Consider the following 72,089-nt stretch of genomic DNA (forward strand, 5'->3'; position numbering starts at 1 on the left):
TATCGGTTTGAATCGGAATTTTCGGAAATGTGACCGCACGCCACAATCCGGAGCTCCGAAACCGTAAGTAAGCTTATCGGAATGAAATTCAATGGCAGTTCATGGGGCTATCAAAGCTTTCTAAGAGACTAAGTTTGGTTTAATCGGTCAAGCCGAGAAACCAACGTAATTGTTATTTGGCCAAAGCTACTTTGAATGACTGTTAGGGACCTAGAACTAAAAATCCAAGCAGTTGTGGTCACATTTCACCTTGATACATTCATCGCAGTATCCGTTGATATCGGGAGTTTATGCGTAATCGTACTCATCACCCTGGAATTCATGAACTAGAAGCTGGAAGCGTTGTATCTTTCATTTAGTTTATGAAAATCGGGTGAGAAAAGTTGAAGAAACCTATGTGGACAAATTTTAACAAGATTTTCTATGTAACCGTGTTCTTCAACTCGTAACTCCAGAACTAGACGTCGGATCAAAATGAAATTCAATTGCAGCCGATAGGAATATTGTACCTTTTATTTGAATCTTAGTTTGTATTAATCGGCTCAGCCATCTCCAAAAATGGGCAACAAATTACTTAAATTTACAAATTCAAGCAATTTGGCACATGTTCTAACAACATTTTCACCTTTCAAGTCTCTGTGATATAGTTTTATATAAGTATTTTCTGTGTGTTCTCACTTATTTTTCCATAACATCGGAACAGGAAGGCGGATTAACATAGATTTCATTTGAGACTAAGTTCGAAAAAATAGGTTTAGTCATCTTGAAGAAATCGATGTGCAGGTGCACATTTTATTAGCAAGTCCGCACGTACACATATATAGATACACTTACACACACATAGACATTTTTCGATCTCGATGTACTGACTCGAATGGTATATGACTCGGCCCTCCGGCCCTCGATTAGCAAGTTGGGTTTCAAACAACTGCATAAGCTTGTTGTATGCGGTAGGCAGGAAACTGCAAAATCAGCCAAGTTCCAAAAAATCGATTCCACTTAATTTTTCCGTTGGAGATAACATCAAATCTCTACATTCCATGCATTTTAAAGGTGTTTGACATCAAAAATACAAAAATATATATACGATTTTTCAGCTTTATTGTTATGCCTGCTTTGAAAATTGCAGGCAAGTTTCAGCTTATATATGGGAATTTCATATATGGCCGAACAATTCAGTATATATTTCGGAAACAATACAACCGATCCGTAGAAAAATTTACAGCAAGTCTATGGTGATGGTACACCTTTCATTTGAGACTAAGTTTATGAAAATCAGCTTAGCGATCTCCGAAAAATCGATGTGAATTTGTTTATTTTGAAAGATGCCCATTTTTCTCGGGAATGCCGGAACCGTCTGTGGGGGTCAATGTGGCCAAACAGGCATTGAATGGCCGTCAGTGAACTAGATCTACAAATCTAAGCAACTAGACTCACAATTTCGTAAATTGTTCATCTTTTTACATTAATTGCTCTATGCGTTGAAATCGGGATTTTCGGTGTGCTCGTACTCATCACCCTATAATTCAAGAAGCGGAGGTCTGATACACCAAAAATTCAATAGCAGCTGATGGGAACATAGCACCTCTCATTTAAGACTAATTTTGTGAAAATCGGTTCAGAAAATTCTGAGAAACCGATGTGGACAAACTATAACTAGGTTTTCTATGTGACTGTACGTTTCAATTCGTAACTCCGGAACCGGAAATCAGAATCAAATGAAATTCAATAGCAGCCGATGGGAACCTTATACCTTCCATTCACAATTAAGTTTGTGAAAATCGGTTCAGCCATCTCCGAGAAAACGTTGTGGACATTTTGTTAATATATCCGCACATGCACACACACATACATACACACACAGACATTTTCCGATCTCGACGAACTGAGTCGAATGGTATATGACCCTCGGCCCTCCGGGCCTCGGTTAGAAAGTCAGTTTTTGGAGCAATTGCATAACCTTTCTATATGAGAAAGGCAAAAACCTTTTCCCTTACGGGACATTGTAAGTTAGAAGTCGTTTAATGTGTTCACAAGTAGTGTTTCCAATTTTGGACTTAGCATAAGCCCGGTACATTGGTCAAGTGCCGCGGTTCTGAAAAGACAAAGTCGAAACACAAACACCTGGACTAATTAAATCGGTTTTTGGTGGTTTTTGAAACCTGACCCTTCGTACCTTGACTAGAAAGTCGATTTTCAGAGCGAAAGGCCAAAAAGCATTGAATCCTGTAAGTACGGGAACGTCGCTTATCGTAAAAATTGCTTTTCGAGATAACAACAAATATCGACGTTTCATGCATTTTCACATTTGGTATGCAGATTGAGCACCCGTTTGCATAAGAGAGAAAAGACATAAGCAGTGTTCGTAGTTTGTTATTTCACAACCTATTTTCTCCGACATTTTAAAGTTTTATAATAACAATAAGAACAGAAACAACCCCTGGAATAAATACCATCCGGAACTGCCTATATAAACTCGTACAAACGACTTGTCTTGGACACTACATCCGATAGAATCGTAATTATTCTATCTTACACTATCAGCACCAAACGAAAAAGTTTATCACAGCAACGGCTAAGCCAAAAGCAAGCAGAAATGAGTTTAATTTATTTCCCGTACATTTCATTTTCATTTTCAGCCGGTTTTTTTACCTCCTGTTGTACTAGGCTTCCAAACGAAAGCGCTCTCATATGTAGGAACTGACTTTCGAACCACTAGGGAGAAAGGATCTATTTCCGCCAACCTTTTGAGGTTTGACCGGCACGGTATGATGATATAACACTACGAAGTAGAATAAAACTAAGACCATGCAGTTACGTAGGTATAGGTTTAAAAGAGGAAATCTACACCACATATAGCGACCGGGGCCTCCGCATTTGGAATAGTTTTGTTGAATCGAGAACTCTCGAATTTAGAACAATGGTAAAGTTGGTCCATTTGTCAAGCCACTAATTGGAATGGGTGGCTTTGGTGTCAAGTTTTAATGAAACTATTGTTTATATAGAGTGAGATCGAATAATAAATATTTTGTAAAGTTCCGAGCGCTGCTTCCATAAAATATCGATCGCTGGCGTGGACACAAGTGGTGTTAGAGAGATGATATTTTCCCCCAAAAATATATTTCATGCAGCGGACTTTTTCACTTTTCGAACAAAAATCCCATAAAAGTTTTTTAAGAACCTTCGCGTTCGCACGTTCGGTCATTTGAATTAATTCAATCGAACAACGTACCGAATACATGAGCAACATAAGTCAAGTTTTGAATACCGTATTCTTAAAACAATTTCGTTCCCTGTCGGTTCACTTCCCATTAAAACGAAAATAGAAATTTATGCGACTCCCGCTGGTATTCAATTTGCATTTCTGCTCCTGCTTCTCGGTCTGAAACATGGTTTCCGTAACGTTTCGCGCTGTAGCATCTTAAAGCGTTGGGCACTTTTGCGCCTCCTCCCGTACCCTAGCGACTCGATGATACAGCAAGAATCGTGCACAGCTTTGCTGCTCGTTAAGTAACCACGCGGTACGATGTGTGAAATATTAACCATTGTGTTTGTGTTCGCATTGGGTTGGAACGGAAGCAAGGTCTTCATACATATAATATCAGAATATATATTGTGGTATATCTTTTCCTATTAAATCATTACCATTAATAAAAGTTTACAAACTTAAATGGCACGCATTCTACTTCACCATTTCTTACAATGAGGCGTGGTATTCAATTCCCAAAATTGGGAAAAAGCTAAACCTGAATTATCGACACACATCCGCAAACCTATTACACATATACACAGTCGCATGAAATGGCACTCAAGAACCGCTCCCGACGGACCCAGCAGCACATTGCTCGATTGCTCGTGAGGATAAGTCAGCGGTTCGTTGTCACAGCTGGTCCGATGGCCTGTGCCGTGTCATTATCCTGTAATTTGATAAGCAATCGGAAAATTGGCTTTCTCGGGGTGTTTGTGAGCTGTGTCATCCAGAAAAGCTTCTAGCTAGACATAGTTGCGGGAAATGGAAGGTTAATTGGGATGACATTTTCCGCCCGCCCGCGCCGGCTGCGACGAGATGACATGTCACTTTTCTTCGCTATTTACTTTGCCGGTTTTATTTTCCTGTCTGTGCTAGGCTCCACCTCGGTCTACTCACGGCAATACGTATTGTTTGTTGATCAACCGAGAAGGATGTTTCTGTTAAGAAAAACTTGAACGTGTTTGACTTTGGGTGTAGTGGATTGCCCACCTCCCGAGGACACTTCTGTTTTTCAAGCTTACCAATCGTTGAAGGGTACCAAGATGGTCGTCAATGGAACATTTCGATTAATCTTCGCACACATAAAAGGAAAAACAAATTAATATTCTTGACATTTTACTATGCTTCCCGAAAATTTCCCCGCTGCTTCGTTGATTTACTGTGGGTTTATGTCGGAAAGGCGGGCACTTTCTTCTGACCGGACGGAACAATAACTTAGCAATGCTCTTTTGTTGGAACTCACCCAACGATAAGGCGAAAAATCACTGGATAACTCATATTCCGGGAATGATTTCATCTAGTCACTATCGTGACCGACCGAGGGACGGAGAAGGGCCACACGGACCAAACTGGTGCCTTAAACACCTAACAGTATAATAAGACCTTTGCACATTTCTTTTAAAATATACGTGTCGATACCGCTTAGCTTCTTTCATTTTTTCCGAAACCAGAAACCTGTGTCTTATACTGCAATATACTCAGTTCAACAATATGGAACAATATCTGTATCTGTGTTTTTTTAATTAGACTTCTTCTAACGTTCCAGGGATCCCATTTCAAAAATGTCTGCTTCCCACTACAAGCGAATAATTTTCATTGTACTGAACGAAATCACTACGTTTTTGCACTATCTGATCAGAAATAGTGTGCAGCAATTTTGTTTTCTATTCCTTATAATGTACAACTACTATACATATCAAAAATATTGAATTTGGTAGAAGTTGTAAATATCTGCGCTTTGATTGGTCCGTGGTATTCGAACGGCACGTGAAAATATTATAACCTGTTTATTTAAAAAATCAGCTTGTATTTCATTATCGAATTTGTCGGAAATATGAAGGTTGTGTCTCCTTTTCGTTAGTATTTTTATCGTTTTAGCTGTGCTATCAGAAACATTTCCGCGAGATTTTGAATTATTTGGCCGTAGTATGAATTTTTGACAGTATTTTTTGCATAATTTGATAAATCATCCGGTTATTTTCGATTTTCGAAAAAACAGTTGAATTTTTGAGAATACCTTACTTCAGTAACATTACCCATTTGGCAATTAAAAATTAATCACTAGCTTGGTCTAGGGGAACTGTGGGTAAGTCGGACAGGTGGGGTAAGACGGACACATGGTTATTTTAGGGATATAACATTAAAACTTCAATTGCATTGTATGTGTCCCCTATCATTATGAGTAACCTTGAATTATGAAACACTTAGTAGGTATTGAATACTGATAAACGTGTACAGTTTAAGCAAATATTGATAATCAGTAGTGCAGTTTAGTGCGGATGTAATTTTCAAGTTTCCGATTTTAAGGTTTATCGATGAAAAAATCAATTCTTTAGCGGATTTTTTCCTTTATTTCGATAAAGTAACTCTTAAGTGTCATCTTCGTGGAAAATAACAGGTAAGTTGATTTATGCGTGAATAAGTACAAACGTTTAAAAAATATGTGTACTGCTGGGGCAAGGACAGTCTTGATTAATTCTATTGATACATGAATTTATGAATCTCTCGCGTGTAGAAACGAAATTCTAGCAGTTAAACGTGGAGAACCATCCAGTTAGCTGAAGTCTCACATGCAGTAGACTATAGGATGTACGTTAATGTGACCGAGGCTAAGTACCGAATTCCTAGAACCTGGAAATGGTGAACGATTTTGTGCAGGTCCCATACTATTGGAATTGGAACTGATGCTTCTAATTACGCATTTAATATATAACCTTCCAGTTTTGTATAAAGGATTGTGACTGATCATTGGAACTAATTGTATCGCTCGCTTTATGACAACGGCATAAACGATATTTGCTTCCACTCTTAAGCGAACCCCAAAACGTTATTTTTCATCTAGAATTGAACATATATATTAAGAAGAACCACAATCTATTCAAAACATTAGCTAGAAACAGTAAATTTTAATATTTTGTATTGTGATCATCCTTTCTGCAACATGTCCGTCTTACCCCCACTATATGTCTATTTCACCCGCAGTCTTGAAAAAGTGCAGATATTTCTCGCCTACTTTTTGAAATGGACCTATGTGCAAAAGAGAGCCTCTCTTTGTTTACTTTCTCTTTCGATTATCACGGCTTTACCGTTAATCTTTCCAATAATGTTCCAGTACATATTGGAAGAGCATCATTTCGGCTAGCATATTATGCAAAGAGTTAAGCAGCAAACGCAGGTGCGACCGTGTTATTTGCGGAAGAGAAAGTAAACAAAGAGAGGCTCTCATTTGCACATAGGACCTTTTCAATAAGTTTTCTTGATTTATTCGTTTTTCAGTTCTTTAAAAAATGATACTTATTGATTTTTGTAACATAATCCCTCTGGGCACTCGAAAGCCAATATATGGAGCTACAACACAGAGTATTACATGTTGACAAAAACATGCTCTTACTATGTTATATTTCAGTCTATCCTTAATATGTCCGTCTTACCCCCAGTTCCTCTAAATACATAGCTGTTTGTCGTATTCCTTTATTGACCACGAACGACCCCCGCAATGGCACTGTACTCATTCAAAAGCTTTTATATATCTCTTCAAAATGAGTTAAAGCTTGTTTTGCAAAAACATTCGATAAACAGTCAAAATTTAGAAAAAAAATTCTAAAGGAAACGCATGGTTATTGGTGATATTAATTTTGAATAATCACTTTTTAGCTAAACTAATGTCAAAAATACATGCACAACATTCAAATAGCATTGAGTGGATGATTTCCGAGGCTTCCAACGATGAAAAAAGAAATGAGTCAAATTGGAAAGAGTGGTTGCTTAGGTGGTGAAAGTATTCATATTGTTATTATATATATATATATATATATATATATATATATATATATATATATATATATATATATATATATATATATATATATATATATATATATATATATATATATATATATATATATATATATATATATATATATATATATATATATATATATATATATATATATATATATATATATATATATATATATATATATATATATATATATATATATATATATATATATATATATATATATATGTTCAACGTATTGAATTAAATGTTTCTGGAACAATTTTATGATAACTTACGCAATAACTGTCAAATTTAGCAAATGCAGCTGAGTCTACGCCTACTCAATTCTAGTTCTTGATAATTATTTTTTTTAAGTTTACCATGTTAAATCTAAGTACGTTAAATCGAGGTATACCTGTATTTTATTCAGCCTTTTTGACCAGGTACGTTAGCGTTAAATTGGCAATGACATTTTTTACAATTTAAATTGGAAATTTGACATAATGTTTTACATTAATACTAACAACATCTACATCTTAAAACAAGGAGTTCAGGATCGATTCACGAAAAAATATTAAAACAATTTTATTCAGACCAATGGATGCATTTAGTAATATTTTTAAAGACTATCAATTTGTATTTTTTTACATGAGCTATTATTATTATTATTATTATTATTATTATTATTATTATTTTTATTATTATTATTATTATTATTATTATTATTATTATTATTATTATTATTATTATTATTATTATTATTATTATTATTATTATTATTATTATTATTATTATTATTATTATTATTATTAGTATTGATACCAACATCAATGGGCGAATGACCTAACGGTTAAAACCCAAAATAAACAATACAATACCAACATCCGAATAGCAGAGAACGTACAGGGAAAGCAAAGAGGGGGCGGACAGCAATAACAGGTAAAAGAAGAAATCAAATTTGCAGATTTTTAGGTAAACGGAAGATCACTACCAGGACATCATCAATCAGATCCTTCTTGGATCCGATGGGAGCACTTTTGGGACTAGATTCCCAGGTCGCTGTTAACATATCAATCAGAAGCGAAGAGATAGTTAAATTTTGATATTTATCGTGTTTAAAAATATGCATATAAAAGACATACAGGGGAGATCGAGGATAGTCAGTACATCTCGAACTGGAAATGGGCCGAAGGGAATCGTTTGGTGGAGATCTGATGCCATAATACTAGGCGCACGACCAGACAACATGTTTAATGTCGCAATAATCATCACTACGAGCGCTCCACGACACCAATACGCCGGAGATGCGCATCCAACGTATAATGATTGGATATGACCCGAGATATCACCCGAATGAAGTCTCGACCCCAATCAATTCCCTTGAACCAAGGTTTGTTGATACTTTTGAGATTCCTAAACTTCCGTTGTTAAAAGAAATTTGACAAATTTCGAGCGTCTTCTGAAAAAAACCAGTAGAAGCTAAAGGCAGAGCCGTAGCGTGAATTTCTGGCGCCCTTGGCGGAGTTTGAATTTTGCGCCCCTTTGGTGTTTACATGGGCTTTCATTTTTAGTTCGACTTTCGAACAATAATTAAGTGGAAATGGTACGTAAACTTATCTTGACTTCTTTTATCTTTGTTTTGTTTATAAATCAACTCAAAATTTCAATGTCCTTTGCAGACGTACTCCGGGCATATTATTTCTTTACGCAGTGTCCGCAGGAGCCGAAATATACCGATGGAAAATTTACACACGATTTTTTTTACCAAATTTTAATTTTTAAGCATGCATAACTTTTATAATAAAACTAGTTTTTAGAAAATATTCCGAATGTGACACAGAAAATCAAAATTATTAGTAGTTAGTACTCCAACAGAGACACTAAATGTGTGTGAAATGAAAAAAAGATAAGGTTACTGTAGATTTGTCTGCAAGATCATTCGATGTTAGGTGTTTGAAGACGACTGACGGATCATTTTTGAGAGATAATTTGCGAAATCAATTCACGGTGTAGGTGTAAACTGGATAAGAAATATTTAAAACATAAGAAACCGGATTTCCAAATGATTCGTTCAAAGCTCGTTCGTGTTTGACTGTCGCTCATTTCGTGTGAATTTCAGTCGCTAATCTTATATTGTGCATTCGCACAATCAGGTGATACTATGTCTTTGAAAGCGGCTAGATTTCGAAAAAACTGAGGCAGAAATTTTCAGCCGTGGTCGAATATCTCGAAAGTTCGCCCAAAGAAGTTCAGAAATGTGATATCCTGTCTAAAGCAAGCAAATGATATTTCTGACAACAAGTGATTAATGAAGGACTACCGCGTCTACATGTCCGTTCACATAGTTGAGATCGACGGTGTGGTCACCGATTCGAGTTGGTCATGCGTGTGGTGAAGGGGTTAGCTGTTTCGAGGATCTTTCTCTCCACTGAATGGGTTGTTGTTGTTGTTTATTAACGACACTTTACACCAAGAAGTGGTGCACTCGTGTCGAAAGAAAAATATTTTACCTGAAAAATTATACAATGGGGCCCGAAAAATTATACAGGGGGCCCGCTTAGCTAACTTCTTCGCGGTACAAACATCCCAACAGGCAGACGTTCTTTTGACAATATTTGCACTAAATACAAGCAATTGGATCTTTGTAGTAATAGGGATCGGTGTGGCAAGTGCGCAGAGAATCATAGGGATGATGCAGAGAATCATAGGGATAAAACGCTCTAATCATTTATTTACAGAAATACTAAAGAGAGCTTCGCCACTCACCACGATGAATCGTTACGCTCAGGAAAAGTGCGGAACTGACGATCCCTATATGGGGACATCTGTTATTGCCCGTATAAAACTATAGGCAGATGAAATTCCTAGGTAAGGCAAGTAGTTTTATCTTAAGAGGACGCCAAATATAACAGCAAGAGCAAGCGCTGACACAAAATCAAAAAACAAACTCCAGGCTTAAAAAAATGGGTAGGTAATATCAGAGACATAACCGCAATGAAGTAGAATAAACTTAATTTTTTCCCTTCTAACTTGTGTCGTAAATTGTCACTCCAAGTAAAATATCATCGCGTTTAGTGTACTGGAATATGCACGCATTTTAAAACTATAAATATGTCATCCAGGACGATATTTGCAAGTAGTGTTCCTAATTTAATAGTAGAAACTATTATTTTCAACAAAAAATGGGCACAAAGCGCAAGCATTTTTTTTTTAATTTTTCGCAAATATCAGAAATGCGGTGGTGAAGCAACAAAGAGAACGGCAGTGTGCAGTAACTTTAAAGTACGAAACAAAACTGTTCGTAATAATAAATCAGCCATCTACTGGGGATGTGTTTGTTTCCGTTCCAATTCCACTTCTAAACTCCAGTATTACGCTACGCTGCTGTATACACCCTAAAGAACCTGATTGATATAAAATAATAATGATTGCAAACCTGCAATAACAACAAAAATCATCTTGGTTAGATGGCATTACCCTTGGGTTTACTACCAAGAATCGCAACAGATTAGCTTCGCAACTTATTGAAACAAACTGAAACTGCTCTAACATATCTTCTTCTCCTCGCCAACCAAAATCTACCTACAAAAACGCTTTTAATCCACCTAACAGTGTGATGAGACATTTCTTATAACTCTTATCACTCTTTTCGGATATTATATCGTTTGAGAACATTTAGAACTTGATGCTACGCGATGTTTTTGATAACACATACTACATGGGATAGTGGCAGGACTCAGAGAATCACTCAAATCAGCATAGGACAACATCAGTGCTAGAAATCTCAAACCAAATCAATGGGAAGGCGAAAAAATGGCCCATAAAATAGACATACAAACGAATTATTGCTAATGCTCTGTTAATAAAATATCTAAATTCCTCAATCGATGCATTGTGGTGGGAAAACTGATTTTTCTAAAGGGGTTATGTATATCGTACTGAGTCAAAAAAAAAATCGAATTTTTTTTTAATCGATTTGAAGTTTATACTTTACTCAAATTTCCAACGCGACTGAGAATTAAGAAATCAACGCTTTTTCTTGAAAAAACCCACCATTCAAAGAAAATCAACAGTGCATATTTCCAGACTTGGTTTTATTTCCTATTTAAGAACTATTGTGTTTTTTACATCCTAGATTGCATGATTCAGTGATCGAAACCCAAAACTTCATGAAGTATTTGAAATTATTAAATTAAAATTTGTGTTTGCTATTGAAATTGACAAAATGATTGTATATATAGTATATAGTCCCTTTGGCGATTGTTTACTTTTTCGGTCCCACCAATCAGCATTGAAGTATCGCCCTTACGTTTTTTTACAATACCAATTTTACAATTGGTGGGGGTTTGGTGAAAATCGATCTTAATGTCTAAACGGCATAATTCCGAAACCGTAATTTTTGAAGTTTTAAAATTATGCAGAATTAATTTTTCAGAAAATAGTAACAGAGCAAAAAGTACCAAAGTCCAAAAAAATCAATTTTTGTCAAACGTTATTTTTTCGAGTTTACATCAAATCTCAATGTTTCATGCATTATAATGTCATTTGGCATCAAAAATACAAATTTGATTTTGAAAGTTTTTCATTTCAGTTTATATGGGAATTTTATGTGTGATTGCACTCATCAACTCGTAACTCCGGAACCGGAAGTCCAATCAATAAAAAATTCAAAAAAATTGGAAAATTGTGCCTTTCATTTGAGCTTAACTTTGTGCAAATCGATCCAGCCATCTCTGATTAACAGAGGTCACATTTTTTTTCCACATACACACATACATACATACAGACATACATACACATACAGACATTTTCCGATCTCGACGAACTGAGTCGATTAGCATATGACACTCGGCCCTCCCGGTCGGGATTAGATCGACGAAGGGATTAGAGTGAATGAGAAAGGCAAAAACATTTTTAGCAAATGTTGAAATTTATGCATTTTTTGGTGAGCAGTTCTATGTTTTATAGACATTAAATCAATTTTAACTTCGCTTCCTATTAAATAAAGATCCTTGTTACAGTACATCTCTACAAAAACGAGATCAATTTGAAAATAAATCTGAGGATTATGATTGATTACAGAACTTTGGGATTTTCTATTGGAATGTTTTCAGGCAGGAATTTGATTGATGCTATTAGACAACTGTGAAATCAAGACCAAGAGATCAGTTACATATCAGGACCCCATTCCGACAATTTATCAAAAGTCCTCATGATGTTTACAACAACAGGTTATCAATCTACGGATCAGATAATTGTTATTGTAATATTGAATTAAATCAGTCTGCATCAATAAATTTTCAACTTCAATCCAATTTTTTTTTGGGTGTGGTGGGGGGGGGGGGGGGGTTTGTATGATGTTAAACCCCAAAACCTTCTCTTGGCTACGCCGTTGCTTGGAGTTATTTATTTCGCTTTTCATTTTCCGATATGTTTCAGATCGATCTGATGGTTATAAGTTAGAAAAATTGCAGTCAGAAGGTTCGCACAAATGTACATTTTTTTACTGATAAGTTATCAAGTTCCTTCCAGACAACTTGGAAGTGTTCGGTGATTATTTCTAGCGGTTGTAGATAGTAAAATGAAATACAAAATTCGTTTTATCGAAATAATGTTTGGCTTATTTCAATGGATTATTACTATATTGAACAATTATTAGGTGACAAAGAGTAATCCACACACAACAAGCCATCACTTTTAAAGTATTCAAAATAGATATTTGAAGTCTTCAGTAAAGTTATTCGCAAAAGTAAGAGCTACAAATTTGCTGAAGACATCATTTCGATATAATCACTTCCAAGAAAATTTGTAAAAATATCTCACTCATAGGGGGATTAATCAGCAAAACCACAATACCAAAAGAAAGGGCATATTGCCTCCATTAAATTCTCCGAAGATACTATTGACCTAAAATAAGCCGTTTTGGCGTTAATAATAGATTACATGTTTTGGTCATATTTCTGGCAATGGGAAATGATAAAAATCTTTCGTCCGCATTTAATGTTAAATATCTCTTTTGATAATAGTCCGATTCTAACGATCTATAGCTTATTCGAAAGGTATTTGTTAAAGCTGTCTAAAAACATATAAATTGTTAATTTATATTGTCAATTTCGGAAGATAATTTAAAAAAACTGCAAAAAACGCCATTTTTGCGCATTCAAACATTCATATCTTAGAAACTAAGCATCAGAATCAAAAACAAATTAATAGCGTTCATACTGTTTTTTAGTTCTTTCATTTAAAATTGGTTTGGATAAGATCGGTTCAGCCATTGCTGAGAAACACGAATGAGAATTTGTCCGTTACATACACACACACACAGACACACACACACACACACACACAGACATTGTCCCAAATCGTCGAGCTGAGTCGATTGGTATATAAGACTCGGCCCTCCGGGCCTCGGAAAAAATTTTGAAAGTTTGAGCGAATTCTATACATTTCTTTTATAAGAAATGTAAAACATGTCCGATGTCTCAATGATAAAAAGCATCACAAATATTCGAAGAATCTAACGTGTGTTTCGATAGACGAACCACCGGAAACACGTATCAACCCAACGCCACAAGCAGAAAAATAAATTAATTTATGCCAACGCAACTCACAAGCAGCAAACACATTTCGCACCGTACAGTGTTAAACTCATTCCAAAAAACCTATTTTAATCCACCTAGCGGTGCAATTGTGCCTTTCTCAATCATGAATCACGAGAATGTGTGCGTTGTTTATATTCATTAACCCATTCATGCCCATGTTGTTTGTGAACAACAACGTTTTTAAACAGCCATAACTTTTGATTAAGGGAAGGTTTGCTCACAAAAACAAGTAAGGCTAATAAATATGATTATTGCCTTTCATTTGAGTACTAAAACTTACAAGGATCAACTCTAGAACTGAAGTTATTGCAGTTAGTCTGATTAGATTCCAATGGAGCAGTGCTGCCAGGAACAGTTTACGTTGACGACGAAAAATGATTTTTTCATATATCTTCGATATGTTGCAATATTATTGAAAACTGCTAAAACTTATCAATTTAGAGTGCCTTTGGCTACGTTTTCCATGCAAGTGGACTATTGTAAATATTATAGGAGAAATGTAATGAGCATTGGAAGGTAAAAATTGAGCAGCTTCTAACACTGCGAGGAAAGCACCTATCTTTATGAAAAATGGTTTTTTGTGTTTCTTGACTCCACCGTTTTCAAAGAAAAATAGTTTTGCAATTCTACATGCACTAGAAAAAAGTTGGGCATGAAAGGGTTAAAAGCTTTTAAATGCATATATTACATTTTATTATTATACATCACATGACAACTATATACAGGAAAATAAATCATTATTCGAGTTCTAAAATTTTGCAAAAGAAAAAAACAGCCACGGTAATATTGAATTGAAAAAAGGTGCGAAATCGGCAAAGTCCCAAAAAGTCAATTTTTATAAAAAAAAATTTTTTCGAGATAACAAAAAATCTCGACGTTTCAAGCATTTTAAAGATGTTTGGCATCAAAAATACGAATTCGATTTCTGAAATTTGAGTTCCGGCTTATATGGGAATTTCATATGTGACCGGACGGTTTAGTCTATATTTCCGGAACCATATAAGGGATCATCCATAAATGACGTAGCATTATATGGGGGAGGGGGGAGTATTGTATTTTGTGATGATGTGTGACGACAGGGGGGTAGGGGGTCATGTCACGCTACGTAGCTTTTTTAAAGGGGAATAACTAACATCGTTTTTTATTTTTTTTAAATTTTACGGGGACAAGAGGGGGGGAGAATTACCGTCAAGCTACGTAGTTACCAAGGGGGGTATTTGGAGGTTTGTGACGAAATGCTACGATGGGGGAGGGGGGCGTTTAAAATCACTCAAAAATGCTACGTCATTTATGGATCGTCCCTAAGCGATCCGTATGAAATTTTATAGACATCTATGGGGATATTATAGCTATCATTTGGGACTAAGTTTGTGAAAATTGGCCCAACCATTTCCGGGAAACTGATGTGAGTTCGTAAATTTTGAAAGATGGCCGCTTTTCCCGGGCACTTCCGGAACCGTCTATAGTGGTTAATGTAGTCAACGAAAGTTTGGTTGGCCGTCGGTGACCTAGAACAGCAAATTTAAGTTGTTTGAGAGACATTTTAGCGAAATTTTTACCTTTTTTGCTTTCATCGGAGTATCGGTTTGAATCACAATTTGCTATGTGATCGCACGCCACAACCTGTAACTCCGGAACCGGAAGTCGGATCGGGATGAAATTAAATAGCTATTTACGGGGACGCAATACCTTTCATTTGAGGCCAAGTTTAGTCGAATCGGTCTAGCCATCTCCGAGAAACCGATGTGAATGTTATTCTGAATTTAGATACTTCCGCCGGGGCTTCCGGAACCGAGGATGGTGGCCAATGTGGCCAAATAGACTTTGAATGGATGTTAGTGACCTAATACTACAAATCGAAGCAGTTGTGGTCATATTTTGGAAAAATTTTCACCTTTATACATTCATTGCAGAATTTATTAAAATCGACATTTTCTGCGTGTTCGTACTTATCACCCTATAATTCCGGAACCGGAAGTCGGATCCATTAGAAATTCAATAGCAGCCTATGGGAACGTTGCACCTTTCATTTGAGACTAAGTTTGTCAAAATCGGTTCAGCCATCTCTGAGAAAAATGAGTGACATTTTTGGTCACATACACACACACATACACACACACATACATACATACACACATACATACACACACAGACATTTGCCGAACTCGACGAACTGAATCGAATGGTATATGTCACTCGGCCCTCCGGGCCTCCGTTAAAAAGTCGGTTTTCAGAGCAATTGCAATACCTTTCTATTGAGAAAGGCAAAACCTGTTTTAATCCACCTAACGGTGCAATTGTGCCTTTCTCATTTCTTCAAACTATGACCATTACCATTACCATTTCTTCAAACTATGACCATGACCGATTATGTTCAATATAATTGTGGAAATGTCTATTACATTCTTAACCCTAGAACGTTGCACTTGCGTTTTCCACTATAGAATGTTGCACTGGGGTATAAATGTACCCCACGCGTCTGATCGCATTTTTCGCAGGTAAAAATGCAAACAAAAGGAATGTATAATACATCACTTTCTTCGTTTTTAAATTTCGAAAACAGCTGTGTAAGTGAAAGTAAGGAATTTATTGAATCAATGATACATAAATTGGTTTGAACAAAATAAAAAGTTCATCGCATCAATACCACGCATGACGTTGTTGCATTTTTTGAAACCACACCGACGATAAATGTTTATATGCTTTACTACATTATTGGATAAACAGTATTTACATTCTTAAAAAAATAAATCCCATGGGAATCGGAATATATTGGCTCGAATCGTTTTGTCGAGAGGCCCGGGGGAGTGGAAGGGTATGGGGGAGGGGATCAAGGGCAGGAAAAACATCCAACCCCATATTATATCTTGCATTTGTGACTAAGGTAGTGAAAATTGGTTCAGTCATCACCGACGAACTGATTCTGGTATATACCCGGAGCCGTCGATAGTGGACAATATATTTAAAAAATTCTTGATTAGCCACCATGGATCTAGGTGTGCTAATAATTTAGAGACTAGGCGAGTTCCCCGGAGGTATTAAGAATCGTCATTGGTGGCCAATGTGGTCAAATCAACTTTGATTGGTCATAAGTGATCTAGACCTGCAAATCCAAACAATGTTGTACCCATTTTAATAATTTAGACATCATGGTGTTACCAGTTTATATGAGAACTTACTGTGTAACCGCACTCTCCAATCCGTAACTCTGGAACTGAAAGTCGGATGAACTAAAAATTCAATAGCAGCTTATGGGAGCGTTATACCTTTCATTTGAAATTAAGTTTGTGAAAATCGGTTCGGCCATCTCTGAGAAAATTGTGTGAGTTTAAATGACACACACATACGCACACACATACATACACACACAGACATTAGCCGATCTCGACGAACTGAATCGAATAGTATATGACACTCGGCCCTCCGGGCCTCGGTTAAAAAATTTACAGTGATTGCATAGCCTTTCTTTATATGAGGAAGGCAAAAAGGTGCGAAATCGGCAGTCCCAAAAAGTCGATTTTTATGAAAATTTTTTTCGATATAACATAAAATCTCGACGTTTCATGCATTTTAAATCAACAATACGAATTCGATTTCTGAAATTTCATGGGAAAAATGAAAAATTTGAGTTCCGGCTTATATGGGAATTTCATATGTGACCGGACGATTTAGTCTATATTTCCGGACCCATATAAGCGACCCGTACGAAATTTTATAGACATCTGTGGGGATATTATAGCTATCATTTGGGACTAAGTTTGTGAAAATCGACCCAACCATTTCCGGGAAACTGATGTGAGTTCGTAAATTTTGAAAGATGGCCGCTTTTCCCGGGCACTTCCGGAACCGTCTATGGTTGTCAATGTAGTCAACGAAAGTTTGGTTGGCCGTCGGTGACCTAGAACAGCAAATTTAAGTTGTTGTTGGACGCTATGCATTTTCGCCAGTGGCGGCATCATCTCGCACACAGTTGAACCGTGTAAAACTTGCATCCGTTTCCCTGCTGTGTGCAGTCTATCGTGCGCTCCCCACCCCACCGTGCGAACCGAAACGCTGCATGTACACGAACGATTGTACCGTCCGCACGATATAGCCATGACGTTGCTCGTTTAATATTCGAGCGACGAATGATTAAAACGAACACACGGTACCTCTATTTGTGAACTACCCGTATTTGATTGAGTCACTTAGGTGCGAGTATGTATGCAAATGCCAACGTTGCTGAAAAGCCATAGCGTCTACCGCTTATTGTGTCGTCTGGACAATACAGTCAACTTGTTGCTCATTTTGCAACTGAGCATCGACTGATAAGCGAGCATGCGTGACCCGTATAAAGAATCTTTCGCATTTCCCCTTCGTTTTCGAAGGATTTTCTAAAAATTCGTTTTTGCTATATGTAGAGTGGAGTGGGGTCAAGGAGGTCAGTTTTCTTTGACGAGCTCGTGCGAAGGTATTTTTGCACTGATTGTGACAAACAAGCACTCGATGGAAAGGTTATACATCTGGCAACGTTTCGGCAATAATGGTTTTATGCCTGGCCCAATATTTTTCAAGCTAAATCCAATAACTATATTCGAGCTTAAATTAAACAATGTACACGTTTAGGAAATCACTGGTTGAACTTTTACTTGAAGACTATTAATACTACAGATTATTTAAAAATTAAATCGTCGTCGTTCAGGTAATAAAATTTGAAGTGGCAAATAATGTGAAATAAAATGTTGAAAACACATGTTGTTTCGGCAGCTACGTCTAGCTTTGTACTTGCTAATGACTTCTTCGGTGGCCTCGTCATCACCAGAGTGTGGAATTGAAGTTGTTCATTCCGGCTCACGCGATTGATTAACTGTGAGACGATCAGTAGTGACCTGTAGTGCCACCAAACGGCTTACCTATCGTGCTCCCAAGCGTATGTTTCATGTTGATGTCCATATTTTTTGTGAGAGCATCGCGACTAAGTTGCGTCGCATGGCTGACCAGGGCCCCTTCTCCAATATGCATTGACGTTTTTTTAAAGATAAAAAAAAATTGTTTTGAATAAAAAATACTGAATTCGTTGAATTTTTTTGTTTTTTAGCAACATGACTGAAAAATTCTCATCTTTTATTGAACAACTTTTAGGAATTCATGTCATTTCTACAATATTCAAAATGGTCAGTGTTTTAGTGGGTGCTATTTCCCGTCTCGTCTGCAATTGTAGTGAGCGATTCTGACGGGGAGTCCTGCCGACACCGTAGCTCTACAGCTCCAATAAGACCATTATCGAAAAATTTACTGATAAGTTCTCCATTATGCAATCACATTCTAAATGTTTCTTTTCTCTTAAGGTTTTTGTTGACAAAATATAATAAATTTTAAAAATGGTTTTTTTGTAATTTAAATTTTCAACATACATTTTAGTTTCTGTAAAAAATGACACATTTTTTTCATGCAAAAGTATTTATTCCCCGTAACTGGTTCTCAAATTGTTTCGCTGTATAAAATACGGTAATCGAACAACATTTTTATGAAAGTAATGTACGCAAAAATATCTACGTCTTTTTAAAAATTGACTTTTTATTGTTTTGTAAACCGAACACACTGCAAAGTTTTGTTCGATTCAGCGATGGTGCTATTTTGTGGTCGGCCGGTTTCTCGTGGAATCCCTCACCACCATGTACTGTTAGACCGCATACAAAACAAACTCAGACATCACTGCATTAAAAGTTCAATAGCTTCTCCCTGCAAAGTGGGATTGATTTGTAATCTTCGACAAAGTTATAGGCGAAAGCAATATCTTTCTTATTTTAACTTCTAGTGAAAAACTGATGCATGTAGTGCCACCTAGTGGTGAAAGTGTGAGCTAGTATTAATTGTCGAAAAACCCATACAAGCTTCAAACATGGGGATCATTTTTGTCTTGGCACTCGACTGCACCATAGTATCTGAAGCGAAAAAGCAATTATCTTCCCAATAACAGACGAATATTTTCTTTTATCAATCAATTGAGGTTGTCCGATTCTTAGCCGCGGGTGGCGTCGTGAAAACCATCTAAAAAGACGTTTTGCCTTTCTCATATAGAAAGGTTATGCAATCACTCTGAAAAACGTCAACCTAATCCCGGTCCGGAGGGCCGAGTGTCATATCCCATTCGACTCAGTTCTTCGAGATCGGAAAAAGTGTATGTGTGTGTGTATGTATGTGTGTATGTGTGTGTATGTGTGTGTGTATGTATGTGCGTATGTGTCAAATAATGTCACTCATTTTTCTCAGAGATGGCTGGACCGATTTGCCCAAACTTAGTCTCAAATGAAAGGTGCAACCTTCCCATCGGCTGCAATTGAATTTTGGATCGATCGGAATTCTGGTTCCGGAATTACGGGTTTCAGAGTGCGGTCACACAGAAATTTCTCATATAAACTATAGGAAAAATTAAAAATAGAATTTTTTTTTTGATGCTAAATGTGTTCAAGGTGCATGAAACGTCGAGATTTGATGCAAACTCGAAAAAAAAAATTGACGACGTTTCACTTTTTTGGATTTTGGCACATTTTTGCCTTTCTCATATAGAAAGGTTATGCAATCACTCTGAAAAACGTCAACCTAATCCCGGCCAAATTTTTTTTTCGACTCGCATAAGGTTTCTGGATTTTAACAGGGGCGTAGTTGATAGTTTACGGAGAGGGGTTACACCCCCTCCTCTACTGTTCACTCCCCTCCTTTAAAAATCTCCTTAAATCACCCCTCAGACCACCACCCCATCCAGCCCTCATACCCCTTCCTTTCAACCCCATCATCTTTAAACCATCACTATATCACAAAGCATACCAATTTAAGCTGGGGAGTCGTTCGTTCATGGGACTTTCGTCCTCCTCACATACCCACCCCCGCATGACAAAATGAGTTAGCAAGCAGATAACATTGATCTAATGCTGATTAGGCTAATGGAGTATGATATTTTTTTGTTTCAAGTGTTTCACCGTCGACACGTAGCTCATCAAGTTCGTGGCTGGCATGCCATTGTGTATAAGTGTACTAAGAATGTAATGGACATTTCCACAAGTATGTTGAACATAAAAAGCCTCCGTACCATAGTTTAGAGAAATGAGAAAGGCACAATTGCACCGCTAGGTGGATTAAAACAGGTTTTTAATGGTATCCACCGGGGCAAACAGATCGAAAAGATTAATTAAACGGAAGCCATTAAGTATTGAAAAAAGAATTGTTTATCGATCGTTTTGGACAACCGTTCAAAGCAACATCTGGTGTTGCTCCAAATGTGTACGATCCAATAGCGCTTTCGTTTTTAGCTGGTGCTACACCGATGTAATGATAAATAGACTGATTACACCCAAGCTTGAGCAAATGTAGTGCCTGTCAAAAACGAAAATGCCATAAGACTATTTCGGATCCGTCATCCTGCCCAAAATAAGCTGAAATCACTATTGTCCTTTCACCCACTACAGTGAGGAGATGTTTTGTGGGATTAGAGGTAAACTTCCTCCATCAATGCTTCACCGAAAACCAACTTTTCCACGTAATCCATCCTCACAGGAAACTTATGTGGTTTTCGTTTGAGGCGAAACTGAGTCAGTTCCTAACCCCAACTGCTGTCAAAATGTATGAACTGACAGCAGTTGGGGTTAGAACCTGACTCAGTTTCAGGTTCAAGCGAAATCGCCATTAATTAAGTTCGCACGTTTAACTCGGAAAGCTGATTTACAAACGAGCTACAACAGTGGATAATGCAACAGCACAAATGCCGCTTACTAATGCTCGAAAAGGCAAATTGAATGCATAATTTCGTGCTCACGCCCGTTTCTTGTGCCACGTTCACGGACTTTCAACATTCCGAAAAACGTCATTAGAGCGAAACAATCCATCTTCCGCTTACCTGTCAGCTAAAATTATCTGTCGTCACTAGCTGCATGCAGCTGCATTCTACGGCTCGAAGGAATTTCCTCTACGAATGCTTCAGAATGCGACATGGAAAATATTTTAATGCTGGATTCAGTAGAAAATATGAGTGGAACATGTCGTTTCTGGGAACAGGGTTACCTAGTGATTTTTTCATTTCAAAATCGGTGCAAGCTGCATGAACTCACATGATTATTCAATATTTTCGTATAAATTAGATAGAATATACCCCTCAACATCATATCCTCTCGATGCATTATGTGCATTTAATGTACCTTTCGCAGCATCAGCGAACTAACGATGAAATATTTCAGCACATGTCAAAATGGGGAATCGAACCAGTGGGAGTGGTGGGGAGATGGTGAATTTTTCAATTTAATTACGATGTCCATCACAAATACCCGTTTCTCCTCCATAAAATATTGTTTGCTCACAAATAATTATAAATTAAAAATGTGTAATAATGTCTTTTTATCTCTTAGTTATAAATAAGTTGGTTTAAGATAGTAACATCGTCATCAGCAACAGTGTCTGCATATTAGGCTACGTAAGCGAAATCATCTTCCTTTTTAACGCACTTCATCCCAAAATAGAACTCTACCGTCGTCTCCACGTAGAAAATTACATCATCTTGCAAAAATTGTGACCATTCGGCTCCTTCAACCTTGCCAAAAACAATACACCCAACCATACATTTCCACTCGTTTAACTAAAGCCTATACTGTTGGTTGGTTTCCCCGATGCCTAAAATTTGACAATAAATAGTAGCACAACGCTGAAAAGCTCCATAATGTCGCCACGGTACAGAACCATGTTTCATCTGAACTTGCTCAGTTTGGAAATTAGTTTTATGCATTCGTAACAGGACCTATCGTTCCGACACCGCGCTAGTAAGCTATAACATACACTAAGCCATAGTGTTAGTAATTGCTTGTGTCCTACACGTGGAGGACGGAAGTTTGTTCGAGCCAGAACAGTTTGGGTTCCGAAATTCCTCAGGTGCAGTATGGCACAGAAGCGATGAATTTGAATAAAACATTAGCTACAAGTCACGTAGTCAGCTGTTTACTGAGATGGTTCTCCACCCGAAACGATATATGTTTATGTTTCACAAATTTGGTACGCTCTGTAAATCATATGACTCGGTGGAATGGAATTGTATACTTTAGGACCAAGATGTTTAGAGTTCTAGACTATCGAGTGCTTTCGAGCATGTGCGAGTGAAAAGGGAGAAACATAAGTGTCCAAATAAATTATATTGTTGAAAAGTAACAAAGTGTTATGGAAAAATAAAATTTAGTAAAACTTTAAAGACTGCAAAAATACAGCGATTCAAATTTTACACTATCAATAAATTGTCATTTAATCAAGAGTTGCCTAACACCGCCCAGTTAGAAATGTAGGCAAATAACGTGATCTGCAAGTGTAGTTTCTCGCGTTTACAAAAGTACAAATTGCTAAATTACTTGAAAATTGTTTGTAACACTTTTTTCAACAGTCTATATTAACATTTGAATGAATTACATATTTATATTTATCTAACAACAATCACTTTCTCCAACCCCACAGATCAAAGACGTCACCCGTGCCATAAAAAAAGCCGTCGTCGCTGGCACCCTGGACGAAGTCCGGGCCAAGGCAGCGGAAAAATTTGGCCGCCCCGAACTGCCAAACATCCACCTGGACTCGGACGGAACTGAGGTGGACGATGAGGATTACTTCCAGACGTTGGAAGCAAATGCCGAACTGATAGTTGTCTTCCCCGGGGAGCAGTGGATTGACGTAAGTGAAATTAAATGATGAAAATGGTTGTGAAGTTGTTTCTTGCAATCGCAAGTGCAATCTTAATTCAATTGAGGTTAAACCGTACCGGAAGTTTGACATTTGAAGTTGGAATGGCAAAAAAAATCTGTTTCGCCAGTTCGAAACCCGTTCGACTGCACAATACAACGGAAGCTCGTCAATTCAGAATAATTCAGAAAGTTTCTTTTGCTTGTTACGATCCCATTTTTTTCTCACGAAGCCATTTTCATCGCCTGTCTGTTTACAAACTAATATTGAAGACAGTTAGCTGTTTTCCCTATACACGCTCCAAATCAGGAAAACGTTGTACATGTTCGTACGCAGATGCAACTTCCTGCGAAAAATTGTGCACCAAATCGATGAGTAAATTTGATTTCTGATAATCTCCTCATAGAATACATACATGCTACCAGTAGTATGAAGTTTATCATTGGTGTGGCAACTTGATATCTCAATGATTGGATTATTATCTCTGCAATCTTATTGGAAGGGCTCAGTCCAAGAACGGCCCAAGTAAAAAAATATCAAAAGTGGGCTAATCACAAATTATTGTCTGTTATTATGTAATGAATGCAATGACACCGACTTCTGATCAAAAAACTTCATTTGAAATCTGCTGAATCCCGGTGACAGCGCTGTGAGCTGATTCTCGTGAAAGGTGACCGCAGGAGAGAGTTATTACGAAGTTTTCGCTTGCAGAATACCAAGCGTTCGAGAATTGTAGAGCAATCCGAGACGAAAAGGGCTCGACAGCGGTCCCTTCGAATGTAGAGTGTATCGAGGTGTACTAACCTTCAAATTAGCAAACCCTTTTCGATACACCAAAATCGACATTCAATTGGCCACAACATTTTCTGTTGAATCGATTGTGATGCAATTTTTTGTATGAGAACCGGAAATTATTCCAATATTAGAAAATGCTTTTAAAATTGCATTCGGAGTTACTACTCGGAGTAAATCCAGATTACAGGGGGTACCAACATTTGGCCATTTTCAGTTTCACATTTCTCGACAAGAATTTGTTACAAATGGCCTTCGTACATAATAATTGCATTTCATATATGAGCAATACGAATTGACCTCTTCCTGGGAGGGGTTCTCAAAAGTTACCATTCACGAGATTACATTGCATATGCTTTATTATATAAGAAACACTCGTTTATTCCAACAAATCTTGTCAGATCGTCGACTTAGAATACTGCCCATTAAAGCATAAGAGTCTTTTGCGTTCAAAAGGAATATTTTTTGAAAAAACCGTGTTAATTGCGAAATCTTCGCAAAAAACGGCTAAAATTCTTCTGAGATCTTTGCATTTAAAAGGAGCTACTTCGTGATTGACCAGGACCAATTGAGATTGCAAAATGTTCATTGGAACTACATGCTTGGGAATAGCATGATGAGCCACATTGTGCAACCTATATTGATCCCTGCATGCTGATCAATACCGACGCCGGCCTCGTCCGAATGCAGATCTTCTGGTAAAGGAAAGAATGTTAGTCCGATACATATTGCTACTAGAGACCGAGGAATCCTCTGCATCTCCATATGTATCACTGGAAGAGGAGAGTTGTTAGCAAGTGTGCCAATAGCGTTATCATGTAATAATTGCTCTGGGCAGCCGGCTGCCGAGAATTTGGGAAATCTATCGTTTGTTGTATTAATACGATTAGCAAAACAAGCACCTTGAACTCCGGATAGCCGGGTATAAGGAGCACTGCTTATATTTTAATAAATCGATAAAGTTTACTTTGCTATCACGCGACGAATTTTTCGTAGTTTCTGTCGTGTTGGTGCCATTTTACCCGGCAATCGTTTGAAAAAATGTGGAATCTTATACTTTTGCGCGCCTTAATTTTTTTTTGTGTCATGCACCATTCTTGTACATAATTGGAATTGCACATATATAATGGTTTTGTAATAAGCGAGATTTTCAATAAACTGCAAACATAATATGACAACAGGAATGTAAAACTGAGTTAAAAGGAGCAAAACGAAAAGCAACAAAAATTTTCGAATGGAAAAAAAACAAGAGTGGAAACGAACTAGGGCCACAACTAAACAATATCGATCGTTTTAACGACAAGGATATGAAATAATTTCTTCGTGCTGATATTACTGAGGGAAATTGGTAACTTGCCCTCGATTCTTCTCGCGAATGGTCAAATCTCAACCCTCATGCAAGACTGAAGTCATCACGCCACTCAAACAAGACCATGCGTCCTCCCTATGCATACCTAATGCCCCGTGTCCTTGTTCCCTAGTTGGTCAAACAAGCACCAAACAAACAAAGAAATCTGTCTGCTCAGTCCAAAGCAATGTAAGCCCGATCGGCATTACCCGGTGGATGCGTCCTCCCTTACAATACCATCCGAGCAACGAACATTTAAAACTGCATGTGCAACCCTGAAAATAACAAAGTGAAGACTACTGCGCTCGTTTGCTTCCTACACGAACTATCGAAGATGGACCAGATATTTAAGCAACGATCCGTTATTTATCAACTAATCATATACTTGTGTATTCCAACAATGCGTACGATTCCGTAAAACAAAACAAATCAAGGAGGAATGCTAGAATAGAAGCATTTATTGTCTATTTTCATGACTGAATTGTGATGATGTGCTGTACGTTCATATTGGAAATTAATTTATCGTTCAGGAAACCCGAAGTATTGATTCCGGAGTTGAATAAAAGAATCCGATCACACGTCAATTTCCCATATAAAACATTTAATCTTACTCATATAGAAAGGTAAGGCAATCACACTGAAAATCAACTGTTTACCAGAAGCCCGAAGGGTCCAAACTTATACCGTTCGACTCAATTCGTTGAGTTCGGCAAATGTGTGTTTGCTTATTAGTGTGTACTACACACTGTGTAGTTATGTTACCAACAATCGCACATCGGTCACACAAAGATAACCGAACCGATTTTCTCAAACTTAGTCTCAAATGAAAGTCATAGGTTACTATTGAATTTAGTTTTGATACGACATTCAGTTCCTGAGTTACTGGATGAGGAATGCGGTAATAGAGTAATCTGCATATAGACTGGATCCACCATGATGCCTATATGATGCAAAACTTATTAAAATTGACGATAAATTACATAGATTTCCAGGCCAGAAGTCGCTTTGATCACATTGACCACCTAGGATGGTCTTGATCCTCGAGGAACTTGCCAATGTTCACAGTTAATTTCACACCTATTTCTCATCAAATTCTTGACCGATGTCCACCATCTTCCAAATTTGAAGTGATTGATGCAATGCTTCAATTGGCTGCTGTTGAATTTCATCCCAATCTGGTTTTAGGTGGTTAGTGTGGTCCCATAGGAATTTCCCATATAGCTCTTCCATCACAATACTTAAACGGTTAAAACCACAAAATGTGATTATTGCAATTAAGGCAAATAAATTATTTTCGACCGAAGTTCTGGCAACATTGCCCACACCGACTATCAAATGAACTTTGTGCAGTTTTGGTTTCGAGGTATTAATGGATATGCGAAAGTTTCTCGATTGTTTGTTATGCTGCTGAATCCTGATGCATCCTAAATATGTAGTTATTATTATCATTCATAAATAATTGCACAATTAGCTGTCGGCTCTTTAAAAGTGTTATATCTAAAATGATCTAAGATTATCTTCAGATTTAGTAGTTTCTGTCCCAAAATTCTTTAAACTTCTTCAGCAGCTCCAATGAACGACAAATTTGCACCTATTGAATACATCTGATCAGATTTGATACATCGAGACATTTAATTTAGTAACACCCAACTAGGGTAAAGAGCCTATTTTCACCATACTAAGCAGGGTACGTCACTAATTCATTAATTTCTCGGTCCACAATTAATGGAATGCGAATCAACAGCTTTGCTTCGTTGTTAAGAACTAATATAATGGCACAAATGTGCTGAAAACAGTGAAATTCTCGTGTTTGAGCGCAACGAAAACTCGAATCCAGTGCCCCTATTGTTGCGCTACCATTTGACTCAATGCGTTAAACATGGATGGCAAACACTGCTCTAACCAACGGCTCCAAATGAGCAGGGTGATAATAGAAACATGGGCTCAACACCCTATGTGTAAGAAACTATGATACAATTTTGCACAATTTCTGTCATGACAACATCGATAGGAATACATTTCGATTTTCGGCCTATTTTGTTCGTTTTTGTTTACGTGCGATTTAAATGTGGTATCGTTTGAGGGTGTGTGTGTGTGGAAACCATGTGATGTATTTGGTTATACATCATAATCACTTTACTCGCTCCACTCTAGGTAACACGGGGCAATTTTTATGATTTCAGATTGACCAATTTGCCTTTCTCATATAGAAAGGTTATGCAATCGCTTCAAGCATCGACTTTTTAACCGAGGCCCGGAGAGCCGAGTCTTATATACCATTCGACTCAGTTCGACAAGATCGGAAAATATTTGTGTATATGTGTCTATGTGGCAAATAATATTCCCTCTGTTTCTGAGAGATGGATGGACCGATTTGTACAAACTTTTTCTTGAATGAAAGGTACAACCTTTTCATCGGCTGCTATCGATTTCGTTTCGATCGGGATTCCGGTTCCAGAGTTACGGGTTGAAAAGTGCGGCCTGAGAGCAATTTTTCATTTAAACTGGTACCACTATCACCACTATCAAAATGATGCAAAACTTATTAAAATGGGTGCAAATTAAATATCATATTTTAAAAGACATATGGTGTTCATTCATTTGTTTTTTTCTCAAATACAAATCGAAAATCTTTCTGATTTTTCTGACAGGGGAATACTGTTAAACAATTTTCAGAAAGGGTACATGATGGTAATAATTTTCGGTAAGCGGGTGCATGGATTGAAAAAGGTTGCAAATCACTGCTCTACGCCTAGCAAAGCCGGTGGATCTTTTCGAGTTTGAAAGAAATTTATGAAAAATAAAGTACAGTTGGAGGTCCATTGAATTCCACGCTCGCAATTCGCCAATGTATGCTGAGATCTCTTATCTCAGTGAAGGAGTATGTTTAGCGTCGCCTAATGAAGAATATATATCCAGGCAGATCGACAACTACTAATCTAACCCAATTCACTTCGCTCTGCATTAAAAATATTGAAATTGGATCTTTGGTCGATACTGTATACACGGATCTCAAGGCTGCATTCGATCGTGTAGATCACTCTCTTCTACTGACAAAGATGAAGCGACTGAACGCTTCGGCAAATTTTATAGGGTGGCTTAAGTCATATCTCGTAAACCGTTCTCTGTCTGTAAAATTAGGAAATAACGAGTCATGCAGTTTCATCAACTTGTCGAGAGTGCCTCAAGGGAGCAATCTAGGACCATTGCTTTTCTCGTTGTTCTTCAGTGACGTTTGTTTTGGTATACCTCCTGGGTGTAAACTTATATAGGCCGATGATCTCAAACTATTTCTTAATGTGCGGTCAATAGAAGATTGCATGGAACTACAGCAACACTTAAATGCTCTCTGTAGTTGGTGTAATCGCAACTTGCTGGTTCTCAGCGTGTCCAAGTGCTCCATAATATCTTTTACACGTAAGAAAAATCCAATACTCTGGAACTACACCATCTTCGGGAATCGCTAGAGAGAATGACAGTTGTCAGAGCCCTCGGATTTGATGTCAATGAGATTTGATGTAATCCTGAAAAAAAAGTTTTGGCGAAAATTGACTTTTTTGGATTTGGACACATTTTTTTCATTTCTCATATAGAAAGGTTATACAATCACTCTAAAAATCGTAAACCTAATCCCGGCCCAGAGGGCCGAGTGTCATATGCCATTCGACTCCGTTCGTCGAGATCGGAAAATGTCTGTCTGTATGTGGAAAAAAATGTCACATCTGCGTCTCAGAGATGGCTGAACCGGTTTACACAAACTCAGTTGAGTTTTGTTTTTTTTTGTGTTTCGAATTTATCTCATCAGTAACTAGCACCATCTGGGTGTCTAGTTAGACGATGTATCCAAACTAGTACCCAAATTAGCACTAGTTAGACACAACAAAATTCCAAACAGTTCACACAACATATGTGAACGCCTAAAGCCTCATGTCCCGAGTGATGTTCCGGGAAGCAAATATAGCTCTGGTTTGCTGACGAGAAAGCGAAAACGAACTCTTGTCTTTTGGTTGAAAAACCAAACGCATGGTATTATGCAAAAAAAAATCCCAAAAGGGAAAATTTGGACTAAACCGTTTGTTAGGATTATCGAGAATATTGCTCAACCGGAAGTCGCCATCTTGGATTTCAAAAAGGTTCCAACTGTCCATTTTCATCATCTACTTGTCAAGCCCGATCCAAAAATACCCATATTGTTAGGGTTATCGTGAATATTGCTCAAACAACTAATTTTAATAAGAATGTGAAGCAAAGTTTTTTACGAACTAAATCCCAAATAACAAACACTTTCTTTACGAACTAATTCAATATGCCCCCGGTTTGGTTCGTAAATGAAAGTTGCAGTATATAAACATAAAAAGGCGATGGGAACCATAGGATAAAATTTACCCTACATAATTCACTGCCTACAATAGTTTAATTCTCTAATGGGGTGAATTCACCCCCGGTTGAAAACCACTGGCGTAGAGCAAAATTACACGAATTAAAAAATATGAATCGCAAGTCTAAACTAGTGGAGGCAATTGAAATAGTTTCTTACCACTCCTGACAGGTTCCGATGCCCTGCAGCAGTGATCCACACTCAGCAGATATGAACCAAAATTTATGTAAATGGTAAAAAAAACATATATAAAGTACGTTCATTTCACTAAGACCTCCGTTCGCGTATAGATTACCTTTCAATTTTGCAAACCTAGATTATCGGTGACTATGACTGACTGATAAGTTCGAAAAATTGTCTCAAAATCGTCCTAGACGGATATAATAATGGACACCTGTTGAAAGATTTATTATACACCACCCAATGTTTGTTCAACAAAAGAACCTCATTTGGACGACGTTGAAACATTCTTCTCTTGTGGAAACAGTTTTCTTAGATCACCAGTCAGCAACAGCAGGGATGCTAAATTAATTGTTTACAATGTAGCCATCACCTACTCGTTTATGCTAGCTACGTTGAATTTGATTAAAACATTTTACGGCTTGATTAAAAGCCATAAAAAATGTAGGTAAATGGTTATGGTTCTGTTAGCACAGCATTCGCCTCCTCCTAGATAATCGGTAAACAGTCCGGTTCATAATTTTCCAGCCTGGGACTATTATCCATTGTGGTGCCTATATAATTTACCCGACTCCAGCAGTTTCCCTCGTTTTTATTCTCCCGAAGACATTTCAAAACAGTCCAGAATATCTACTCAACCTGTGAATGGGTGAAAAAATGAAGTGGAAAAAAATCTCGTGGAAACTTTTACCTCCGCTCTCCTGGCATACCGGCATACTCTTGTGGTCTGATGGTGCCGGATGGTGAAAATTGGAATTGCAGAGTATTTTCTTTTCAGCGAATGGGCGGTGCAAAAAGCCGGTGAAGGTTAACAACTGGAGAGGCTTTTAAACAACAAACCACTTTCCGGTGCGGGCACTTCCATAGAGCACCGTTCTACAAAAAAATTGGAATGTGAAGTTTGCGCCGTTCACGTGAAATGGACCGCGGTGAGTTTAGGCCACACTAACAGGCACTACACGCCTTGTTAGGAAAATGTACGAATTCGGTAGCAAATGAAATTTAAATGTTTTGTTAATTTGAAGTAAGGTATATCTAACTGAGTATTGCAGAAAAATGATGTTAAATTATATATGTGGAATCAAGTAAGGAAGCCTTAATTTCCAAAGTTTCACAAATTCATTTCTTTATCTAGATATCATATTCCGAAGCTGTATTCATAGTCCATGATCAGTCTCTAATGCCGCCTTAGTCTTAATAGAACTTAATTGGTTCCCCTTTGAAACTATGTTCCTAGTGTTAGGATAGTCTCCTCCTTGTTCGGTTAAAATTTTTGGGTCTGATTTACAATTTTAATCTTCCATTGCTCGAAGGACCAAAACAAAATTAGAATTATTTTAAAGCTACATTTACAGAGTAAGGGGAACCCCTTAGTCTGTAAATATAGCTTTAAAATAAGTCTAATTTTGTTTTGGTCCTTCGAGTAACGGGAGATTAAAATTGTAAATCAGACCCAAAAAATTTAACCAAACACAACTCATGATTGCCACCATCTTGCGTCGATATTGTTGGACGGTGTTGCAATGCATTTTGGCATAATTTTCAGCTTTTAACAAAATTTCTGGGGTGTGTTTCTAGTTGGAGCATCCAAGTTTACCGATTATTATCTGCGGTTGGAAACAGTATGATAAGAGGTAGGGTTAGAATGAAGTTAGTCTGAGGGCACGTTTCGAAAGGGCAGAACATCAGGTGAAGCCAAGCTGACATTTGGAGACGTAACACTATAAGACAGTGGTCAGTGTGCCATTTTTGGAGAACATGACTTTTTGCTGGTAATTCTAATCACTAAGTTACAGTCACACTAAATTTACAGGTTGTTCGTGAACACAACATATTTATCTGAGCTTCATCGACTTTAGTCGAAAGCTTAGAATTATTCAAATAAAGTAAACCTGGACACTAGTTTCAATCAATCAACATGACATGTTTGTTACCTGCACCACAAGCTCTATCACATTTAGCATTTGTCATGTGTCCTTCCGATGCAGAGCGTTGTTTTGAGTTCCAGGTATGTGAACGGTGAAAACGTAGATTGCATACTGATGATCTCGGTGGTGTGTTTCAGTAGGCAACGAAACTAGAGAATGTGGTTTTGACGGTTACAGGTCAGTTAGCATTACCTTGCTGTGCAAAAATTCCCAAAGGGATTTTTTTTTGGGCAGGAACAAATTTTTTTGGTGCCTTGATTTCATCCCAAAAGATAGTTTCGGGTCAACATTCCTCATCAGCAAACAGGAACTTCTGCTTTTACTACCGAGATATCACTCTGTACCAGCCAGTTATTTAGCGTCCATGAAAGACGTGTGACTTTTTGGATTTTAGTGTCTAACTGGCGCCAATTTGATGCTGGTTTATACTTATCTAACTAGCATTAAGTTGGTGTTAGTTACTGACGGGGATAATCCGAAATATAAGCTTTTGAAACCTTAATGTATAAGAAAAGGTATATTTTCAAACATTTGGCACTTAAAATACAAATTAGATTCTTGCATTCGCATGCATCCTCACTAGACTGCCCCGAAAAATTATGAATTTTTGAAAACTCAATCAGCCCACCCCTGAGTCGATTTCTAGTTCCCCCCGGAGTACTTGCACCAAATTTGAAGCAAATCGAACAAAGCTAGCTACAGGACAAACGTGCCTGAAGTTTGTATGGGATTTTTTGATAATTTACATGGAGAAAACCCATTAACTCGCTAGGTGGCACTGTATGCGTCGTATTATCACTGTAAGTGAAAAACAGAAAGATAATTTAATTGTCTACAGCTTTGTCGAAGGCTGCTAGTCAATCAGGCTTTGTTAAAAGAAGTTAATAAACTTTTAGCGAAGTTATGTCTGAGTTAGTTTTCCATGGGGCCTAGCAGTGCATGGTTGTGTATCAGTACTCGATTCCCACGAACTATACAGTTTTGCGAAATAGTGGTTAGATTTAGCCGAATAATATATTCAGAAGAAGTGTAGTACATAATTCAAGTTATGCTTTTGTTAGAAAATATTAGTTACACCAGTGACCGCATAGAGGACGTCAACTTTGTAGAAGACACCTAATTTCTATCTCTCTCCGTTGAAAAGTTATGTGATGTCGCCCTCTATGCGGTAACATGTGGAACTAAAATGTTCTAACCAAACATGACTATAATTCTTCTGAAAACGCTGTTGAGCTACACCTATATTAAGGGGGTTTTCTACTCGCGAGGCCCAAAATTGAGCACTTTTTGGGAATAAATTGTATAGCATCTACTCAATGGCAGTACCGGCGGAATAGTTGGGTAATATGGGTAGTACTACCCACTCGAAAATTACCAAGGGGGAAATTACCCACTCGAAAGTTTGGAACAAACCACAACCTGAAATTAACCACGTAGTGTCTCGCGCACAAAATGCATGCGTATGAATTTCTCAATGTACAATAATTTCATATTTATTTATTTATTTATTTATTTATTTATTTATTTATTAACAGATTAAGGCCGAAGTGGCCTGTGCCGTATACAAAAGATTCCTCCATTCCACTCGGTCCATGGCCGCGCGTCGCCAGCCACGCAGTCTGCGAAGGGTCCGCAAATCGTCTTCCACCTGGTCGATCCATCGGTCTCGCTGCGCGCCACGTCTTCTTGTACCGGTCGGATTGCAATTGAGAACCGTTTTCACCGAGCTATTGTCCGACATTCTGGCTACGTGCCCGGCCCACCGTAGTCGTCCGATTTTCGCGGTATGACAGATGGGCGGCTCCCCCAACAGCTGATGCAACTCATGGTTCATTCGCCGTCTCCATGTGCCGTCTTCCATCTGCACTCCACCGTAGATGGTACGCAGCACTTTCCGTTCGAAGACACCAAGTGTGCGTTGGTCCTCCACGAGCATGGTCCAGGTCTCGTGCCCGTAGAGAACTACCGGTCTAATCAGCGTCTTGTAGATGGTCAACTTCGTACGACGGCGAACTCTGTTCGACCGAAGTGTTTTGCGGAGGCCAAAGTAAGCACGATTTCCTGCCACGATGCGTCTACGAATCTCTCTGCTGGTATCATTGTCGGCGGTCACCAGTGAGCCCAAGTACACGAACTCTTCAACCACCTCGATTTCGTCGCCACCGATGCAAACTCGAAGCGGGCGGTTCTCATTTTCTTCTCGTGAACCTCTTCCTATCATGTACTTTGTCTTCGACGTGTTGATGGCAAGTCCGACGCGCTTGGCTTTTCTGTTCAGTCTGATGTAGGCTTCCTCCATCTTCTCAAAGTTTCGTGCAATAATATCAATGTCATCGGCGAAACCAAGTAGCTGAACGGACTTTGTGAAAATCGTACCACTCGTGTCGATCCCTGCTCTTCTTATTACACCTTACAGCGCGATGTTGAATAACAGACACGAGAGACCATCACCTTGCCGTAACCCTCTGCGTGATTCAAAGGGACTCGAGAGCGTCCCTGAGACACGTACTACGCACATCACCCGATCCATCGTCGCCTTCACTAATCGCGTCAGTTTGTCCGGGAATCCGTACTCGTGCATAATCTGCCATAGCTGATCTCGATCGATAGTGTCGTATGCGGCTTTGAAGTCGATGAACAAATGATGTGTGGGCACATTGTACTCGCGGCATTTCTGCAGTACTTGACGAAGAGCGAACACCTGGTCCGTGGTAGATCGTTCGCTCATGAAACCCGCATGGTACTGCCCCACGAACTCTCTTGCAATTGGTGATAGTCGACGGCATAGTATTTGGGAGAGTACCTTGTAGGCGGCGTTCAGCAGGGTGATTGCTCGGTAATTACAGCAATCCAGCTTGTAGCCCTTTTTGTAGATAGGACACACGACACCTTCCATCCACTCCTCCGGTAAAATCTCCTCCTCCCAAATCTTGGTAATCACCCAGTGCAGCGCTTTAGCCAGTGGCTCGCCACCGTGTTTTAGTAGCTCGCTTGGTATTTGGTCAACCCCAGCGGCTTTATTATTTTTGAGCCGACTGGTCTCCTTGGATCCGCTGGGAATCCGCTTGGGTCAGACTTCCAGGTAGGTAAAAAATATGTGTATGACTGGCATACAGGATCGGAAAACTGGCGCTAGAACACTAGGCGCACGACCAGACAACATGTTTAATGTTGCGATAACCATCACCATAAGCGTAGAGACCGTTTTCCCCGACCCCAATACTCCGAAGATGTACATTCACCGTACCATAATTGGACATGACCCGATATATCACCCAATGGATTTCACGACCTTCATCCGTCCCCTTTAATCAAGGTTTGCTGATAACTTTCGGATTCCAAAATTTCCATTTCCCACGAAATTTGATAAATTTTCAAGCGTCCTCTGACAAGATATACTGAAAAATTCGTTGAAGCTACGTGATCTTTCATAAATATTTCCTTATAATGCCTAACTGGACGCCTTCTCATTACCCGGAAGGAAGCAATATGAAAGAACTCAAACCAGTAATTGTATCTGGTAATCTGATACGATTTTTCGTTTCGTCTGAATCAAGCCAGTCAAAACGTTGTACGCTGCTACCGGAGGAATTTCTTGTTTTGATTCGATTGTTTCGGATATAGTGGACGCGTAACTCTTTGAATCAATGGGCATACTAAATGTAGCGAGGTCGAGTACAACGACACATCTAACGCGCTAGGTCGAGCTGGAGGAGTTGGTGTTCGTGTCATTTCCATCGTAGTCATATTGAAATTGTCGCGAATATCATACATTAAGATAGACCGGTTATCATCTTGGAGACAAGCCCATGGCATACCGTGGAAGTTGAAGTCACCTAGAACCAGGTGAAGTTTGATGAGTATGGAAACAATATCAATAAGTCTTGGCCTTTGATTCGGATTTGATAAGCGACAACTTCACTACCTGGTACCAAACAAAGGCTAATCCGATTGAAATAATAGCACATTTTGATCCCTTAAACGCTCCTACATAGTGTTTTTGTGGCTCTGACGAATAATTTAACCAGGATTTCTATAATGTAAATATATTGTGTAAAACTTAGGAAAATTGTAAGAGTGACGCACTTACTTCGGTTTTGTAACAGTACCCATCAAGGGACACTTTCAGGCGTATACGAGGAAGCTCAGCAGAGGAAATGATTCTCCTCTTTCGAAAGTGTATAGGCACATTACAAGAAGTTCCCTCAATGGGATTGTCCGAATCTCGCTCTTTGGTGAGCGTAAAAATTAGTCGTGGCCGGTGGCGTAGCCCTCTTTAGCATTTCTTCTCGGAGTGGACCTCAAAAGAATGCTTCAATGTTTCCCCGTCTAATTTATATGTGCGATATGTCGAGAGTTCATGCGGAGTCTCTCCACAGAAGGAAAACTTTTCGATTCGATTATCTCCGCATTTTCCGCTTCGTGCCTTGTTTCTACACTGGGTAACTAGATAACCCTATTGTTTGCAACGTCGGTAGTTCATGCACAAAAAGGCGAACAGACGAGCCCCGGCGAAAGGCTCGAAATGAGGCCAATGGAGAATAAGTTGATTTCTTATACTCCTTGATTGTTGCTTAACGCAATTGCTTGCATATCGGAATTTTCACTAACTAAAGCGAAGGAGCTAATCCCATATTTCGCAATTATGGCCCCTCTCGGAGACTACACCATCAATCTCTGCTTCCCTTGCGGGTACGTATACAAATACTTATTCGTACACGCCCGAGTGTTGTTTAGTTAGATATGGTCCGGAAGTAGACCGTCCAAGGGCCGGCTGTATTAGATGGATATGGTTTGTATTGAAAAGACTTATCGGCATTTTTTTGTAATCGGAGAAATATTCAAATCGTTCTTTGTCGGTCGTCGGAGATACCTCCCCATTAGTCAATATTATCATGCGGGTTTCAATATCTACCAAAGAAGGTTCTATTGCAGGGAATGCAACGAAATTGAAAAGAATGGAGTGATTGGTACTTAGTTGTACAAATGTTCTATGTAGTAACAGTAATCAAAAAACATATTTTCGCTAAGCCGTCGGTCATACAGCCCTTTAACAAAAGGTGTTTCCAAATGAATACAAGCTATTATCAGGGAGATTTTATTTTCACTTACACATGCCATGTATAAACTTTCATCAATACGAGTAGAAATTATTCCGAATCTTACTACCCACTCTGGAAAAAAATATTCCGCCGGCCCTGCTCAATGGATTTTGAAACTTTTTTTTAATTTTGAAGATACATGTTTTGACTTTTCTATTTAACTTTTGAAGACGAAAAGAAAAATTTCTCGCAACCTTGAATCTTTATTGGTGACATTTATGTTGAAACTGCACAGGTCCCACTTAAGCTAAGATGTGGCGAATTGGGTAATCTGTAATCAGAAAACTCACATTTTTATAATCATGGTCACGTTGGCTATGCTTAGACGAGAGGGATTTCTTTCATTTTATAATTTGTAAAAGTTATGTATCGATTTGTGAAAATTTCCAATATTTACGTTATTTTTAGGGGCCATAAAAATGGAACAAATTGACATTTTGCAACTCCCTCTCGTGGAAATATAGCGGTATGTTTTCTGAACATTTGGAGAAAAAAATTTTAAAATCGGGCCAGTACTTCTATGAAAAGTCTTTACTTGACCGCTTACAAAACTACAAGGGGCAGCCTTATGGGGTTGCGCGAACTGTAGTCGTAGGACTATACTACTTAATGTAAAATATTTATTTTCTTAGTACATTTAGAGTAATAATAAATCAAATATATTTCTGACGTATAGTTTAAGCACAACCAATCAACATCGAATGTTACATATTAAGCCAAACCTTCTTGAGTATCAGGTCATTTTCCGATTAAACTTATTTGAGAAGATCTGAAGAAAGAATACAGAAAACCGTGACCGAACTAATATCTGGAACTAAATCTTTATAGCACAGCTTTCAAAAATTGTAAAAACTTTTCGATTGTGTGTGGTAAAAAACCAGGACCGGTAAAGAAAATTCAAATTTTTGACGATATAATAACATTTCATGTATAGACCAAGCTTTGCAGTTATATTTTGCCATTACTGTAACTTTCCTAAAGTACGCATACAAATGTAGCGAATGCAGTGGTCTTAATCATATATCGAAACTATAAATATACAAGAATCAAAAACAATTTTATTTATGGACTAGATGCGTTTTTGCAACGGTTTTTCGAGTGGCGGTGTATTCATTCATAAATAGGCTTTATAGTATGTACCTATTAGCAGAATCAAAATAGGATAGACAGGCTGAGTGAAAATGAATCAATGAATTGATCGAAATCGTAAATAATAATCTTTCGTTGTACTTTCCATCGATCCGCATAAATTTTTTTGTTAAGAAAGTTTTCGTCTTTGTGCAACGAAAGCACAGATTGCTATCATGCAGGTTACGCATGCAACCGCTAACAATTTGTTAGTAACAAATTAGATATACCTACCCACACATTCGCCTGAAACATTGAACCCAAGCGTACAAAGCAAAATGAATCAACGCTGATGATGATGGATAAAGCGAAAGAGACAACTAGTATGACGATATTATGTTAACCGTGTTTGCATACGGAACTCTAATGTACAAGCGATTTTGTGTATGAATAATTGTGTTCGAGATTGTACATAAAAGTGTGCTGAAGACGAGCACAACACAAAAGAAAGCATAGTGTTTGAACGGACAAGCTCAGTCGCGTGTTGGACGGCACTGGGTAGCGTACCTCCACAGCAAGTGTAACGGACTTCTAACTCAGCTACACTGGCTGTGAAAACACACAGCGCACTGATCTGCTCCGCTTGCCGTTTAACAGGCAACTGAGCTTGTCCGGCCAAATCCGTTCTTTAAATAGTCGATGAATAACGTCATCATAGAAGCGTAGCGCGCTAGGTACACAAATCTGTCGTGCTGGACTTGGGAAGCGCTATCTTCTGTGTGTAAATGCGCGATATTTTGACTAAGTTGTGCATTATTTAAATTTTTAATGCAATGATATCAAAAATCTTTGGGTTTAGCTATTGGAACTATTCTTAGAAGCATTTCGGGGCGATATGTGCGAAAAATTTGAAAATTCTCGTGAGATGGCTGAATTATATGCTTTTAAAATTGGACCCCCATATCGAAAACAAAGACGTAGTCCTACGTCAAAACACTAAAACGGAAAACGCGTTTAACCCTCAAAAAGGCAAGCTTAAATTGTGACCTCGAAAAGAATCGCTCATAAGACCCAATGAAATCAAAAACCTCTTTTTTGTCGTTTTAATCGTGAGAGAATCGAAAGCCCGAAAACGCTCGATCATTTGTAATTCAAATTACAACTCCGTTGAAACTAGAGAACTGTAACTAGCCGGGCCTCTGAGACCCATTGCCTTTTTGTGGGTTAAAGATAAAGTACGGTATATAACTCGAGTGTAGTACCTTACTAGTAAATATGCTATACCGGGTCCGAAGAGCTCACCTTCCTCATCACGAAAGTGTTCTTGGTTTTGCACATTTTGCTCCCTCTGTTGAATTCGGGCCTGTTTAGCCGCGACACACCCACTTTGCGTTCAGAGCAAGTGATACGCGTCGTGCAAGTAATTTCACCGTCGAGTAGCACATCTTTCAGCTTCAGTCCCCAAGGTAATTCCCATCACCTCCATAGCTTGTAATATCGATGAATATCCTTGGTTGAAGATACAGACTGTCAAATATTGACCAACTGCCTGCCAGAATTTGTGCAAGTGTTTTGGCGCTAAGGAACAGATTCTACTATTCAGATACTCATTGATGTGTTAGGGATTTTCATTCGATGACGAGCAGTGTTCGAGGGAAGCCCAGATTGCATTTCGCATATGTTCTACAGAATTTGAGTTTCTCCGAATCGCCAGCCAATAAAATTTTGTTAGCTCGCCGATTGATTTGTCCGTCAACTTTCTCTTTCCTTTCCCACCGTCAGCTTTCTTTTCTTTTTTCAGTTTTCATAATTTCATTCCCATACGCTTCTCAACATGTCCGACGCATTCTTTCTTCCGTACGATTCTCGTCTCCAACAGAAAACAACAAACCATTCACAGACGCTAACATATACATAAAGGATGTACCAGTAAATTCTTCAAACAATGATTTTCCCATAGACAAGCGCGCCATCGTGGTGCACCGCGCTTAGTTTCTCAGAAACGGCCGGAGATGGATACCTTTCGGTTCCTAGAGACATGCCAAGAAATATGATTTTTACCAAATCCTTTCTGTGACGTATTCTGAAATACACATAGATTGAAATTAAACAAGGAAAAAATATCTAATTTTTTTGAAACCGTGAGAGTAGAAGACCCCCTTAAATACAAATCTAGGCAGTCTTGGAAAAAGGTGCTATAGTTAATAAAAAGCTATTCCAGAACCATCATTTCCATAAATTTGCATTGTTATGTCTGGGAATAAGACTCATAATTTAAGTTATAACGTAGTAATTTGTTGGGCCTACCATACATTTGCAATTTCATTCAAGTTTGTGTGAATTGTGAAGGGATAGCCATCTAAAAATAGTGAAAATTTATTCAGAGTGCAATAATATGCACTGCCAGAATTTGCCTGCTCCTACCGAAATATGCACCCTCATAAATATCCACTATCATAAAAACTAATGACCCGTTCTCGTGTAATATGCAAATTCAGCGAGAGAAAAAAAAACAATATCTGCACCATTTCTTCCCATCGATCGAACAAAGCTGCACTATGAATCGCGCTGTAATCTTACGTTAATTCTCTTTTCTTCTATTCTTCTCCTTCTTACAGCCCACCCACTACGTCACCATAACGACCCACAAGGAATCGGGCGACATCACCGACAGTCCCGAGGTGGAACGGATACACCTAAAGAAGCTGGTCGCCCAGATGAAGTCGAACCTGTGCAACGTATCGGTACTGAGCGAGCCGGATCTGGAGCTGCTATCGAACATGGACCCCAACTCGGTGGCAGACATCACCGGGCGTGATTTTATCGAGCAGCTCAAGGAAGCATCAGGCAGGTTAGGGGGCCAGGAGACCGGATGTGGTTCTGGTTTCTAGAAACCCCCCCAACTACCTACCGTCTCTCTTGGGATATTTTTTTTCCGGTTTTCGTTGATTTTTTCTTGTTTTTTTTTTTGTTTTGTGTTCGGTTGGATTTTGAACGGTAGAATTTATTGTTGCAGATTTCGGTTTGATGGCAGTTTAACATCAATTATGTAGATTATTGATTTCGGTTCATAGTTGTTCGGTGCAGGTATTACAGCGCATGTTGGTAGTGTAGGTTTTTATGCATTGGATGGGGAATGATTCGTGTACACTGCGGAAATCTTTTTTCAGAGTGCGGGATTGGCACTGTTCGCAACCCTTTCATGGCTGCATCAGTAATTGGATTGACAATAAGTTGCGCCTATCGCATCGTTAAAAATACAAAAGCTGTGGTAGCATCAATTTCCAAAGCAATATTCCGCTAATTAACATACAATAAATTTGTTCCTGTTATCCTTGTCATCAGCATATATGCGTTGTGAAATTGCGCAAAATAAAAAAAAAATCTAGAAACGAGAATGGAATTGAGGCTTATCCACATCCATTCCATAGTGCAGTGTGAAGATGAATTCTTTGCCCAACAGAACCAGATAAGAGTCGCTCATGTTGACTCATGACTCATGTCACGGTAATAGTACGCAGAAAGGGCAATTCGTGGCTGATTCACGCCTTTTAAACTCACGTGTCAAGAGTGTTTCAATATATTGGAACTCGTCGGCAGCCCCATACTGCACCTCACTAAACTTGCTTGTTCTCTGCAAGTCACTAAGTGTTTTGGTTGAATTTGTTAGCAGTTCCATCATCGGAACCTATCTTTCGAACGACACCTCTTTCACTATTCTGCGATCGACGCCAATAATACCGATGTGGTTCGCGGAACCAAGCGGCATGTTCGATTTTGTTGTAATGGATCTGGTTTTTCACAAACCGGACTATAATTTTCGTACTATTTTGACGCTAATTCTAGCAAAATTAGATATGGAATTTGCGTTTCGACGTCATCTCATCAGAATCAGACACTAAATTAGTGACAGTACTAAGCTAACGCTAGATTGACGCTAGCTTCAAAAACGAAGACACAATTTGTGTTTCTGAGCAAACCCTTAGTTAAGCGTAATATCTCACAAGAAAAGGAGTTCATTTTAAACTAATAAGAACTAGTGAAATCGAAACATTTGGTTTGGCTTAGCAAACTATGCCATATTTTTCCTAAATTTCTCTCCACTAATGAGAATCAGTAGCGACTAGCTCAAAAGGCACGTTCCCCATGTTGATCGGAGATTTGTGCCTTGTCGTGATTTATCTTTTCATCATTTCCTGATTAGAAGGATTGGGAAAGCGGTAAGGTTAGAGATAAGGAAAATAAGGACACGAAGAACATAGAGAATACCGAAGTATTCTTCATTTCCAAGGGAATAAAATACTTCTCGATGAGCGGATATATCAACAGGCCCAAGAGGATGCTGAGCTAATAGAATGACAAAAGCCCCGAAGAGATATTGTCATTCAAATGCGGCTTAAACTATAGCTCATTACCTCTTTAGGAACAATAGCATATCCTTGAGTTTCAGCTTTCGGTACGTAGGTTCATATATGAATGGAGAACCATAAATCCGGATACGCAATTGCAGTAGCAGGGAAGTTACATATCAAATGATATGAAGTTCCGTAATCGGATTCACAAAGATCACACGAATAATACTCACCACACTGAATAGTAGTCATGTGATAATTGAGTTCGCAATGTCCGGTCCGTACCCTGACTACTGCAATTGTGGTTGGTAAAATTACATTTTCGGACTCACATTCGGCAGATTTTTTTTTTTTTTTGTTTAAACGCAAGCTCCGCCCATGAGCGAATCTTGTACTTTATCTAACTTATGGACGCCAACATAGTCAGTCACAGTGCCAACTCTTGCCAATTCATCCGCCCGTTCATTTCCAGTAATACCGGAATGACCGGGTACCCATACAAGGTAGATAGCATTTGCAGCGGTCTGGGTCATTTGGCTTAAAGTCAATTGGCATAAGGTCATTAAGCATAACGGTTATTTGGTATAATAGTCATTTGACATATTTCTGAGAATTGATCATTTGGCATAATTCATTTTATCTCCAGGATAACGGTCATTTGGCATAATTTTGAAAATAACACAGGGAAACAGGAATAATTTTAGACAGTGCGAAAAGTAAGATATAATTTTGAGCCGTTCTATTGCTAAAGTTTCAAAATTAATTAGTTTATTCTTCTTTACAAATTAATAACATTTACGCCTAATGTGGCTACGCTACATTGCTTCAAGTCGTCTGCTGTTCGACATCGCAGTCGCTCATTCGGACTTAAACTAATCCATAGCCCCTATGTTTGAGTAATCCGGGCAAACGAGTGGATCACATGTTTGCTAGCGATGCGTCGGCGGCCACCTCGCCTCGGTCTCGCTTATGCGGCAAAGCCGCCCAAGTGCTAGAGCAGTGTGACAGTCAATAATTCAATAAATGAAAATTTCTTTCAACAAATCCCCCTGCAAGAAACTTGGCGATATCCAGAAATGATAATGTTAATCATCATCTGAATCTAACAGTATATAATTCGAAAGAACAGCTCATGATATGAAGAACGGTAATAAGCAGCTGAAACTCACTAGCGATCATAAAAATGGTAAGCAAAACAAAACATGCGTCTGTTATAAAATGTATTCATTCGTAAGATAATCAATATCAGGTAATGGAAAACAACGCATAATTATTATTAAATTAGTTATTGGAGAGGCGTTTCGAACCCCTCTCATCAGTAACCTACACTAACTTAGTGACAGGACTAATCTAGCTTAATGTCCGTTATGCCAAATGACCTGTAGGACGACCACTTCTCAAAATTATGCCAATTATGCCAAATGTCCATTATGCCAAACGTCCATTATGCCAAATGACCCGATCTCCATTTGAAGTGCTAAGCTCTTCGATATGAGTTCAATATGCGTTTACTAATTTCGATCTCGAATCTACCGAGCTAAGTGATTTCATAGCAGCCTGACCTGTCAGAGCAAAAATAGATTCATTTGCCGCAAATTCCCTGTTGAAGTGCCGATTGCACGCCACACAAAATCGCGAAGATTTCTGCTTGGAATACGGTACAGTGTCTACCAAGCGAACGAGGTTTGTCTAATCTCATTTCACGACAATAGACACAAGCACCGGCTCGGCTCTCCAACCAAGAACAGATCAGTATAGCAAACTACGTATTCTTCAAGTTGTCGCTCCATCCAGCCAGGCAGCTATTCCTTGCGAGGAGGAATTCTCACTTTGAAAGTCTTAAAAGGAAAACTACGTGTGAGTGTAAGGTCTCTGAGAACAAGTGCAAACTCATCCCAAGTAACCATTTGGGGCCACAGTCTTGTGTGGCTAGTTGCACGAATCTATTGTTCCAAAGCCAACTAACCTTGAAACAGTATGCACAACAAGGTGCTTAGGAATAATTGATTTCAGAAACACATTCAGTGGTATTATATTCAGGAATGCCTCTAGAGTAATAGTAGGTGTTGTTGAGAACGCACCAGTCATCGTCATCAAGCCCATCCTCTGAAGATGGTTAGCTTTGATTGGATTGTCATGACTTCTCCCTACTGCCACCATACCAGGCACCCGCATGCCAGTATTAGTCTAACAATTGTTGTGTTGGTCCACTGAATGTACTTGGGTTTGAGTCCCCAAGATTTTCCGAAAGCCCGTCTACATTGACCGAAAGCCGTGCAAGCTTTGTTGATCCTGAAATCGATGTGCGCTGTCCAATTAAGTTTTGAGTCAGGAATTACCCCAACGTACTTAACTTGATCTGCGATAATAATTTCATAGTCAAAGAACTGCAATGGACGAGCTCCGGTTGTAATCCTTCGTTGCGTGAAAAGCACCATTGATGTTTTATTTGGATTAACTGATAGTCCAACATAAAGAAATTGCTCAACAACACCTAAGGCTTCTTGCATCAAATCAAATAGTTTGTTAATGTAAATACCTGTGATCATTATATAATTATCATCGGTGAAACCATATGTCGCAAACCCACGCCTTTTAAGTTTCCTCAACAAGCCATCGGCGACAAGACCTATTAACGATTGAGGTATTATAACACTCCTGAAGTCTCTTTAAAAAAATTAGATTGTACTTGTAGTGTGCTATAAAACTTAAATTGTTACTTGGGAGGTTCCATAGACGTGGTGACAGCACACCATCTTGAGGACATCCGCAGACACTCATTTTTCTTATCTCTATTTGTCGATGAGCACAGATGTCGGTAGCTAAGCATTGCGTGTATCCAGTTCATGGTATGAAGGTACTCCATAACCTCGTGCTGCTTCCAATATGAATTCGAAAAACATCTTGTCAAAAGCACCTTCAATATCAAGAAAAACTCCAAAGATTGATTACTTTTGCGAAAAAGCTTTTTCAATGTTATGGACAATAATGTGTAATAGGGTAGTATTAGATATCCCGAATGTAGTGGTCTATTAAGCGTTCCACAGTTTTGTAAAGGAAGGCTCTTTGCCTCACCATAAGAGACGCGTTCACCTTTGGGAATAAATTTTACAATTATTTCCCACCACGCTAATGGAATTTATCCTGTTACAAGACTACAAGTAAGAACATTTTTCAAAACATGTTTGAATTGTTCATATCCTCTTTGGGAATAAATAAGGAACTGGAATGAATCCACTTCTAAACCAACTTATTTAATCAGCTAGTCTCGTTAAAACTTCAAATATTTGTGCAGAGGCTTTACCAACCACTTCGCTCAGATGATCGAAGGGCATTTCTGTTTGCATGCATTGCGAGCCATCTTAAATGCCTCCGACCTGTCACTGCACTTGCGATTCCAAGATCTGCTACATAACTTTTTGAATCGTTCTGAATTCCAGCAAGTCAAGCACGCATGACTCGAAGCGGACAAGCCTCTTGATATGCTGCTACTGTGAGTAAGTTTGTTTTATCCACAACCTCCAAGCCCACTTCGTAGACGTCCCAGTACTTAGATTTTGGATTACAATATGTGACGATATCTAGCGAGACATTTAAATGATCAAAGACGACGTATTTATGGTCAAATAACGACGGTTCGTTTGGTGCGAGCCAGTTTGCCAAATCATGCGTAATACCGTCAGAGCAGAGCGGTACATCTAACACCTCTTCTCTGCCAGCTCGTGCAAATGCTGGGTGATTTCCTACATTAAGTGTTTGTAGATTTGTACTGCTTAAGTATTCCATCAAAGGCACCGTTCAAGTTGATATCATAGCTGCCCCAAATTATGTGGTGGGCGTTTGCATCACCGCCGATTATGAGGAGAAACCCATTTCTGCACAGCATTATACAACTCTTTAGAAATCATCAGAAAGTGCTGGTTCATTAAGTTGCAAATATGCCGAATAATAAACGAATTGCTTGTTTATGATAGCAACGGTCATATTGATCGTGACAGCACAAATATCGCAAGTTGTGAGGTCGGATATAAGACATACGAAAGCTGACCAGCTCTGACGAAAAAATCCGTACACCATTCTGCAACGAAACGCGATCGTTCAGCACGGCCAGGCACACAGTCCGCATGGTGTACGGATTTTGTCGCCTGATTTGGTTAGCTTAGAAATGCGTCAATAGCACTAATCGCAAGTATACGTGCACGAGGCATTTCACATGGATTTGTCATGCCATTTTTGTTGAAAGCTACGAAGACGGGGTTAAGTAGCTTTACAAGATAGAAGTTTTCTTTATGTAAATACTGTTTTTGAACCAAAGCTATGGAAGCTTTTCCTTCCTGCACAAGGCGGTATCGATCCATACTTACTGTATGTTTATTCTGAAGATTAATTTGTGCTACTCGATCACAGCACTACATATTTCATCATCAGCACTTGTTGTATAGCAGATTGAAGATACCAAACACATTGGCTTATAATCGCTTATAGCGAACCCCACTTTGTTATGATGGATCTGGTTTTTCACAAACCCTACGTTATGCTGAATAACGGAATACATCACCCTGTTTACATCCATCTAACATCGCAAACAAATCGGATGTCTCAACGTCAGTTTTGACGCTAGCAAGTCAATCTTCGAATCCCATTTTCAAATCTATGTGGTTACCCAACAAACAATTTAGCTGGATAAAGGCTAGATCAGTTATTATTCAGCTTATTCCCTCGTAATAAAGGCTTGTTCAGCTATTGTTTTTGTTGGGTATCATATGAACATATGACTTTGTCATGAGATCTGCGAATTACCTCGCTACCACAAAATCAAATCCAATGGATTCCAATTTTTGGTAACCCGTCCTCTTATCATTAAATTCAACCTTACTTTACCCTTTACAGGACCAGGATATTATTTTTCTGGAAATTTAATTTTAATTTTACTCTCATTTCGTCAATTTTTGACCGATTTGAATGGAACCAGCTTCAAAAAATCTGGAATTTAGTACAGTTTCCGTGTCATGATTAACTTTTGAACCTGTTGACTTGTTCCGGAATTATTCGGGTTCCCCGTGAAGTATATCCGGCATCCAAGTGGGGTGACGGACGAGTTTTGAAGAAACATATCATACACGTAAGTAGATTTTTTTAATTGGTCTACATATGGCTTTTTTCCATCGATCCTTCACAATAGACATGAATTGGACCAATCTTGGCCACCGGAAAACTGTTCCGGGAGAACCATAGAAAATATATACCTATACTTTTCTATCATTTCAGCTTTTTGGACTCTTAAATTTATACGAAATGCGAAATTTTTCAACTCATGCACTCCCACAACTCCCTCAACCTCGGTATGGCCATTCCGGCACTGGTTTCGGGTGGAATCAAATAAGGACATTCGATGCAATTCAGAACGCCAAGATGACGGTTTGCGGTTGCCTACAAAACAGTGAAAACCATCATCAATATGGGTATCACTTAAGAGAGATGGTTAGCAAAAGCCAGAAATTGATGATTGACGCCCTTCTGTAAGCCAAGATGGCGGCTTCCAGTTACCACAAAACAGTGTAAACCATCAACAATATAGATGTTGTTTAGAAGCGAGTAGTGAATAGAAGACCGAAATTGATTGTTGATGCAATTTTGAAAACTAAGATGGCGGCTTCCGGTTACCACAAAACAGTGAAAATCATTGGTATCATTGTATAGCGGGTGGTCAGCAGAAGAAAATTGGCGATTGATGGCATTTTTAAAACCAAAATGACGTCTTACGGTTACCACAAAACAGTGAAAACCATCATCAATATGGGTGTCATTTGAAAGGGGAAGGTCAGTAGAAGACAGAAATAGGCCATTTTGAAGAGCAAGATGGCGACTTCCAGATAGACAAGTGTGTCGGCGCCGGTAATTTTCAATATACGTTGACACCGAACGATAGGCCAGTGGCTCGCCACCGAAGCTTTTTCCCACGCCGATTATTTACGAACTCGAATATTCCCAATATTTTTGCCTTTACCAAAAGAAGACAAACTACTATGATAAAAGTTCACTCAGATTCCGATTTCTCGTTTTTCTTCTGTTGTATTTATGTTGAAGACGCCGAACGGAAAAAAATGTCCCCAGATTTGTGAATGTATTCTGATTTAATTTTACGTAACAAAAACAGGACCATGCACACAATTCATTTGTTTTATAATTGTGTTCTATTTCCTTCCTTAGCGCTTGCATAACGTTTTGGAGTATGGAGATTATTGGTTTTTTTGGGAATTTCATTTACGGTTTCCACTATGTCGTTATAAAATCGTTTTTCTGTCCGTGAACTAGTTTACAACTTTATGAATGAGTAAAAATAAACCAAATGTTGACTCGTGATTATATCCATAACTCTACTAACTGATTCATGATTTATTACGTCTTGATCGTGGCTTTGAGTTAGATCACAAAATTTAAACAGTGGTGATGTTTTCTCATGAACCATTTCATGAAACTGGGAATGTTGTTCTTGGATCCATTCCTGCCTTGTGAACTGGTTCATTATTCGCGATAGTAAAATAGTTCCTAAAATCATAAAATACGTTTTTAATTTCATGATTTAATGCATGAAATATGCAATTTTATGGATTATCTTCATATTTTCACGTGATTCACATGGACAGTTTCACGGAACTCAGAATGTTTTTCGCAGATTCGTGATAAACAGTTCTTTTGAATAAGTTAACAAATTAAGCATGTATTTCTAATCATTTCCACTTTCATGCAACCCTGCGCATGGTCTTGAAATTTTTATGTGAAGTACATTCAAGAAAATTAGGAATATTATTTTATTGGTTTTGGTTTTTGTTCCGTGGACTGTTACATAACATATAATTTAGTTGTTTATGTCCAGCTGCTAGTGACCAATCATATGTACGAGAAGCCGATATATGAAAATGCTGTTTCTAATACAGCGAGGACCCGATTTTATCAGCCCCCGATTTTGTCTACAAACGATTTTGTCAGTTTTTTACCCGATTTTGTCAGCATCATATGAAAATTGATAGTTAGTAGTTTGATGGGCTCTAACAGACAAACCAAGTTGGATTCGAATAAATCCTTCCTTGAGCATATTTTTCTTATATTAGAGATCCGCAATAATCCCTTAAGGGAAATTTAAACTAAATAATCGGAAAGGGTTACGAAGCTATATCTAGGGACTAAGGAAGAATATTATAAGAGCTTCTGTTTTTTTTTAAACGAAAGAAAAATATATGTCCCGATTTTGTCAATGTCTCCGTTTATCAACGGAGACATTGACAAGGGGCTGATAAAAACGGGTCTCCACTGTAATCCTAACATCATAACAAGATTAGTAAGTTATAGCATTAGCTATTTAGATAGGCTGTCAATCGCAACTTAAAACTAGCTAGTTTTCATTCAAATATGTTATATTTTGTTCCAAGTGGGAATGAAAATGAAGAGCCAGTCCGAATAGAGCTTGTTAATTCAAATGTGAACAGGATTGTAAGTACTCATATCGCCACTGTACAGTTGAACGCCTGTATAACATCAAGTATAGTGCATGATTCACCATCGGGGTTTGTCTTCTACTAACCACCTCCTTTCAAATGACTCCGACATTGATGATGGGTTTCACTGTTTTGTGGCAACTGGAAGCCGCCATCTTAGTTTTCAAAATGGCGTCAATCAACAATTTCGGTCTTTTTTTGACTATCCCCTTTACAAAGACACTCATACTGATGATGGTTTACACTATTTTGTGGTAATCAATTGCTATCTTCTACTGGCCATCCCCTTCCAATCGATACCCATATTGACAATGTTTTTCACTGTTTCGTGCTAACTAAAAGCCGCCATTTTGGTTTTCAAAATTGCATCAATTTTCAATTTCGATCTTCTACTCACTACTCGCTTTCAAATGATGATGGTTTGAACTGTTTTGTGGTTACCGGAAGCCACCATATTGGTTTTCAAAATGGCATCAAAATCAATTGTTGTTGTCTACTGACCACCTCCTTTCAAATGATGCCAATATTTTGTGGTAACTGGAAACCGCCATTTTAATTTTCAGAAGTGCGTCAATCATAAATTTCCAGCGTTTGCTCACCATCCCTCTCAAGTGGTGCTCATATTGATGATGGTTTTCACTGCTTTGTGGTAGCTGGAAACCGCCATCTTGGTTTTCAAAATGGCGTCAAATGTCCTTGTTTGTTTCCAGCCGCAATCAGTGCCGGAATGGCCATACCGAGATTAATAAAGCTGTAGGAGGAGCATATGATTTGAAGAACTTCGCATTTCGTGTAAATCTGTTAATCCAAACAGCTGGAATAATAACAAAGTACATACATTTTGTAAGGTTCTCTCGGAACAGTTTTCCAGCTGCCAAGATTGGGCCAATTGATGGCCATTGTGAAGAATCAATAGAAAATAGCGCGATATGCAGGCAATTTCAAAAAAAATCTACTTTAATGTATGAGATATTTCTTCAAAACTCGTCCGCTACCCCACTTGGATATCGAATATACCCCACGAGAACCCAAATAATTCCGGAACCGGTCAACGGATTTGAATGCTAATAGGGACACAGAAACTGAACCAAATTCCAGATCTCTTAAAGACCATCCAAATAGGTCAAAATGTAACGAAGTCAGAGCAAAATTAAAATAAAATGTTCAGAAAATTCATAACCCGGTACTGCTTATGACTTAGAATTGACTTGGATTGTTTTAAATTAACTCTCCGTAGGGGTCTGCTTGTTTTTATTTATTTATTTGTTTATTTATCTAGAGTATAATTTAATGTAAGTTGTAAACTTGGGTTTCGTAGATACACTAACAAATACTAACCAGTTGGACCGCATTTACACAGGGGCTTTGCTAACATGTCGTTAACCATTTAGTAGTTTAACTGTTGCTGCCTGTTGCTAATACATCCAATTACGCATTCTCCACCCACTCTTCTTTCCGCCTCTTCCGAACAGAATCCTGCATGAAAAACGACAGGCTCTTGACGCAATTGAGCTGCTAAAGCTGATCGCCAAGCAGAAGGTCTCCATCCCGAGTATCGTACACAACATCCCCGGGGGTGACGACGACGGTAACGATGGTGATGATAATGATAACGATGACAGTAATTATTGTGTGGAGGGCAGTTTAGGTGGTGTCGGCGGTGACGTTGGCGGTAACGTCATCCGTTACCTCCCGGCGGCAGCGGACGAACTGGACAGTGCGAAGCGAAGCAGCAGTAACAGCAGCAGCAGCAGCAACAGTGGTAAGCAAATCATACTTGAACTGGATCCCCGGACACTAGCCACATTCCAACAGCAAATTAGTACGAACGCTTCAAGAAACACCGCATCCGTAGCGGTTGCAGCAGCAGCAGCAACAACAGCAGTAGCCGATCGTAGCGATACTTCCGCGGACAATTCCAACAGAGGCGAAACGTCAAACATATGATATTTGGTTTATCAGATCAATTTTTGTCAGAAGTAGAATTAGTTCAAGTGTCAATTGAGATTCAAATCTTTTGTAGATATTGTTGTTGGTTATTGGAACGTGTGATACCACCTAAATACAGGAAGGGCGGAGTCATTGATTGATAATCTAAACTCTATGATGTTAATGAGAATCAAAAGTTTTACGGCTATACAGTAGCAGTTGATTTAAACGAAGCAAAATACAGCACAGAGAATGTAACGAAATTGTAAAATAATCTCTGCCCATACGGATTGCCTTAATTTAGTTGAGTAATAGTACATGGAGAAATTAATTCAGTGATATTCGTGCACGAACACAGAAGCAGTTTTTTGTTCGCAGGGTGCGACGTAGTCGATATGCAGAAAGCCGCAACTTGACTACCGAATGTTATTAAAGTCCCTTCTATCCCATGGCGAACATTTCACCCCGAATGATGAGCTTATTAGTTTGTTCAAACAGCCACTAGCGGTAGCCGTCTTTTCCTACGGAATATTTTCCATCCCGGCCTTCATGAATCATTCATCCACCCGGGACCATCTCGGGCCGACCCGGGTACTGTGCCAGACAACGCACACTGGGCAAAATGTAGGAAACTTACTGGATGCTGGGAAAGTTTGATCAAATACGGGAAAATCAAAAGTTGGGATAAAGGATAATGCACCTTTGTCTCATGCAGCTTCAGACCGTTATAATAGAACTACACTGCCGTTATTCGCATAATTGTCCCATGTTCTATGGGGTTCCCTATATACATGGGACAATTATGCATAGAACGGCAGTATAGAAGCATTACAAAGTAATGCAATTACTTATCTTGTTTTGAATTTCCATTAGGTAATGGAGTGACAGTACTGCTCAGTAATGATACTAAAACGCCTCGTGCAACGACACCGAATGATGTTCAGGAAAGGCAACCCAATCTTTAAGACACGATACGAGCTGCCTTATTTCATAATCCCTCAAAATAAAACTTTATCGTTCACATGAGAACTGCAAAAGTAGTTTCTAGTTAGCGTTGTGTGCTGCTCTACGCGACAGATCTCAGAATACGAGAAAAACATTTTTTTTGGTTAGTTTTTTTTTATTTTCAATCCATTTATCAAGAGTTTTTGTAGTTTGTTCGCAAATATATTCAGAAATTTGTTAAATGGTTCAATAATGACAATACCAAAGTAACTCGAATCTATAAATATGAGTGAGCACAATCATTTCAGCATCACTGACTTCCAACAAATGGAAGAAAAAACAACGTCTCATCGTGGCTCTTGCAATACTTTTGTCAGCTACGGTATGTGTGGACGAATTGCTAGTTGACTGTTGGAATTGCTATCATGTGGTTTTCATGCCATCGAGTAGTCTTATCAACCTCGCGGTTATGTCTCTGACACTAGCCAGCTCTAGCTGTTTCTGGCCAATAAAATAAACTCATAAACATTAAAATATTGCGTTTCTAGAGCGTTGTCGTTTTAGATTAGCACAGATGAACGCTTTATTTCGTCGAGATTTTATGAACAAACTTATTTGGTGCTATTGGGATATGAACTTTTTCGGTGCTAATGAAATACTAAAATGTCAAACAGAAAATTAAAATACGATTTACTAAACAAATACTGTGTGTCCTAATCATCCTAACACCCACTTGCTGGCAGCGGTTAACAGAAAAAAAGATGTTTCCATTTATTCATGCAAATAACTTAATTACAGAATTTTGGTAGGTGTTAGCTCGATTGAAGCCATCGTTCCATCAACCAGCCCCCTTCTAATATAATGTTTGCATCAAATGGATTTAAACATTATAAAAAGACTTTTGATTCCTTACGGAAAGCACGAAGTCGAGGCGAAGTAAGCGTATTTATTAGATTTTTATATAAAATAAGTTACATTGGGTGGATCTTGTATAATGATTTTGTTTCCACATACATTTGGTTTAGAGCCATAAGAATGTTTTTCCGTGTTAAGCAGACAACAATTTGCCCGCGTATTTTTGCAATATATTAATATCTGAAACGATACTGAAATGTACACTTTCATTGTATATGAATATTCTATTCTAATAATCCATTGACGCTGTCAGCTGATTTTTAACCGAAATGCTTATAATGTGATCATTAAAAATACGGAAAACAACCACAATTGACCCCCTTCAGCACCAGTTTGGCCTTACAAAGCCGAAACGCGGGTGGCATCGTGAAAACTGTCGAATAGAAGGTGACAACTCAATTTCAATTCATTTGAAGACAACATGTCTTGGGTTTGCATACCGTACATAACTAGACTCACTGTTCTCCCTTCACCCACAGGGAAGATATCAATGAAAATGGTCATTTCAAAGCTTCGCAAAAAGTCTCTCATAACATTTGCCAAACAAGTACTCAAGCAAAAACTGATTATTGATTAAAAATAATTGGCTCTTGATTTTTTTCACACTCACCGTCAAGAATGACAGAGGTGCTCGGCTTCTTGAAAACAAGGCTTGTTCATTTGATTGCAGGGTTCGGATCGTTTTACTATATTTTTGAAAAGTTGTAGCACTTAATGCATCAAGGTTTTGAAAATAGCGAGGACGAAAAGTGCTTTCGAACCTGTTTTCTTTGTATCAGACTGTAAGGATCGGAGCGCAATTTCAAAAGTATTTGAATAGAGTGTATGGAAAAGACGACACAGGCGTTCTTGGGTCGATTCCAATGGATTCTTTCTGCTTCTCAGGATCCGGAATTCGGCGGTCGTCTGAAATTTCGATTTTCAAATAAGCGTTGTACAATACGTGATACTTAATAACCTCATTTAATGAAAATCAGTGAAAGATTTGGTTTGATATGATTTTGAGTTTAGAACTAATTTATAATTGAAACCAATTTAAAATTGTTCAAAACGTTCGGATCCGACCCTGTTATTCCTCCCTTTTATTTCTGATTTCTGATCATTTCTCTCTTTTTATTCCATAGCGAATAAAAAAGATCGAAAGACGATGCTTCGGTACGCGTTCAGTAATTGACATGAATCGTTGCTCTCTAAGGTTACGTTCTTAAGTGTACCATTAGGATGTGTATGAATAAGCCGGCAGAGGGTGCGGACATAGCGTGGTTGGTAAATTGGTTGGTAAAGCCTTTAACGTAGCTCATCTGGGTTCGATTCCCAACCCCGCACATAGGGTTAGAGATTCATCTAAAAAGATGATTCTAATCTATAATGAGGCGAATCTCCTTAAGATTAAAACCTCTATAATCAAATAAAAAATCCGGCTGCATACTGAAGCGCTGAAATCGAGATATTAATCCCAACTTACAAACTTGAAGATGCAACCAGTCGCTACATTTTAGTCGCACTCACAAGTTGCCTATTTATGACCTCTAATGTTTCATTGCGTTGTCAGGAGTATCTGCTCCAAATTTAAGCCAAATCGGACAAGTCTAGCTACCGCCCAACTAGTTTACATTTTCATATCTAGGTGGCACTGCATGAAAAATTACTGCAAGCAAAAGTAAGATAAATAATTTTATTTCCCATAACTTTGTCGAACACTACAACTTAATCCAATTTTATTGAGAGAAGTTATTGAACTTTTAACAAAGTAATGTCTGAGTCAGTTTTGCATAGAGACTAACCGCGCATGGTGGTAGTGCTCGATTCCCAATGGAAAGAGATAAAAATTAGGTACCTTCTACAAAGTTATAGAACAGGCACTTACTTTCTTCTTAACCTGTCCTAATTATATCCTAATTTATTGAAAAGTTTGTGACGGCGCCCTCTATCCGATGAAATGTGCAATGAGAGTTTTCAGAAAGTCGTTTTTGACATAGAAAATGTCTTACTACACTATCTCATTTTAAAATCCAAAAGTTTCTGCATCACTATTTTGAACGCTAATAACTTTTTTATTTATGGATGAATTTACATCGTTTTATTGAAATTAGATTTTATTGCTATACTGTTTATGTATTCCCATAGTATACTATTTTGAACGCTAATGAATCTCGGAAAACGTGAAAACTACCATACACGCGCCAGTCTTTTCCGGGCAGAGCCGTCAATAGGGAGCACCTAGCGACTCGATCAAATACAACGAGATTATAAATATCGTGGATTTTTGGCTTTCACGGTTTAGAAAATAAGGACGGCTGTTGTATGGTGCTCGACGTTTCGGCAATTGGTTTTGGCATTTTTCAAGGGAAATATAAGGCCAAAACCAGTGACCGAAACGTCGGGCAGTATACAACAGCTGTTCTTATTTTCTAGACCGTGAAAGCCGAAAATCCATCCGGTCGTTTTCTACTTTCCATAATAAATAAAGATACCGCGTGTCTGTTTGAGTCATGACTGCATCGTCCGGTTTGGACGGTAAAATAGGCGGTAGACGCTAAGGCATTTCTGCACACGCAGGAGAATCATGTGCAACTTGCACCTATTTACTTGCTGTGTGCAAAGTTTATCGTGCGCTGCGCAATTTAAAACTTTGTTCAATACCGCAGGGTGTGACGTGTGTTGTTTGTGAGTTTGTACAGGTTAGCGTTGAAATAAATTTTTATGCTTGTGTGTGCGTTTAGTTAGAATTATCGTACCATAATGTTTTCGGCCGCTCTTGAGTACGTAGGGTAATGAGCCTATTGGCACACACGTTTTATATTTCCGAAATACGTGATGCGGCCACAGCAAACGTCATTGAAGAATAAATAACAGAGAAATGGTCCGAAGGTGCTACCTTGAGGCACACTGGATAAATCAATGAAAATATGAAATTCGATATTTTCCAGTTTGACAGATAGGATACGGTCGATAAGATTTTTAACTCGCAGCATTACTCTTTTAGACAGCTAGGGTAAGGCCACATTTCTGTAGATTAACAGCACAATGAACGAGAACAAAAAAAATTGGATCTGCGCTTCGTTAAAGCTAGAGATCATTCGCCAAATATGTCTGCCGTCCTCGTCCCGCTAATAAAGTATGTTCGTCACCATCCGACTTTACGTCTCACACTCGAAAACCAATACCTTGACGTTCCGACTTACGTTCCGTGGCCCGGAACGCTGTGGAACGCAGTGTACGATGGAATATTGAAGCTGAACCTTCCCAGAGATGGAACGATTTTCGGTTTTGCGGATGATGTGGTATTCCAAGTAATCGGAGAATCACTAGAAGAGGTGAAGGCACTCGCCACGGAGACGATTGCTTGTTATAAAACAGAGTTGGTGTTGATTAGCAGCCGAAAGACAGCAACAGGCGAAAATCACGGTCGGAGAATATGTCATCGACTCCAACTTTTAAAGTCACGCCGATTATGCTAAGGGGAAGACTGTGAGAGCAACCACAGCTTTGATGGAGGTGCAAGTGTACCGGGAACAACGAACCATCTGGAATCGCCAGACCAAAGCCCTTGAGCAGACTAGTTCCCCCGACAGGGACTGGATGCGAATAAGTCGAGTGAAGCGCCAGCGATGGGTAATCGAGTTTTCAGCGAACCGGAAGCAGCGAACCAGAAGCTACGCTCCATCCGGTATCTTTAACATTTTCTCATCAATTTATTTAAACTTTACGAAAGAGCCGCTGATGTAGTTGCTTTTTCATTTTTTCTGAAAATTTCCAACCCTAGCTATGTGAAGCCTAGTTCAATGTCGAAACCTCCTTGAAAAACTACTTTCTTGACTCCTCTTAGAAATAATTTGATCTTCAATGATGTCCTCTAGATATGAGAACACACGTCGGTTCGCTTGGACTTTTATAACTTCAATAAAATACTTTTCAATAATTCACAATCTTCTTACCTCATCGCTTAAAGTAGATGCCGTTCGAACCCCGTATCGAGCTCAAAAGAAATAAGCGTACTGAAATACGATTCACTCGAATTCCTATACACTTTGACACAATTTCCTCCCAGTGTGCAACGGGCCGCAAGAATCCATTAGTACACCTGTCACGTTATACTCGGACATGTTTTACGGGCCTCTCGACATTTTTGACGTTTTATTTACCCTCTCACCTCGTTGCCATCGCAATTTGGACAAGTAAGCGACGCGACGACGATGCAGGCCACCGCAAAGCACGGAGCAGGCAGATGACCTTAGTACAATTAAAATGTTTATCCATACACACTTCCACCCACACCGCCGGATTCGCTGCCCGCGTCGTCGTGTTGGTTGATTTTGGACAGGTATGCCGGTATGGGTAGAATGCCTGATGAAGTATAAAATGGAATAATATGAAAGGATTTTTTTTGGTAACGCGCCGCATTTTTGATTACGGGTGTGGCATGGCTGAAAAACATTTTTTTTCAGGAAATGTTCATAATTCAAAGCTTGAGAATACGCGATAATGCCCACACGTTCGTATTTACGTGATTATAAAATAACGGTAACGCAACAGCATATTAACGAACATGGTGCCGATTATTACGATGTCAACAACACAATCCAAATTATTACCATATTAGTTGGTCGAGTTCACAATATTTAGCGTTAATTTATATCTAGAAATCATATCGAAAAACTAAAATATTTTTGTTTCACATTAGTGAACGCGGTTTACATTATTTGGTGGATGGTGGCTGTGCGTTTCAAATTTGCTCCCTAGGACTCGAACTGGAAACATCGATATATAATTGAGTTTTTTTAATCATGATTAATTTTTTCTCTCTGAGTATAGTATTAGATTTTTTAACTAAATCATGTTTCACAAAGTAGTGATTTGGACTAGTTCGCGAGCATACACAGTTGGATCTGAACAATGTTTAATTTTGTGATCTAGTTTACGTGAAACGAAAGGCACTTTATTTGGAAACAAATTAAGCTCTGAAACTACAAAAACGTCAACATAGAGATAATAACTAAACCCACGAGTCTTGCTAATTTATCCAGTACACCAAACCAACGTTACAAAAAAACACTACCGCCATTGCATACCTTTGTAAAAAATGTAATATTTTCCAATACTAGATTCCATACAATGTGCACTAACGAGTTCTCCGACTTTAACGTATAATACATCCGAACAAAGTGCTACAATGTTATGTTCGTAACCAGCAAGTTACTGTTCCCTGTCGCATAGAACACGAGCAAAAAACGCTACTGCAGTGTAAGTGCTATATTTTGCAGCTTTGTGACCAACCCGGACGCTTTAAGAGCTATATCTACATGTAGAGTAAATTTAACGAGCCACTTTTGGAAGCTTTTTGTGGCTCCTATGGCGAGCTAGGTACATTCCCAGTTGCGTTACTAAGGCGTATCCTTCCACGAATAACGAAGTGGGGAAGCTTCGTTTTTTTATTTCAGAGGAATCTTCTGAAAATACTCCCCAAAAACATATACCCATATCACTTCAACCGTAGAGCGGCACCGCACAGCCAAACCCAAGTATGCACGCACAAAAACTGTCTCAAAATGAAACATTTCCCTCTCGAAAAGCCCAAAAGACTGTGAAAATATGCTACGGTGCGGATATACACAACAAGTGACACGAGCGCAAAAACTTGCACGCTCCTCAGGGAGGATCAATGCCGAGTAAACAGAACGAAAAGAACATGGTGAAAAATGGTAAAAGACATCCGAGCAAAAAAAAACCTATCGTGTTCTTATGACGAACTGGTTCGCTAGAAGGTTTGTTTTACCTACTGACTGAATGACGGGTGTCTTCCTTATAAGAGCGAAAACTAGAAGCAACCTGTTGAGCTTGGATCCGCTGTTCGACACTTTCTTTTATTTTTATTCGATTCTACAAACTACAACCCGCTCCCCACTATCATTTACAAACTACAAAGCGTTTCCTTTGAACCAAAGGTAGCCTGCATCGACGCCAAATGACGAACATGTCACACTATGGGAATGCATATTTCCAGCAAAAAAATATACCACAAATCTCACAGGATTGGCATTTCATTTCCATTCAATCATAACGAGCGGGCGTAGGCAACAATGCACCACTTGCCGTCCGCCAGACATCGCCACGCGCGCCCTGCGGAGGGGGAGGATGTGGGTTATGCAAATTGCAAATTCATCGTATCTTTGCAATCACAAAAGCCGTTTGTTTGCCCGCGTATTTCCCTTGATTCTTAAAAGCAACCGCACACTACGATGAATATTCATCGCGCCCGCCCTCTACCATTCAGCTGCAGGCCGGGCCGGTACCCGGGCGAAGGGTTGATCAGCTGCATGCGCATGAACGGGAATGGGAACACAGTTTTCCGCACAATCTAAAATAGGGTAGGTTGTGGCGTGGTTCTCGGCATTACCAGTTTCTTTTAACTGCGAATTTTGCCGATGCATATGTGGCTGTGCAAGTTAATTAGAGCTACATCCTAGATTCTGAGATGGTTTCCAGGCGTGTCGTAGTTGCGTGATTAAGAAGTAAACTACTCTACGTTCGCACTGAAGCATAATTGAAAGCGGACTCTTGGTGGATCGTGCAACAATGTTCGATGCGGTAAGCAGAGCTGTAGAAAATCGAAGGGAAAACGACGAAACAAACCAGCTGTACCGTGAGAGTTCGTAGTGGACACACGTGTTTATTACGCATTTATAAAATACATTTATTTTAATCACTAAAACCGCAATTTTAGTTTCCGGCCGCCACAGTTACGAGGGTGGTTTGAAAAGCCACTTATCTTACTGATTGATCAAGGCTATAGAATAATGTAATGAGTAACGCAGTTACAATAAATTTCTATACAAAGAAAATGTAAACCGCATCCAACAAAACATACGACGAAATCCGAAGGGCTTCTGGACTTTTGTTAATACGTCGTTAATCTTCCGTCTAGGATGGTCTACAATGGCGAAGTAGCGACTAAGACGGCAACAAAGTGCTCCTTATTTGCCAGCTACTTCTCGAGTGTCTTCACGACTACCATCGGCGGCCTGTGATGTTCCCTTTAGTGCGGATGTATTCATCATTTCAAAACAATCGGTTCTCTCTGCAATACAAAAAAACCAAATCGTTTTATACTCCAGGTATAAGTGCTATACCTTCAGCTGTTCTGAAAAAAAAATAATCCGATATTTTAGCGATCCCACTGACGCACCTTTTCAACGTGTCACTTCAACAGCAAAAAATTCCCGATGATTTGAAGTGTTTAGTCATGCAGTGGCGTAGTAGCAGGGGTAATTTGAAATTGAAATTTGAAAAAATTGAATATGTTCAACAAAAATATTCCTACTATTTTTAACGGAATTCCCAAAGTTTCATTTGCAAAAGTTATCTTGTGAGAATATTTCCTTGTAGTGAAAATTGGCGGCATACCTCGACACCAACCTGTCGGTTCGTTGTGGAGGTTAGCTCAACCGCCATCGACTACAACGAGTAGATCGCGGCGAAGCGAGGAGCCAAATGGCTTCTGGTATCGTGGCAAAACTGGACAAAACTGGTTGACGAAATGGATATCGGTACCAAGAGAAATTTCGCCACATTCTGTAGTCCTTGACTGAAGGCGAACATGGACTGGAGAGTGTGCGAGAAGTATCCCCATAGCGACCACCAGGCGATTCGTTACCGAAACGACCAATGGAACCCTGCTGCACTATGGAGAAGGACGACCGGCAAGCTAAAGTGGAAGACGAATGTCTTTAACAAAAACCTCTTTGTTGAGTCACTTCGGCGAACAGTGGAATCAAGTACGTTAATGCGGCTGATCTAACAAGGCGACTTGTGACGGCTTGTGACGTAACAATGCCACGAAAACTGGAGCCATGCAGTAGACGGCGTGCAGCTTACTGGTTAAATGAATAGCTCAGTACGTTGCGTGTAGCACGCTGCTTGTCTTAAAGCGAGAAGGCGGACACAGAGCGATGGATCGGAGAGTGAGAGAGAAGTGTGAGCGACGTTTCGAGATGGTAGGGTCTCTTTAAAAAATTTAGACGCCAATCCCTTGGGGACGCGTACTGAGTCGTCATGACGAAGATGAGGGCCGGTCGACACCAGCTGAAATACGTCCGGGTAAGCTAAAGATTATCGTTGAGGATCTTTTTCCGAAGCACGATTCAACTACCTGGTCACCGACATCATACGGTGAAAAAGAAGGAGGTAACACAGCCTAATGGCAAGCGTCTAACGACGAGCTCAACGAAGCGTCGATGTGACTAAAATCAAAGAAAACCCTCGGTCCGAATGGAATACCAACCGTGGCGCAGAAAGCTGCGATCCTGGAATATCAGGACATGTTCAGGATGCTACTGAGCTACAGAGTAGACTACCGCTCTACCAGACGAACAAAGGGTAGAAAGCAATGCGAGTCGCAGCGGGCGTTTCTCAGGGCTCCATTCTCTGTTCAACTCATTGGAACGGGATGTACGATGGGGTCTTAATACTGCGGCTGCCCGGGAAAGTGAAAATCGTGGGTTTCGTGGACGACGACTAACGATGATGAGTGAGACACTCTAAGAAATGGAGGTGTCGGTGACGAAGACAATAGATGCGATCGAGAGCTGGATGAACGGGGTCAAGCTGCAAATAGCTCACCACAAGACGGATGTGTTGTTGGTCAGCAACTGCAAAGCAGTTCAGCGGATACAGATCACCGTCGAAGGCCATGTAATTGCATCGAAGTATGCACTGAAGCAATTGGGAGTGATAATCGACGACTGGTTAAAGCGCAACAACCACGTTGATTACACCTGCGAAATGTCGGTCTATTATCTAGTGTTTCGTCATCGATACTGCGATATGGGGCTCCAGCTTGGGGTGCAGCGCTGAAAACCAAGTGAAACCGCGAAAAGCTGAACAGGACGTTCCGGCTGGTGGTCGTACGAGTTGCGAATGCGTACCGGAGGCAGTATGCGTTATCGCCGAGATGATCCCCTTCTGCATCACCCTGGCGGAGGATACCAAGTGCTACAGTCAATGAAACGTCAGAAACGTGGGGAAGATGATGAAAATCGATTCGATGGTGACATGGCAGCAGGAATGGGACAATACAGAGAAAGGAAAGTGGATCTACCGACTCATCCAAACCTGTCGACGTGGTTCAATAGAAAGCACGGAGAGATTACCTTCCACCTGAAACAGCTCCTACCAACGGCTGCTTCAGGAAGTATCTTCATCGGTTCGGGTACGCAACGTCACCGCTGTGCCCGGAGTGTGAGAACGTCGAGGAGACACCGGAGCATGTGGTCTTTGAATGTCCGAGGTTAAAACGGGAGGACCGGACATCAACCCGAATAATGTAGCCTACAGAATGACAAGCGACGTAAAGACGTGGAACGCAGTAAACAGAGTTATGATGTAGATCATGACCGTCTTACAGCGGAAACGGCGTGATGAACATCGAGGAACGGTTTCGGAAGAGCAACCATCGCCAGGGAACTCTCCGCAGGAATCACAACTGCAACGGATCACCGAGCATGAGTCGTCGAAACACCAGCGAACCGGACGACCAAAGAAGAATCGGTACTGGGAGAACTTTTTTCGCCAGGAAACTCTGCGTCAGCGTAAACTAGATTCACCGCTGGGGACTAGACTGAATAGGCCACGTCGAGACACCACCAGTCGTGGGTCATCGGGGCACCAGTGAACCGAACGCCCTGCTTCATCGGAATCGCTGAACTGACCTCGGCATCTAGCTGATTGGCTCGGTTTCGGAAGAACTTCTCTCGCCGGGGAATTCTCTGTCGGAGTAGGTCAGGCTCATCGACGGGGACTAAACCGAGGATTTCGCGAACAAGTCGAGGAGCTGAATGGCTCATCAAGGAAGTAGTGGTGAATGGCCCAAGAAGAGAACTAACGGGCTTAAAGGAGTTGCGGTGCTAAATGGCACCGGTCACGGCGCCAAAGGGCTCACGAAGTTGAGGTACTGAAACCAAATAAGAATCGGTATCGGGAGAACTTCTTTCGCCGGAGAACTCTCCGTCAGCGTACAGTTAGATTCACCACCGGGAACTAGATTGCGTAGACCGCGACGAGACACCAAAAGTCGCGCCGGGCCTCCAGCAAGCCGGACGCCCTGCTCTACCGGAATCGCTAAACTGACCTCGACACCTGGCTGGTTGGCTCGCTTTCGAACTTCTCTCGCCGGGGAACTCTTCGTCGGGGTAGGCTAGACCCCTCGTCGGGGACTAGACCGAGTAGTTCGCGAACCAGTCGGAAGCTCAACGAGGAAGTGGTATTAAATGGCACAAGGGAACTGAAGAGCTCAGTAAATTAGACAGTCTGAAGTTTGCCGCCCAGATTGTCCTCGTAGGGGAAGAATACTAGTTCTAGACCCACACTAGCTTTCCTACCACCATACACAAAATGCCACGTTATGTGGATGGTCGAAAACTGGTAGTGTGTCGAGGATGGGTGATGTAACCCTACTGAAAGAACTAGTTGTATAGGAGTGTATGCTGTGCATATCAAAAAATCTCTTCTCGAAGTAATGCCGTAAGGTAATGCCGGGGAGGAATCAGGTTCCGTGCAAGATTAATTGTATTACCTGGTCGGGTGACTACCCAAACCCGTTCCCTGAGTTGTTGGTCTTTGTACATTTTTTTCCTGCTCAGAATGCTTTTGAACATTTTTTCATATATATTTACAAAAAATATTCATATGCACCCCCCCCCCCCCCGAAAATTTTTTCTTACTACGCCACTGTAGTCATGTTTCCGGTATACATAAGCAACATCAAGAACTACCGGGGAATCCCTTCGCTGAGAGTCGCGTCAAAAATTTTCGAATCGCTCATCAACGAGGTGTTGTTTTCTGCTAGTAAACTTTACATAAGCACTTGTCACCACGGATTCTTCCTTGGTCGATCGGTTGAGACGAAACTAGTTAGCTTCACATCGTTTGGCATAGAAAAAAAACTACGCTGACATTAAGACCGCTTTAGTTACAGTTAACCACGAGATACTACTAGCAAAGCTTAATAAACTAGGATGTAGGTACCACGAGATTTTGCCCCTGGCTGCGATCCTACCTTGTACACCGCGAGGTCGTCGTGCAAATTGGTGGACAATTTGTATGAATCCTTTTCTAATAGCTCCGAAGTTCCTCAAGGTAGTACACTAGGTCCGTTACTATTTTCATTGTTCGTTAATGATTCGGTCTTCGTTATAATGCGTGGAGGGAAACTGCTTGCCACTGATGACTTGAAAATATTTCTTATCATAAGGAAGTTACAGTCTCATGGATACAGGGTTCGCCAACTGGCTGTATTTATTTTTTTTTTTCAACATTGAACTGCGCCATTTTTCAGCTGATTTTCACAAGTAAACAAGTTTTTCTAGGATATTTTATGCCATTTATTATAAACCAGGTTTAGAATACAAAGTCGATTAAATGACCATCCCCATTTGATGTACAAAAAGCAGTTCTTTTGCGGGCATTTTGCATTACATTGGACAGCATTTGGGGCTCAATCGCAGCAGTTTTTTCTCGTATATTAGCTTCGAGTTTCTTAAGTTTGTTAAAATAAACTTTACTTTTCAAGTAACCCCACAGAATAAAGTCTGGTACCATTTAAATCCGGAGAACGAGGAGGCCATTCCAAATCACCATGTTTTGAGACAACGCGTTTTTGCTCTGCAAAAACTTGATTGTAGCGACTGCGGTGTGGCAAGGTGCCCCGTCTTGTTGAAAATAGAAGTTTTTCAGACCTTTTTTCTGCATTTTTGGACAGACAAAGTGCGCCAAAATCCGACGGTAGCGTGCGCCATCGATGGTCTCTCCCTCTTTGACAAAATAAGGACCGATGATTGTTGTGGAGTACACTCCGACCCAAACAGTTACTTTCTGGTCATGCAGTGGTGTTTTATGTATAGCGTGTGAGTTCCTTTGTCCCCCAAATTCGACATTTTTGTATATTTACTCCGCCGGAAAAGGTGAAGTGAGCTTCGTCCGTCATAAAAATTTTGTCCCAAAAATCAGCCTCTGCATCAATCATTCTTGCCACAGCATTCCTAGCGCCACCTGGCGGATCTATTCCCATTTGATTTGTCCATAATCGTTGACCTTAATCTCCTCACCATATTTGTAAGTTATTAGACTTGAGATGTATCATATTCTATAATGTGCTGTAAGCTGGTACGCTCACTAGCGCCACACAGTGAGAGTATCCCAAACTAATCTGTCACCATCTACTAGTCTTTGATTTCTCGAGCACTTTTACTGAAGACAGTACACCTCTAAATAATCTCGTTATTAAGATAAAGAATGATTTTAACGTCAGTTGAATATTTGTATTCGCACTAGCGCAACCTGGTGGGAAAAAATCTAGTTCTTATTTCACACCAGCTCTTCACTTTCTGGACAAATTTGCCCGAGACATTCACCTTCAAAATAATGTTTTGATATATCTCATGTTCAATCTATTCAATGATACTCACATTCACGGGATGGAGACAATTTTTAATGCAGTTTATCATATATGGTTTAATTTTGTTAGAATGTGTTGAAGATTGACGCCATCTTGGTATTCAATGCATCATGAAACCATGAATAATATAACAAAACCAAACGATACGTTTTAACCATTAAATTTGTTTTAAATTACAGTGTATCAACAACGAACAGAAAACAACAGGAAATTGATATTTTTCTGAATGTTTCACTGGCGATTTTCTGATTAGTTCCTATTATTTGCTGTGTGCCGACATAATTAGTTTGCGCTGTCACGTCTGTTTTCAGTGTGCTCTTTAATCTTCATCTATAAGAGAACGAGCACCGATTTACCACATAATTATTTAGAATTTGGTGAGCGCATGAGCCGCTTTGGATGGCGAGAATTCTGATTTGACGCCAAGTTGGTGTGGTGTATGTAAAAAAGGAGCCAAAGCAGGCAAACCATACAGTTGCATCAGTCCGCTGTGCAGTGAGCTGCACTGAACTGTGCTTAAGATGTGATAGAAGAGAGAATACAATTGAGCAAACCGTGTTGTTTTACTGTTGAGAATAGGGCTTCTAGTATCTACCAGCTATTGAATTCGAGAAAAGTCGTGCCACTAACAAGTAATTGATTCTATCCTCGAAATGAAAGAAGGTGCCATATTAGAAAAAATCTGCTGAAATGATACTGTTCCAAAGTAAGTGACACATTGTAAATAATTTATTGATTAGAATACATAAGTATACGAAATCATGTTTTTAATCGTTTTATTTCACTATGGAGTGTTTCTCGCTTTATTAGAAACAAATTGTGTTCCGTTATTTCATCGACACAGTATATAACGACAATTGATGATATGGGTGTTATTTGAAACGTAGTGATCAGTTGGTGATGAAAATTGATGATTGACGCCATTTGGAAAACCAACACTGCGATTCTGGTTACCATAAAACAGTGAGAATTATCAATATAGGTATTATTCGAAAAGTCGTGGTCAGGAGGTAATGGAAATTGATGGGAGTACGTTGGGGAGTTCGTTTGGCATAATGTTCATCTGGCATAATAGCAAGTGACATGCTTTCGGTTGGCATAATGTGTATTTGCCACAATGGTCATCTGGCATAATGTTCGGTTGGCATAATGATCATTTGGCGTAATGGTCGTTTGACATAATTATGAGTACGTGTCTATAATATCATTCGGCATCGAATGTGTGTGCAATAATTATAAGGTTCTATAACATTCACCCGAAAGTCATTTTCCCAAGTCACGTTCGCGCGAAAACCATTTACCTGAATATCATTAAGCAGAACGGACCATTTTCTCAAATGCCATAAACTCGAATAAACCACTTGTCCTAATGTCATTAATCCGAATATCGTATTCACTCAAACATAATATAAAATGAAATGCAAAGAAAGGTATAAGGTATGCTTATAAGACCATTTACTTTTGTTACAATGCCAACAAAGGATCCCGCAATGTCCCATCACAGAGTCTGAGTATTGAGCACATCATCATCACCGTGGTCTGCTGTGATTTTCCGGTTGCTGTCTTCTGAGAGCAAAAGACCACACCACCGACTCCTTCATCTTTGGAACAGCATTCGTTCTCGGTATTGACATCAACAGCAGTTTGCCAGAAACATAAAAGTTGATTCCTTCTTTCAAACATGAGCAGTTTTTTGAGTTTACATACCAAATATCCTTCGCAAGTGATCCACTCGTTTACCCGTCTTACTCAAACTTAAGGGTTGATACCATAAATTTAGGAAATGACATAGAAAATGGGACAAATATGCGATCATGGGTAGTAAAGTTCATTGAGATACTCTGGGTCATTGCTAAACACTATTACTAACCAGAGATTCGCACAAACTGTCTGGAGTTGTAAGGATCTCTTTGTAAGTTAGCTATTTCCCGAAATCTCTGAAATTGGAAGGACGCTGCAGTGCTTGCATGGTTTCCTTCATACTTGAAAGATTTTCATGATGCATTTATTGCTTACCTAATATTTGCTGCACAAAACTTCTGAAAGGTTTGCAGAAGTTCCCGTGACACCTACAGAATTTCTATAAAATTTGTCCCATTTTGTTTCAGTCTACAAAATCGAACAGAAACGAATACTATCCAGGGAAAATGTACGTACAATCGAGGTATACCTGTAAACATGACAACATCACAACATCTTTTAATTCAATTCCTCAATCAATATCCACGTGTCTAATTATATACCATCACTCACTTACCATCCAACGTATATTTTATGTATTACAGATATGAGCAAAAACTGTTTCCGTGTTCGACGATAACCGTGGGTGGATTACAACAAATCAAAACTTTAAATTTCAGTACTTCAGTACAGAGTTGATACCGTAGTGAAACATTCTCAACACTATGTAGATTTAAAGCCTTGAATTTTGTAACAAGCAAACACTGCTGGTTGGCTCCATTTCCAGAAAAAAAGTTTTTAAAACAATTTTAATGACCGACTTAGAGCACAGAGCAATCCCTTTTGTCGTTATAAATTGCACAAGGAAGTGTTCCAATTTATAACATCACCTAAATAGCTCCCCTACAAAAACGAACATGCCTATATTAAACATAAACTAATAATCTCTCACATTAAATACTGTAGAAGTATTCCACACATAAGCCCATAAAATGTTAATCACACATTCAGTAGTCAGCAGTTTTATAGCATCATAAATCACAGATTAACACACAGAAACACCTTAAGACTTTGAAACTTACACGTAAACCAACTAGGATAATAAATTATTCGCTAAAACATGAAATGTGAAACTTATCAGCAACAATAAGTTTTTAAATACAAAGGAAAAACACAAATTAACGAATGATAACAAAAAACAGAACGACTTTAAAAACCCCGTAGCAAGTAGACTGGGAAAAAAGTGTGCTAAACAGACATCCCTTAAGCGTAGCAGTATTGAGCGACAAACAATAAACTCATAAAAAACAATTACATGCGCCGAAAACAGTAGGATAGCAACCAAATTAGCGAAGCGAAGTAGACCGGATGGCAGAGCGTCGTCGGACCGCATGTCACGTAAAAAATCCGATAGGTTAACAATTGATTTTAAATAATCAGCACTGATTCACTGTGAGCAACAAAGGTGTTTTTTTCGAATTGAATTTATGTAATAATGATTGTCCCCCGAATATTATGGTAAATAATAAAAAAAAATCCGTACACTAGTCGGGCCGTTTAGTTTACTTTATCCAAATGTTCCATTGAGTGAATGAAACTGATAATGCCATGTAACAAAAATATGGTTTTTCAGTGTTTCGGATTCTCCTCGTCAGTAACTAAAACCTACTTAATAATGCTAGTGAGATAAGTCCAAACCAGCATCAAATTATGGCGTTAGGTAGACACTAAAATCCTAAACGTCCCGTCTTGCGTGAACCTGAACGGTACATAACTGGCTTGTAGTGAGTGATGTCTCGATAGTAAACACAGATGTTTTGTTTGCCTGCTGGTGCTAGTTTCCAGGTAGAACGGTTTGAGCTGCTTCCATCAGTATGTAACCTACCCAAACACAGTAACTGTTCGCTTCGGATTAGGGCGGTGGTCCGCTTTTTTTTTCGTTCGCGTTTCTTATCACCTATTTTCGTTGGGTGATTCGTCAACAGTTGAGTCACTTTGGTTATACAGCTTTTTTCCGCTTTTATTTTGTTGCAGATGGGTAGTATTCATTTTATTATTTTCAAAACATTGCACATATTTTGTCGCATGCAATTTTAAATGTACGTTGCTTTGATGGTATTGTAAGGAAGCGCGCGTCCGCTGGGTGATGCCAATTGGCCTGAGATTGCTTTGGACCAGGCAGACCACTAGAGAATTGATCCATGGGGCATTGGGTGTGCGAGGAGGACGCATGGTCTTGTCTGAGTAGAGTGATGCCCTCAGTCATATATGAGGGTTGAGAATTGACAATTCGCGAGAGGGATCGAAGGCCGATTATCGATTTCCATCAGTCATATCAGTAGGAAGAATTTTTTTCATATCACTTTCGCGAAAAGGTCGATCTTGTTTAGTTGTGCCATCACTCAGAACTGTACTACTGTCAACTATGTTTTGCCTTTCTCAATAGAAAGGTATTGCAATTGCTCTGAAAACCGGAACGGAGGCCCCTAGGGCCGAGTGACATATACCATTCGATTCAGTTCGTCGAGTTCGGCAAATGTCGGTGCGTGTGTATGTATGTGTGTGTATGTGCGTCTGTGTGTGTATGTGACCAAAAATGTCACTCATTTTTCTCAGAGATGGCTGAACCGATTTTCACAAACTTAGTCTCAAATGAAAGGTACAACGTTCCCCTAGGCTGCTATTGAATTTCTAATGGATCCGACTTCCGGTTCCGGAATTAAAGGGTGATGAGTACGATCACGCAGAAAATGTCGATTTTAATAAATTTTGCAATGAATGTTTAAAGGTGATTTTTTTTCCAATATATGACCACAACTGCTTCGATTTGTAGTACTAGGTCACTAACAGCCATTCAAAGTCTCTTTGGCCTCATTGGCCTCCATCATCGGTTCTGGAAGCCCCGGCGGAAGTATCTAAATTCAGAATAACAGTCACATCGGTTTCTCGGAGATGGCTAGACCGGTTCAACCAAACTCAAATGAAAGATGTTGCGCCCCCGTAAATGGCTATTTAATTTCATCCCGATCCGACTTCCGGTTCCGGAGTTACAGGTTGTGGCGTGAGATCACATAGCAAATTTCGATTCAAACCGATACTCCGATGAAAGCAAAAGCGGTGCAATTGTGCCTTTCTCAATTCTCTCACGAGAATGTTTGCGTTGTTTATATTCATTAAAAGCTTTCAAATGCTTATATTTTTTTATTATTCATGACATGACAAATATACAAGAAAAGAAATCATTATTCGAGTTCTAAAATTTTGCAAAAGAAAAAGCAACCACGGTAAAATTGAACTGAAAAAGGTGCGAAATCGGCAAAGTCCCAAAAAGTCGATTTTTATGAAAAAAAAAAAAATGTTTCGTGATAACATAAAATCTCGACGTTTCATGCATTTTAAAGATGTTTGGCATCAAAAATACGAATTGGATTTCTGAAATTTCATGGGGTCCCCCCTTTGAAAAAAATTTTGAGTTTCGGCTTATATAGGAATTTCATATGTGTCCGTACGGTTCAGTCTATATTTCCGGAACCATATAAGCGATCCGTGCGAAATTTTACAGACATCTATGGGGATAATATAGCTATCATTAAGTTTGTGAAAATCGGCCCAACCATTTCCGAGAACCTGATATGAGTTTGCTAGTTTTGAAAGATGGCCGCTTTTCCCGGGCACTTCCGGAACCGTCTATGGTGGTCAATGTAGTCAACGAAAGTTTGTTTGGCCGTCGGTGACCAAGAACTGCAAATTTAAGTTGTTTGAGAGACATTTTAGCGAAATTTTTACCTTTTTTGCTTTCATCGGACTATCGGTTTGAATCACAATTTGCTATGTGATCGCACGCCACAACCCGTAACTCCGGAACTGGAAGTCGGTTGGGGATAAAATTTAATAGCCATTTACGACGACGCAACATCTTTCATTTGAGACTCAGGTTGGTTGGTTCGGTCTAGCCATCTCTGATAAACCGATGTGACTGTTATTCTGAATTTGGATACTTCCGCCGGGGCTTCCGGAACCGATGATGGTGGCCAATGTAACCAAAAAGACTTTGAATCGCTGTTACTGACCTAGTACTACAAATCGAAGCAGTTGTGGTCACATTTTGGAAAATTTTTCACCATTATGCATTCATTGCAGAATTTATTAAAATCGACATTTTCTACGTGATCGTACTCATAACCGTGTAATTCCGGAACCGGGAG

The 72,089-nt window shown here is 39.2% G+C and overlaps 1 protein-coding gene across 1 annotated transcript; it reads left to right on the top strand.

Annotated features, from left to right (window-relative positions):
* The first annotated feature begins 21,854 nt into the window (after positions 1-21,854).
* On the top strand, positions 21,855-59,338 carry LOC131687003 (DNA fragmentation factor subunit alpha-like). The gene is made up of 4 exons (XM_058971038.1): positions 21,855-21,890; positions 23,099-23,311; positions 40,735-40,967; positions 51,437-59,338. The coding sequence occupies exons 1-4, from the start codon at positions 21,855-21,857 to the stop codon at positions 51,909-51,911; spliced, it is 957 nt and encodes a 318-aa protein (XP_058827021.1). The 3' UTR covers positions 51,912-59,338.
* Positions 59,339-72,089: the final 12,751 nt, after the last annotated feature.

The sequence above is a fragment of the Topomyia yanbarensis genome, chromosome 3 (assembly GCF_030247195.1).
Source record: "Topomyia yanbarensis strain Yona2022 chromosome 3, ASM3024719v1, whole genome shotgun sequence".
Lineage (NCBI taxonomy): Eukaryota > Metazoa > Arthropoda > Insecta > Diptera > Culicidae > Topomyia > Topomyia yanbarensis.

Coding starts and splice junctions, on each gene's coding strand:
- LOC131687003 (XM_058971038.1), top strand. CDS start 21,855: ATGGGGAATCGAACCAGTGGGAGTGGTGGGGAGATG. Junction 21,891..23,098: donor GTGGGAGTGGTGGGGAGATG/GTGAATTTTTCA, acceptor CCAACCCCACAG/ATCAAAGACGTCACCCGTGC. Junction 23,312..40,734: donor CCGGGGAGCAGTGGATTGAC/GTAAGTGAAATT, acceptor TCCTTCTTACAG/CCCACCCACTACGTCACCAT.